Source organism: Pleuronectes platessa, chromosome 1 (assembly GCF_947347685.1).
Source record: "Pleuronectes platessa chromosome 1, fPlePla1.1, whole genome shotgun sequence".
Classification (NCBI taxonomy): Eukaryota; Metazoa; Chordata; class Actinopteri; order Pleuronectiformes; family Pleuronectidae; genus Pleuronectes; species Pleuronectes platessa.
Window position 1 is genome coordinate 26,460,153 of NC_070626.1, and position 70,764 is coordinate 26,530,916.

The window sequence follows — 70,764 nt, forward strand, 5'->3', positions numbered from 1 at the left end:
GACCAACAACCAGCGACCACATCCAGACTAGGATCTCCATTTTTGAAGATGACAACATTACACACATTTACTAATGACAGGAAAAGTGATGGTCATGCTTTTGAGGTTCAGGTGACCAATTTGCTTCGTCTTCATGGAGCTGGTGTGCAAATGTAAACCACTCGGCACTGGAGAAAGTTTTACCCCATAAGTTCCAAGATGTAAAGTTCCTTGAGGTTTTTGAGGAACAGACCAATTACAATTTATTAGGGTTTGTCCTCCTGCTTCTCATCTGCAGGTCTACACGGTCAAAGGTCGTGGGATAAACCAGGTCGTGGGAGGAATGATTCTCTTCTGTCACGTGGAATTCAATTGAAGACATCGCACAACTTTCTCGTTGACTTGGTCTCATTCGTTGTGTTTCATAACTTGTTTGCTCAGAGGTTTTACGAGGAGGTGTTGGACATGCAAAGCATCAAAGAGCAGGATGTCAGCTCGGAGATGGAGTGAACAAATGGGCCACTCACGTACACAGGGCACGGGTCTGCCGGTGTAAACAGGAATCATTTGGTTGTTAGTTGCAGCAATGGCAAAAAGTAAGAGCAGGGTTTTCTTTTCATGGACCAATGAGGAGCTGGAGCAGTTAATGAAAGTAGAACAAAGTAAACGGCTTCTACGTTGGAATCCCTGGTTCCCTGGTTATTGCCGGTTGTCTTCTACCGGGTCAGGTGACAGGAGCCTGAGGAATAAGCGAAGGCTACGTGGTGACCAGAAAGACTCAAATCAGCAAGTGGTTGTGTCTTCGTCATTGTTTCCAATCGTCTCAGTTTCTGCTCGACCAACCAAAACGCAGCCTCGGAGCAGCTCTTTCAAACTTCTCTGTTTTATCGAGTACAGTGGACTTCAGGCGTATCCGTAGCAGAGTTGTAGAAATGTAGTAGTTGGGATGAAGCCTTGCTGCCACATTGTGTTGTAACATGTGGGTTTGTCCTCTGTTTTAATAAGTAATGGGGACGTTTAGCCTAAAGAAACAACGTTTTCCAAGGAATTTGAAGGGATAATGGTTCACTTCATAAATCAGGACACTTGGCTCTGCAGCACATGATAGTTCATTAGCTGTTACTAATATAAAACATGTAGGTAATGATATCAGTGATTCTGGCCCTGGTGTTACTTGGTCACAGGCCAAATTCAGACTTTGTGCTATCGTCCCCCCGTAGTGAAAACAGAGGAAAAACTTGAGTGAGCATAAAGACTTCCTCTCCCATCCTCCCTTCCTCCTCCCCCTTACCATAACATTATTCTCCTCCCTTCAAGTGGAATTACTGTCGTGAAAAAAATTAGCACACTTACCAACGCAAACATTAATTCTTCCACCTCTTTTCTTCCCCTCAGACACTGGTACCTCCCTCGGCTCCTCGACCTCCGGCGGACACCGCTCCCACTGGTGCAGCGTTGCCTACTGGGAGCAGCGCACACGCGTGGGTCGCCTCTACCCGGCCTACGAGCCCTCGCTCAGTATCTTCTATGACCTACCTCAGGGCACGGGCCTCTGCCTCGGCCAGCTCCACGCCAACGCCTACCACACCCGCCGCGATGACCCGGGCAGCCACGGCACGTCGGGCCTTCACGGACATCCCATCCACTGGGCCGGAGGGAACAGCAGCAGCAGCAGCAGCAGCAGTGTCCAACAGATACGCAGTAAAATCGGTTTCGGCATCGTGCTGAGCCGCGAGCCGGACGGAGTGTGGGTGTACAACCGCAGCCAGCACCCGGTGTTCGTCCACTCACCCACCCTGGACCCACCCAGCGCCCGGGGGCTGAGCGTGAAGAGGGTGATGCCGGGCTTCTCCCTCAAGATGTTTGACTATGAACGCTCCAACTGGATGGCTGAGCATGACGTGAAGCCTGAGAGCCAGGAGGGGCCCTGGGACCCCCACAGTGTTCGCATCAGCTTTGCTAAAGGATGGGGCCCGTGCTACTCCAGACAGTTCATCACCTCCTGTCCCTGTTGGCTGGAGGTGCTACTAAACAACCACAGATAGCACACAAACACACACACACACACACACACACACACGCTCACATGAGGGCTCCCGACCCAGTATCCTAATTGTAATCTACCTAGATTTAATATAAAATTTATATATTATATAAAATATATTATACATGTAAATACTTGAGTCATTTTTACAATGCAATTATTTATGTATAGTGTAATGTGTATATGGACAAAATAAAAAGGAACAAGAATATGCACTTTTGATTCTCTATATGCGTTACAGATCCTCAGTGTCATTCTGCAGACGTAAACTGTCAAAAACCAAACAAACCTGGTTTGTGTTCTCATGAGTCAGGACTTCCATCAACATGTATGACATACACACATTCTCAATAAAGTCTTTTGTATTAAATGTAGGCGGCTGTGGTGATCTCCAGTGCTTGTACCTGAACTGAGGAGGAGTTAGGATGGGAAGACACTTTAATACTTATAGCGTCCAGTGATAAGCTGTTTTCAGGCATGAATTTGCTTTTCACATATGAAGAACGCAGAAGGTCAGACATGTTCACGTCAGGAACATTCAGGTGAGGGGGGGTGGGGGCGTCTCGTCTCGTGTAGAGCAGCAGGAGGCAGGATATGACGTCTAACTTCTGCTGCTGAAATCACGTGGTTTTATTTTATTTTATTTACAGCACCTCAACATCAGGGTTTTCACAAAAAAAAGCTCTTGAATCTCGTTGTCTTTCCAAGTTCTTTGTCAGCATCTACATCATCAACACGTCCACTCGCTCACTGTTTTTCACTTTATTCTCACATGGGCTCACTCACACATATTCTTGACATTTTAACAGGAACATGTCCGATCTTAAGTGCATGTCTGAAAGCAGCTGTGATCTTGTGTTTACATGTAGATGTGGCGCTGTTTGGCAGGTTTCTTTTTTTTAACTCTTTTATAACTTAAACTAACTGTCTCATGGCTGTAGTTTAATATTTAACAGTTTTGAGAATGGTAAGTAAGTTGTTAGCACTTTTCACTTTCACCATCTGAAGTATGATGAGTAAACTAATACTTATAAAATAAATTAATCTTCACATGTTGTAAAATGGTTAAGTTAAAGGCACTTATGAATAAAAGGTTTTAATCTGGATTTAAAAGCTGCATCTGGTGTAGGCCACCACCCCTCAGACTGTAAACTATGTGAGAGACACAGAAACAGTTACCGTGTGGATTATAAAACGCTGCCTGGTCATTACACACACATTCGAATGAGGAAATCTGTCCCTTGCCACCTGAACCGGCTCTATCTGCTGAAGAAGACTCTGATCTGCAGCTAAACGCTCTCCAAAGCCAGTATGTGAACCTTTGAGCTTTGATTTTCACGCACGTTTTGCTGTTTGCATCTTACACTGCACACTTCTTTCAAACGTGTTCCAACTGTACGAATCATAATAAAGTTTTAACCGTCTCCTCGGCTCTAAACGGGACCAGCAGCGATGGAAAACAGTTCAAGGCGTCACAGCGCCAGTGGTAAGAAAATTAAGTGCATAACTTAGAGATTACACAACAAACCGCAGCAGGGCATTCAGGCCTGAAGCCGACTCTCCGGTAGGAGAAGGTTCTGTGTTTATAGCGTAATGGCATCCTGTTTGAGTCTTTCATCGACACAATTATTTATGGAAACTCAAACTCGGAGTTTGAAGAGGTTGTGAAAAGAACAGTGAGATGAAAAGAGCAATGTGAGCAGTAGAAGAAAGAAGAACGTTCCGAGGGAGACGTGTATTTAGAGGCAGCAGCAGCAGCACGTCGCTCGGCTCGGCTCGGCTCAGGCATTTTTGTTTTGACCCTGAACCTCTGCAGGCGGCTCTGCTGAAACCTGTAATTAACTTGAGCTCGAAAAGTAGAGAAGGGTTGATTATAAAGTTGCAGCACTACAGACGAAAAATGAAGCGCTGCAACTTTCAAGAGCCTCTCCAGTGTTACTGTATGGTTTCAGTCTGAACTTAAAATAGATGTCGAAGCCCGTGTGTAGGTGAATACATCTTTTTTTTAAACTCTTATTTTTGACAACACAGAGAACTGAAAATATAAATCTTTTATAAAAGCTCTGTACACCCCCCCCCCCCCCCAAAAAAAAAGATTCCGCTGTACATTTCAGTCTCCACTCCTCTCGGCTTTTCCAGGCAAAGTGTGGGATTTGTGGTTAGGATACAATGGAAGGATTCAGAGGAGGGGCTGGGTCGGGAGAGTTGCTGCTGGCGGGACAAGTCCCAAAAACTTACCAGGTTTCTTTTCCATCTCTTTTTTTTTGGTTTTTCTCATCTGAAAACACCCCTGCCCAGTCTCTTGCCTTTTGTTTTTTGTTTTCCTTTGTCAGGACTCAGAGTCATGGAGACCATGAAATGGATCCCAGGCAGCGAGCGGTGGAGGAGGGTTCTTGGCCCTCGGCTCCAGGGCTGCGGTGTTCACTGACCTCACTGTGAACTGAAGGAAAACGGGCTAATTCTGCCGCTGGCTCACCAGCTCCACCCCTTCACCATATAATTATCCCTGTCCAGATTATGATGTTATAATTATGTTAATGAATACATCAGGGAGGGATAATTAATGGAAGACATTTTCTGTTGCTGCTCCAAACAAGATGAGCGATCGCTTAAAGGACCACGGCAGCGTGTTAACAACTTTCTGCTCCTTCACTGCAGATCATGAAGGCCGCCACCTTTTTTTTGTCCAGATGCCAGTTCTGGAGCCGTGGTTCTCAATCTGTGGGTTAGGGCCCGATTTAAGAGTTGAAAGTTACATCTAATGGTTCGTATGAAGATTAAATAAGAGCTGCTCCACTCGCCTTTACTTCATTTTGTTGTGAATTCCTGGATTATCACAGGTTTTAAGGCCAAAAACAACTCAAACTAAATTCTACTTAACCACACCAGCATGCATCGGAAAATAACAAGTAGACCAGGCTTCATTTTTCAAGGGTGTCTTCAATCAGATGTCATTTTTTGTACTGGTCAGTCCATCATCGGTTTCTTCCATCTCTGCATAGTTTGAAAGTCCGATTGTTAAAAATGAGAATTGTTTAATCCCCCGAAATGAAAGTCAGGTTTGCGTTGATTTCAGTTTGTGTTACTTCATCGTCGTGTGGTTTGATCGGCAAAGTCAAAACTACATTTCCTCATAATGAAAATGTAACCCTGACAAACACTGAAGTTGTCTGAGTTTAATGTTATTATAAAATTATAAAAATACAATAGATAGATACAAATATTTTATTAAAATCTTCCATAGCATACAGGGGAAAGACTTCACGTCAAGTACAGTAATGTACTTAATTACTTTCCTTCAATCTAGTTATGCAATATATGGCAAACACCAATTTTTCACATGAAACTTCAAATCTTAAACCCGCACGTGATCACCGGAGAAAAAGCCTCCAGCCTCAGATCCACCGTGTTCTCTCCATCACATCCCATCATCATCTTGTCAGTGTTTTGTCACTCGGCTGCTCAGAGTGCACATGGATCGATAGCTCCGCTGTTAGCGAGCCCTCTTGTGTGAAACCGCAGACAGCTCAGAGATCTCCTCACTGTCTTGTTGCTGATTGCACATCAGAGTTGATTAATGTCTCCTCACTTCCACAGATTGACGGACACGGCCTGAGTGGCCTCCTCTTAACTCCAAACCAGTAAACAATTACAAATGTATTACGCTGAGGTTGCGTCTCCATTCAGGGGCTGCTTCCTTCGGAGGCTGCATTTGAAGAGCAACTCATGTCACGGTGGCGCCACTAGCCTGTCCCATTTCTAAGGTTCCCTCAAATGCGGCAAAAGTCTTTCCCTCCCTGACAAATGAAGACTCCAATGGGTGGATCCTTCCTAACCCAACGTCTCCCAGGATTCATTGAGCTTCAGTTACAAAGAAGTTATGGCAGCGGCAAGCAACAAGACGTCCGATGCTTGAGTATCATGCTTCAACTGAACAGCTGACAGTAAACAGGTTTAGAAAAACTAAAGGGTGTTAAAAACCTTCTCAGTAAAACTTCTTCTCTGTTGGGTTAATAATGCCGGTGACACCGACCACGGAGATCCTCTGTAAACCAGTCCGTCTCTTCTTGGTTCGGCCTTCACTGCCCAGCGGCACCACAAAGGAATCACCTGTGCATCTGTTCATTCACGCCATCAACCAATCAGCCAATCATGTTGCAGGAGTGAATTAACTCTGAAAGATCAGGGTCCTGCACCAGGTCCCTTTAAGTTGTGTAACACGTCAATATCTTTATATATTATATATTTGTGTACATTGACCAAGCATGGTGGGGCAGCAGGTGAAAACTGAAGAAATTAGAGATAAAATGATGCTTCAGGTCTGGTGCAGAGCTTTGCTGGTGCAGGTTGGCAAAAATGGAGCCGTGCAGGACTCGGGGGCAAATGCAGCTCAGGAGCTTTGGTTCAATTTCACATGGGCCAGTTTGAATATTCATTGAACTGCTGATCTGCAACAGTCTGAAGAGTTTCCTCAGAATGCTGACGTTAACAAAAAGCATCTATTGAAAGTTCGATCTGAGGCCGTAAACGTCTCGTTGATGACAGAGGTCGGAGGAAGAAGGTCAGACCGGTTGGAGCTGACAGAAAAGTGATGGTGACTCAGAAAACCGCTCTTTACATCTGTGGTAATAGAGGAAAGCAGCTCTGGATGAACAATAGGTTTAACCACGAGGTGGATGCACGACAACAGCAGGAGAATGTGTCGGGTTTCACTCACAGCCGAGGGCATAGATCTGAGGCCGCAGATCTGCTTTAGATAATAACATTATCTAAAGCTTAATTTGTGGCTGTCTTTCACCTCTTTGATGAGTCAAAGGTTAGGATTTAAATATTTGAGATTTCCTCTAAAAAGGCCTTTTTCACGAGAGACATTTTGACTTGTCCCAGTAGGAAAAGTACAGGTGTTACCAATAACAGTAATGGTGGCTGAGTGGTCGTTAATCTACGAATTTGTGTTTCGTGCTCGCCGCTCTCACAGCGTCGCTTTGGGCTGCAGCAGGTATTTCCCTCAGGAGCTGCAGAGCTCAACCCAACCCGTTTGCCACATGACCAGAAACATGAGTTCAAGTGTTGCTCCGTCGCTGCTGGACGTGCAAACGAGAAACTGTGTGAAAAGAAATCTGTGGATATACGTCACCGTTGTGGTTCAAACACCTTCAAGTGGCCACGGAATTGAGATCTCAGAGGTTTAAGTTTTATCTTTCAACACTGAATTTATCTGATCGGAAGCCAAAACAGTAAACATTAAACTTACGTTTTTTTTTGACACCTCATTTCTTAGATTTGAAGTATTCCTCCATCACGTCCTTGGCTTGAGAATCATAGTCTGTGACAGTGATGCAAGTTAATCTGATGCTTGGTGCTGACGACCTCTAACAGTTTATGTACATGGATTAATCACACACACACACACACACATACACACACACACACACACATACACACACAAAGATGGACGACATGACCTCATTAAAGGTGTCGCCATCTGGTGGCTAGCTGCAACAAAGTTCATAAACCCTTCATCCTCCATATTAGTGAATGGGCACATGGGTCAAAATAAACCTTAAATAAAGTTTTAAAGATGATCTCAATCGTTTTAGATCCTAAGTACATCACACTGATGTTCTTATTTCCAAACGACACCAAAAGCACAAAATGGCGGCAGCCGTACTCAGGATATTTTGGCTTCATTTTTGTACAATGGAAGGAAATGGAGACGTATCTTTACAGACGGTCTGTAGATCACTCTTACTAGCACACACATCTATTCACAGAGTTTTGTGTTATTTATAAAATGGGAAGCATGAAATAATTTTAAATGACCCGCATGTGTCACTGGAAATAAAACACTAATGTGTGTGAGCTTCTTGTTGCCTCATTAAAGCGTGGACGTTAACAGTCGGGTGATTGACCGTCACCTTTACCACGACTTTTCCTTGAGCGTACTATTTATATTTATATTTCCCATCTCCACTAAACTATTAGTGCTAAAACTCGGTGCCCATCTCGGGCTTGGCGTCTCAGTGAATGAGCGAGGTGCTGTTTATTTTCCAGCCTGTCTTTGTTTTGTTACTTTAAGCACCATGTCTGTCAGCCATAGTGTAATTATATGGAGACAGACACAGGAGGGGGGGTGGAGGGTGTTGGAGACAGCCTTCTCTTTCAGCTGCTGTGAGCCACGACCAGTACCGCCTGAAGCAGCTCGCGGCTTGAATCGCAGCCAGGAGACTCTGCGACTCCCGTTTAACCCCTTAGCTCACCCGGAGAGCTCTGTGTTCAAAACCCACCCGACGTTTACAAGTTTGTGAAAACGTTTTTTTCTGCTTTATATGTTCTACTACACTTCATATTTCACAGTCACTCCCACAACCACTTACACACTGGAGCAAATCCAAGTATGTTACTGAACTTATTAAATGTCCTTAGACTCAACGTGCCGCCGTCTGTCCCATTAAGCCTCAAAGAAGATTCAACTTTTTGCTACAAACTCCAAACTTCATGCATTTGACGTAAGAATAATATATAAGAAATCACATTGCGCATCATACTCCCCACTCTCAGGAATAGACAGGAAATGATGAACATGTATTAGTGTAGAGACGAAAGTCTTAACATAAAATATCAGCTGTAATGATTTAAAACTAAAGCCAACATGTCTCCTGTAACATAAGTTTAAATAAGACAAATTTGTATTTAACAAACACAGGTTGTTTTTATTGCTGTTTGTTTATTTGTTAGTTTGTGAACAGCATTACTCTAAATTGACTGAGCCTATTTACCCGAAATATTGCGGAGGGCTGGTGCATGACCCGAGTGAATCACAATCAGGCGAGACAAAACCTTAGCATTGGTGCAGGTGCCCGCTCTTCAAGTCCCCTTCTAGCAAAATAATTAGATTGATTAAAGAATATAAACATAACAACTTCAGTAGAATGAGTTAAATCAGCCCATGTTACAGAAAAGTGAGGACATACACGCGTGAAACTCATCATTTCCTAGAAGAATTTGAAAAGACAAACCCATGTTTTAAGGGTCTCAGCACAAAAATAACCATTCACTGTGAGTTCTTAGCCGCGTTACCCTCAAGGAACAAGAGGAGTGTCTCATCCTACATTCAAACAAGAGGATGGTCCTTCGGGATGTCTACCTTCATCAAATGCTGCTAGAGACTTTGATTATTGATGATGTTCTCCTGCACGTGGCATCTATTGCACTTCTGTCCGTCCTGGGAGAGGGATCCCTCACATGTGGCTCTCTCTGAGGTTTCTACGTATTTTTACCCTGTTAAAAGGGTTTTTAGTAGTTTTTCCTTACTCTTGCTGAGGGTTAAGGACAGAGGATGCCACACCCTGTTAAAGCCCTATGAGATGAATTGTAATTTGTGAATATGGGCTATACAAATAAAATTTGATTGATTGATTGATTGATTGATTGATGGTGTAGAGTCTGGAGCAAATTCTGGATTGTTTGACTTTTTAGAAAAATGCTGCCATGGATAGAAAAGTTTCAACACCTAACTTTTCCAGTGCTTTCTATTATTTTGTGGATTTTGTAGAGGTTTAAAAGTTCATTAATGCTGAATAAGTTGTTCAATACCCGACACACATGTCAAGGAAGAAAGATCAGGAGTGATTCTGAAGTTAAAGAACCAACAGGACATATATCTATCTCCTCTGTTGAAGCAGTGCCATGTCCCGCCTGTAGGAGCCCCGACATACTTCTGAAATGGATGTAGTTACAATGTAAATGTATACAACACATGGTGGTTAATAGTGGTTCAATAGTGGTTAGTGTACATATCATGCCTGGTTATCCTGGCACGGCGCCACACCACCCGGACAAAGGCTGCAGCATATTTTAAAAGAGACACACACAGAGCATGTTTGACAACTTTCATAGAAGCCTTAATGTAAATCATGTTAAAAATGCCAAACAAAGAATAATCCAGCCCCGAGACCACACAGTCAAGTTTCAGACCAGCTCCTCTTCTGTTTTCAATTTGTTATTGTTTGCAGATAAAAGGCTTCCTTTACAAAACTTGCATTTACCCAAAATACCACCAGCTTAAAAAAAAAAAGAAATCCCAAAGCAGCTAATGTACGACTTGACTTTTCTTCTTTAAGAGGTCTAAATGTTTTCCATATTGTGGGACTCTAAATGGATGCAGGAAATGCTGTCACTCCACTCTGCTTTCCAAACTTCCAGAATGAGGTTTTGGCTCCGGCTGATGCCAGTGTGGTAGATTCCAGCGCGGTACCGACCCTGCTCAGGTTTCCTTCAGGAGTCTCCGCCCTCTCTCCATGAACACAGAGTGTTTTTCCTCTGTCGTCCATTCAGCTCATTTCAGATCTTGTTAAAATGTATTTGCGTGACACGAGGGCAGCCCTGTTATTTCCCTCTGGTCACCGGATGCAAACACACTGACCTAAAGGCATTTTTATATTGTTGTCGACTTTGCAAAACGAAACCTTCTGTTGCCAGCATGTAAAAAAGATCTAAACATCTGAACAGCTGTAAGTGTTTGAGTTGATTTGAGGTGGAGCTGCAAGGACAACACAAAAACAAACACATGCACTGACTTAATGAGATGTGATTATAAGAGATTTGAGCACAATGACAAGACAATCTGGCAGATACAGTACAGTTCAGCCAGCATGACTCTGCCTGTCAGAAGTTTATGTGTTGAAAATCATATATTTTCCTGAAGTTTAAAGCTGACAGGAATCAGTGTAAAGAATGAGCCTTTGGCTACAGGGTAACGAACCTGACAACATTATAACTTGTCAGAGGTTCACTCTCATTTATGGACTGCTAGTGCATCTAATCTCCGTCATCTTTATTGGTTATCCTGTAAGGGTCGCAAGGCTAGAGCCAATTCCTATAGAGCTCAACAGCGTGGAGTAAAAAATCCCATTCATCTTCTGCACAAAGATTTTGATCTTCAACCATAATGTTTTAACCATCCAAGGTAAACTTACCACACGTTACAAGATTGTAAAAATGAATTCTGCTCCTGGTGTAGCTACAAGAAACGTGTGATATCAACCGTGGTTTAATAAAATTACTTTTTATCTGTGATGTCCGGGAGAAGTACTGCACTACCCACAATCCTCAGGCGTAATAGCAACGTGTCGGATTGGTAGAGTTCACCACAACCACAAAACTCATATCTGCTATGATCACATCATTCAGCATTACAATACATTTACCACAGAGTAACGATGAGCTTTTTTGGAGATGATGAAAAAGGTCCAAACGTGTGATAATCACTACAGCAAGTTAAAATTCAACAAGCACGCTGGACGTCTTTGGAAAGGTTCCACGCTTATAATTCCTTTTATAAAGATTTTCTGAAATCTCAATGGAGAAGATGAATGATTCTGTTTCTGAGTTTGACCCTTTTAATTTCAGGAAATACCAAAACAGATCTCACTTAGTTTTAGGTTGATCCTGAGCAAACCTAGTTTTTTCACATTTGATTATTTTCACATTCACTGCACTTGACCAGCACACAGCCGTATCACACAGCTCTGGAGAAGAGTTATGATTTCCGTAGGCCTATTTTAAACGTCCGAGGCAAAATTGAAGTGTTCCTTTAAATCAAAGTATCTTTAATAGGCCTGACTATTCATAAAAATCATTCGAATCATGAATTATACATCGGAAAATTAATGGACCCACTCTGAAGCCTTTCAGCTTTATAGGGATAATCACCGCTGCTCTAAGCGGCTGCACACACATCCTCTACAAACTGTGGTGACAGATTGATTTTATTAAGAGTCTGTAAAACTGGTATTAAACTAATCACTGGGAAAAAAAGCAATTCATTATAATTAGGGGATAAATTTAAATAACTGTTAGAGTAAAATGTGTCATTAATGAAGTTATATCATAGAGGTCATGAAACGTAATTTCTGTCAGGGGGTTAAAAAGTTAAAAACTGATTAACATTATTAAAAAACTTTAAAAAGACAAACAGCTGTTCCCTAGAATCTGTTGTAATCTATGATCTACCTGCTCAGCCTCTGCTCGTGATTGATTAGTGATGCCTGCAGAGGCTTGAAGGGAGAGCTCTAGGCCAAGATGTCTCATTATCGGTGAAGTGACCACAGAAGAAGAAGCACCTGTTCTGTCATCATTGACGTTTCACCTGTTTCAGGTACGCGACGAGCACGTGACCTGTTGAACTTCTGAATGTGTTTGCTGAGATGTTTTATACGTGTTTTGTTAACATATTGTTTTGAAGCAGTGGTTTTTAATTAGTTAATTGTCAAACAGTTAGCTATCTAGCTCAAACTCCTCCCTCAGTATCTTAGACAGATCAACATGAAGTTAGCTTAGATGCTACATATGTTTTGAGTGTTTAGCCCAGTAAGAGACGCACATAAGATAATTTAGGTTTTATCTTTGTTTGTATGTGTGATAATTGGTGATGCATCCGTGTGTTCATTTCTTACGTAACAGTTGATCATAAGAAACAATTGATACGAAGAGACACATTCATAATTTTACGTACATTAAGTATTAGTGTCATTTCAAGTTTGTTTATAAATTGTATTTGTATCGAAAGAACCTTGTTACTATTCTTTGGAAAATCCGTTCTCAGTGACGCGGCCGCAGAGGAAGCATCGTGTCTGAAGCCTGATGAATATTTCGTAGGAATTGTGTACAGACTTTCTCCGAAGTTTGCCGGAGGACATGACATGTTCATTCCGCGGTGGACATCACATGTATTTGTTCACAGTGCATCAACACTGGCCTCGGCCCTTATCACTGAAAGCTCTTATCTTTTTCGTTCATTTCTTCTAAGTGTAATGCACCACTTTTTCATCCTGAGATTTCTTTTTCCCACTTTTCCACTTCCCAGAGGATATCCTGATGTTTTCTCACATCGGCTCCAGACATTCTGCTGACTTTCCTTCTTTGGCGCTGACGGGAGAAAGTCGGCAGAAAGTCCGGAGGCCTTCAGTCGGACATCTACATCCCTTTGAAAGCAGCTTGAAAGTCCTTTTTATACATTTCCCCTCTGTCGTCGGGGTGTAACCGTATCAGCATCACTTGGGTCTGAAACTAAACTGTACTTAGCATTACAAAACGTGCTGGCCTTCATCAGACAACCCCAGACTGTAGGAGACTTTAAAACTGACTCTTTCATCTGTTTTTTTCTTTCTTCTTCCTCTCTTTGACACACACGGACATTATTCTCATTATCAAAGCGACTTATTGAACCCGGTGCTGAGGCGAATCCACAAAGCCTTATTGTCTGACCTCCTCTTCAACCAGTCAGAGGTATACGGCCATTTTTCATCTCCCACCCTTTGTCTCAAGCAAGGTGTTAAAAACTGAAAGAAAAGACTGGAACTGGGAGCTCCGGCCTCTGTTGTACAAGAGACACAAAACATGTTTGAAGTTGAAAGCGTCTCTTTCGTCTCATCACATTGACTAGAAAAGATAAAACTGCCGTGTTTGCCTGCAACAGTTATGAGATAATGTTTCAAAAGGTTGTCGAACAAAAGATGCAGCGAGTGAATCATGTCGTGGTGTGTACATGGACGGTGCCCTGATGCATTTGTCTGACAGCTGTAGTTACTGGTTATTTTTTTCAGATTACAAGTTTGCAATCTGGCGATGAACTGCATTTTTTATGTTATTGCTTTTACTGAAGCAGAAGATCAGTAGATAATGATTCTTCTGTCACTGATCAAATCAAAGGGCAAAGGTTTTTTTTCTCAGCTGAGGCATATAACCGGGGATTCTCGGGGGCTTTTGTATGAAGCTGTCAATCAAACTGAGGCGGAGGTGAGAACGCTATGTCGGCCTGTCAGTGTCCTGGCGTTGCAGGTACTAGCCTGAGCCCTGAAGGCAACATTACCACGACTACTGATGTTCTTAAGATTGTTGGAGTTGTCAATACACGCCCTGCAGCGCTGCAGTTGGCCGTCGCTGCTGCGTTCAAATCAGATTAAAATCTCTCTCTCTCTCTCTCTCTCTCTTTCTCTCTCTCTCTCTCTCTCTATCTCTCTCTCTGATCTCTGTGTTTCTTTCCTACATTTTCATTTTGGTATGCTGGGAAGTCCTGAATGTCAAGACATCTTAGGAAATAGGAAGAAACAATGAACCTGAAATGTGAAATTACGTTGTGGCAGCGATAAAGCAGAGACATAATGGAATGTTCTACTATATATTAACTTTCTATTCAAAGACAGTCATCTACGAAAAATGCTGACGGAGGCATACATACTCTTCTCTAAAAATGCCCCAATGAATTATGTTGGTGCTTTATTGTACATACTTCTATTTATATATATGTCATACTTTGATATATATATTTAACACTTTAAAAAAAAACCACTATTCATAGTGGAAGGCAGTATATATGACAATAAATGCTTTGAGCTTTAGGACTGTATTTACATTTACATCCTCAGAACTGACTCACTCACTGTGTTTTGTGTGGTGGTCACACTAATAATTGACTTTGTTGAGTGTTAGATTCCTAAAGCCCGGGAGAAGGTTCAAACAGAATCCGTCTTGCTGTCAATATGTCTTTCTACCGACCTGAGTCTAACCAGAACTCTAACTATGTATATGTGTATCTCCTCCTTGAGCCTTACAGTCAGATGTGAAGCCTTTGTTCATTGAAGGTTTTAAAGTTTTACTGTTGGCACAGCAGGCTTTTGCTGCCATCTTCTGGCACGAGTGTAATAAGTCTGATGAATATCAATAAGAAATATTTATAAATACAGATAAAAGGTCTGCCTGGTGCACAGGTAGCAGAGTTTAATAATAACAATAATAATAGGTATAGCACTTTTTAAACATGGTAACAAAGTTCATCAACTATTGGTTAAAATAAGCACATTGCAAATTAAGATGCATTGAGCGAGACGCAGGGTACACCCAGGTCAGGCCCCCCGGCCCAATACAGACTCACATAAACACCTACCAGTCCCCTGTCAACATAAGCTGCACCTCCTCTGGACTGTGGGGGGAACCCAGAGTAAAGGCCCAGGCGGGCAGGTTCCAATCCACATCCATATTGCTGTGAGGCATCAGCGCTAACCACTGGACCACCATGCCACCCTACTCCATATGTACATTTAATTAAATAGTTACGTTTTGTTTATTCATAAATAAAACTCTTATTTTGCCCATTAACATGACTTGTGGCTGCCCCTTCCTTTTCGGCAACATTGAGGTTTGTGAAACACGAAGCCACCTCCACTAACCGTGTTGCTTTTCCTCAACGTGACCAAATGTCATTGCAGTATAGAAAGAGGTGGAATTAATTGAGATGAGCTTCACACACAAGGGCCTCATTTCCATGCTCCTCTTAACACAGGACCCTCGTTTCCAAACAGCATTCGGCAGATCACATAGATCTCTTTGTTTGCGCTCCTACATAATGATCAGCTGTGGCCCCCTCTTTTTTTTAAAGGCTCGTGGAATTTGATAACAACCCCAGCAACAATCGTGTTCCTCTCACACATATTGTTCAAGTGTGGCAATACAATGGTAGCCCAGGGACATTATTTGCATATTGTCAAGGGGTGCATGAATAGGGCTTAGAAGAATGAGAAATTATATCAGCCACAAAGAAAATCAATGGTCTGTGACCAAATGCTTGATCTTCTATGCCTGTGTTATATGAGACTGAGGGGTTTTGTTGTCATAAAAATGCAAATGGAAGACTGGTGTGCAGGATATAATGTGCAATTATCACTCAAATAGGAATTTTACTCGATCAAATCTTCTTTAGTGTTCTGTATAGTAGGATGTGCAGTGGACGGTATCATACAAGGCCAAAATTGTAGGATGATTTTAGACATACTTCATTTCTTATAACTTGTAATCTGTAATAGTGAGGGCTTGTCACACCAGTAAATCACCTTCAGAAAAACACTAAGGATGGTTTTGATAAATATCAGGTTTTTAGCTCATGATTTAATTTTGTTCCGTAAAAAATCTAAACAGCCTGAAAGATGTCTGTTAAATCAAAGTGCTTCCCTCAAGTGTAGGACATGGAATAACTAACACGTGCAAATGCTTGTAGTAAAGCAGCCGCTACCAATGGGTGGCACTGTTCACCTTTTTTTTTCCAACCTCAATATTAGAAATGTTCACGCCAGAATCAGGGGGACCAGATGTCTTTCTTTTGCAATTATGAAGCTTTTTGTGACACAAGCCCATCAATGTGGAAATAAATAATTTCAATGTATTTAAAATGCTTTAATAATTTCACATTAAATTCACTTAGATGCTTGATCTAAGAAAAAGGCTTGAGTTTATAGTAATCTAAGGGATTCTATAGGAGAGGAGCTGACTAAAGGCTGCATGGTTGCTGTCGAATATGAGAAAAGATGATCGAGAAACACGGAGGACATGATCTTGAAAACCTAGACATTTTCCCAAAAAACTTGGCCACTGGTAACTTCACTGGTTACCAGTGGCTGCCCTTATCCACTTCAGGACACTGGTACTTGTGTACCGTGTTGCAGATGGATTGGATCACACAAAACTTTTAAAAGTAGTCATGTGGTGTGAGTGTGTCAATGACGTTTTCTAACATGCTACAGACGCAAAAATGAACACATGATGTCCGCAGTAGAATTTACACATTATGTCCAGCCAAGTGTGTCTGAATGCTATATCTCTGTATATGTCTAAAGCATTTTTCTGTTACATATTGTTTGTAGGTGCAGGGATGCTGCTCCCACCACGTGCATCATGGGCCATGCGTAGGTCCCCACAGGGGGGCACCACAATTCTGATCATCATTATAACCAATCATAACCCTGTCCCATGTCCCCCCTCCTCACTCATCACCTTACACTTTAACAATTAACACTAATGGGAGTGGCTGTTGCGTGCCGTGTTTTCTCTATGCTCTTTCTCCCCAGTGTCTGTTCAGGTGGCACCCTTTTCTCCATGCCTATAGCGATTGCAGTGTGTGATGAACTCTGGGCTCAATTGCCAATTAAGGCCACGGTGGTTAAGAGGCACAGAGAAGCAGGCAGCGAGAGCCAGTGGGCAAAGATGCAGCGTTCAAGCTGTGCGTGCTGTGGATTTGGTGATCTCATCTGCTTGAGTCGTGTTTGCTGGCCTAAGTTACACAAAGCAATTACGTCCGGGGGACCCGAATGGCTAGCAGCGGCCCTGTGTAGGTGTGGGATTGTGTTTGTGTTTTATCTGTGTTAGTGAAAAAAGTGCTGGCTATGTAAGACATATGAGTGAAGCGTGTCGTACTCCTGCTGAGAACCATATTCAAGGGTTTTTAGAAAACTCATTGGAAATAACATGTCTGTATTTTCGCTCTGAGAAAGTCATAAATCGTTCAGCATTTAAAGCAGTGAAGGACATTACAGCTATCATCTTAAATTTGTCATACCTCCATAGTTCTGTAATATGTTTTAAGGTTTTCCATCCGCTTGTCCCATTCTCGTTAACCCTCAGCTCCCGCATACATTATAATATTTTACTTTATGTTTTCAAAGCAATGTTTTCAGTTTATTGTGGAGTGAATTCAAGACCAAACTACATGTATATATACTAATTTTATTAGAAAATATATAGGAAAACCGGAGCACCCGGAGAAAACCTAGTGACAGACTTTCTGTGAACGTGGACGGCTCTAGGGACAGGTTGCCAAAAAAAATCCAAAAGTAGCTCCTATTCCTAATAGTCCACAAGTCTCACCCTTAAGGAAACTTGAAACTGCCAGTTTTGTCATATGTTCGCTTTCCTGAATTATGCCTGATATGTTTTCGAAAGCAATCCGTAATTACGGCCCTCACAGCTGGATTTTCAAAACGTAGCATGCGTTTCAGGTGGTGGTGCGTCTTTTCATACAATTCATTATACACTTGAGCAGCCACTTTCTTGCTGCTCAAAATCGGGAAAACCCACTCCGTGATAGGGTAGTCTTTCATGATTCCAATCATCAGCTGATGTGCTAGGGTGATGGTGGTCATCTCTCCATAGTCCGATTTTGATGTACACTTTCTTAAGACTTTCATGATCACCAAGGAGATAAATGTCCGGACTTCCATCTCTATATCGGTCATCTCAAAGTCAGACTCTGTCATTGTAACGTCTGATACGGTCCGACCATCTGATGCAATCTCATCAGGTACGAAGACCATTTGACTAGGTGTCATCTCTGGGTTCTCTGAAAATCGGATTGAGTTGCCCATTGTCTCTGTGTTATTCTGTCCTCTGTAAGCGGGGTGCCTCTCGGTCCTGGTATCTGTTCAACAGAGTCCACTACAGGTAGATTTGTTCTACCTTTTATATCTTTAGAGATTAAACATATAAAATGTCCCTTGATCTGCTCTGATCATATTACAGTCCCCTGGTTCTTTGTTCGGTCTATTGGCCGGTGACATCAAGGTGCATTACCTGGCATTGCTAAAGACATCAAAGACATTTGTGTTATTTCGTAAAAAAGGCATTTCTACCTTATATATAGGGCGGCGGTGGCTAAGGGGGAGAGCGGTCGACCTCCATCCTTGAAGGTCGGCAGTTCGATCCCCAGTCTTTCCCATCTGCATGCCGAACTGCCTTGGGCAAGATGCTGAACCCCAGATTGCCAAACATGGAACAACAAAGTGCTGCTAATAGATGCACTGTATGAACGTGTGTGTGAATGGGTGAATGTAAAACTGTACTGTAAAGAGCTTTGAGTGGTCATCAAGACTAGAAAAGCGCTATATAAATACAAACCATTTACCTTTAGTAAAATTTTATGACAAATCATTGCTTGAGAAATTGTTTATACAGATATAAAGGCAGAATAGATCTCGGATCTGAGGCAACTGTGTGAACCTGTGCCTTGCTGGTTGTACCAAGTAGTCATGGCACTAAAGTCCGCTGGGCATGGCAGAGAAGAGGAGAAGGGATTTAAAATGCGACAGCAGTGATTGCGTGATTGGCTGGAAGAGACTGTGGCAGAATCTGATAGGATGTTTAGAAACGCCCAGAATCAGCTGATTAATTAAGCATAGAGAGAGTGAGAGAGTTGAGATTGATTGAACTTAGGTTAGGTCTGGTTAGTTTATTTGTACCCGTGGGTAGATTTGTTTTGCAGCGAAAAAGAAGCGGCATCCATACAATTCTCAAAGTCTCCCCCTTAAGGAAACTTGAAACTGCCAGTTTTATCATATGTACGCATTCCTGAATCATGCCTGATATGTTTTCGAAAGCAATCCGTAATTACGGCCCTCACAGCTGGATTTTCAAAACGTAGCATGCGTTTCAGGTGGTGGTGCGTCTTTTCATACAGTTCATTATACACTTGAGCAGCCACTTTCTTGCTGCTCAAAATCGGGAAAACCCACTCCGTGATAGGGTAGTCTTTCATGATTCCAATCATCAGCTGATGTGCTAGGGTGATGGTGGTCATCTCTCCATAGTCTGATTTCGATTTACACTTTTTTAAGACATTCATGATCACCAAGGAGATAAATGTCCGGACTTCCATCTCTATATCGGTCATCTCAAAGTCAGACTCTGTCATTGTAACGTCTGATACGGTCCGACCATCTGCTGCAATTTCATCAGGTACGAAGACCATTTGACTAGGCATCATCTCTGGGTTCTCTGAAAATCGGATTGAGTTGCCCATTGTCTCTGTGTTATTCTGTTCTCTGTAAACTGGGTGCCTCTCGGTCCTGGTATCTGTTCAACAGAATCCACTACAGGTAGATTTGTTCTACCTTTTATATCTTTAGAGATTAAACATATAAAATGTCCCTTGATCTGCTCTGATCATATTACAGTCCCCTGGTTCTTTGTTCGGTCTATTGGCCGGTGACATCAAGGTGCATTACCTGGCATTGCTAAAGACATCAAAGACATTTGTGTTATTTCGTAAAAAAGGCATTTCTACCTTTATATATAGGGCGACTGTGGCTGAGGGGTAGAGCGGTCGTCCTCCAACCTGAAGGTCGGTTGTTCGATCCCCAGTCTTCCCCATCTGCATGCTGAACTGCCTTGGGCAAGATGCTGAACCCCAGATTGCCCAACACAGAACAACAAAGTGAATGGATGAATGTAAAACTCTACTGTAAAGAGCTTTTAGTGGTCATCAAGACTAGAAAAGCGCTATTTTTAGCAAACTCGTTGGAAATAAATGGTAAATGGCTTTGTATTTATATATATATAGTTTATATAATAACATGTCTTTGTTTGCGCAGTGAGAAAGTCATCAATCTTTCTGTAGTTGTGAACGCGTGTAGTTTTACTGTTTCAGCCTTTCCTGCAATTTGGGATTCAGTCGTTTGAATACCATTCATTTGATATCTCAGAAATGCCTTGATGGAATTTCTTCAAATTTACTTACAAATGAGCTCCAGATTTTAGCTAATGATCTTCAGCTCCCACATCAGTTTTATATTTTACTGTACACATTTTCAAATCAATGTATTTCAGTTAATTGTGGAGTGAATTCAAGGAAGAACAACATGTATATATACTTTTTGAAATTGTATTTACACCCGGAGAAACTTAGTGACAAAGTTTCCGTGAAAGTGACCGGCTCTAAGGACAGGTTTTCAAAAAGAATACCAACATCTCAGGATGAAAAGGCAGAGCCGCACACGTAGAAGACACCGATGAAGCTGTCCAGAGAGCTTTTCAACATGAGGGCCAACGCTGGTGTCGATGTGGTAAAAACCCTTGATCATTGCAGCAGATTTAATTTCGTAGAATTAATGTAATGTTTCTTTCAAGTAATTCCATTTACAAACACGACCAATCCGAAATATAGCTGTTATTACTGCTGCTCCTGACCTGCAGCCACACCTACATAGAATTTGGGTAGGAACCCACCACGTCTACGCCTTCCTGAATTTTTCCTGAGATGACATCGAAAGTGTTCCACAAATTTAAACTTTTTTTGCAATTTTGGATTCATTTACTTACATCTTTTCAAGCATTTAAAAGTCCAAAAGATAAACTTGTTCAGGACATTACAGCCGTCATCTGAAATTTGTCAAAACCTCCATAGTTCTGTAATATCCAGTAGTCGTCTGCATTATGTTTTAAGGTTGTCCGCTCACCTGTCCCATTTTCGTAAACCCTCAGCTCCCGCACACAGTTTAATATTTTATTTTACACGTTTTCAAAGCAATGTTTTCAGTTCATTGAGGAGTGAATTCAAGACCAACTACATGTATATATACTTTTTATAATTTTATTAGAAAATATATAGGAAAACCAGAGCACCCGGAGAAAACCTAGTGACAGACTTTCTGTGAAAGTGGACGGCTCCAAGGACAGGTTTCCAAAAAAACTCAAAAATTAGGTCCTATTCCTAAGAGTCCACAAGTCCCACCCTTAAGGAAACTTGAAACTGCCAGTTTTGTCATATGTACGCATTCCTGAATTATGCCTGATATGTTTTCGAAAGCAATCCGTAATTACAGCCCTCACAGCTGGATTTTCAAAACGTAGCATGCGTTTCAGGTGGTGGTGCGTCTTTTCATACAGTTCATTATACACTTGAGCAGCCACTTTCTTGCTGCTCAAAATCGGGAAAACCCACTCCGTGATAGGGTAGTCTTTCATGATTCCAATCATCAGCTGATGTGCTAGGGTGATGGTGGTCATCTCTCCATAGTCTGATTTCGATTTACACTTTTTTAAGACATTCATGATCACCAAGGAGATAAATGTCCGGACTTCCATCTCTATATCGGTCATCTCAAAGTCAGACTCTGTCATTGTAACGTCTGATACGGTCCGACCGTCTGCTGCAATCTCATCAGGTACGAAGACCATTTGACTAGGCATCGTCTCTGGGTTCTCTGAAAATCGGATTGAGTTGCCCATTGTCTCTGTGTTATTCTGTTCTCTGTAAACTGGGTGCCTCTCGGTCCTGGTATCTGTTCAACAGAATCCACTACAGGTAGATTTGTTCTACCTTTTATATCTTTAGAGATTAAACATATAAAATGTCCCTTGATCTGCTCTGATCATATTACAGTCCCCTGGTTCTTTGTTCGGTCTATTGGCCGGTGACATCAAGGTGCATTACCTGGCATTGCTAAAGACATCAAAGACATTTGTGTTATTTCGTATAAAAGGCATTTCTACCTTTATATATAGGGCGGCTGTGGCTAAGGGGTAGAGCGGTCGTCCTTCAACCTGAAGGTCGGTTGTTCGATCCCCAGTCTTCCCCATCTGCATGCCGAACTGCCTTGGGCAAGATGCTGAACCCCAGATTGCCCAACACAGAACAACAAAGTGAATGGATGAATGTAAAACTCTACTGTAAAGAGCTTTTAGTGGTCATCAAGACTAGAAAAGCGCTATTTTTAGCAAACTCGTTGGAAATAAATGGTAAATGGCTTTGTATTTATATATATATAGTTTATATAATAACATGTCTTTGTTTGCGCAGTGAGAAAGTCATCAATCTTTCTGTAGTTGTGAACGCGTGTAGTTTTACTGTTTCAGCCTTTCCTGCAATTTGGGATTCAGTCGTTTGAATACCATTCATTTGATATCTCAGAAATGCCTTGATGGAATTTCTTCAAATTTACTTACAAATGAGCTCCAGATTTTAGCTAATGATCTTCAGCTCCCACATCAGTTTTATATTTTACTGTACACATTTTCAAATCAATGTATTTCAGTTAATTGTGGAGTGAATTCAAGGAAGAACAACATGTATATATACTTTTTGAAATTGTATTTACACCCGGAGAAACTTAGTGACAGAGTTTCCGTGAAAGTGACCGGCTCTAAGGACAGGTTTTCAAAAAGAATACCAACATCTCAGGATGAAAAGGCAGAGCCGCACACGTAGAAGACACCGATGAAGCTGTCCAGAGAGCTTTTCAACATGAGGGCCAACGCTGGTGTCGATGTGGTAAAAACCCTTGATCATTGCAGCAGATTTAATTTCGTAGAATTAATGTAATGTTTCTTTCAAGTAATTCCATTTACAAACACGACCAATCCGAAATATAGCTGTTATTACTGCTGCTCCTGACCTGCAGCCACACCTACATAGAATTTGGGTAGGAACCCACCACGTCTACGCCTTCCTGAATTTTTCCTGAGATGACATCGAAAGTGTTCCACAAATTTAAACTTTTTCTGCAATTTTGGATTCATTTACTTACATCTTTTCAAGCATTTAAAAGTCCAAAAGATAAACTTGTTCAGGACATTGCAGCCGTCATCTTAAATTTGTCAAAACCTCCATAGTTCTGTAATATCCAGTAGTCGTCTGCATTATGTTTTAAGGTTGTCCGCTCACCTGTCCCATTTTCGTAAACCCTCAGCTCCCGCACACAGTTTAATATTTTATTTTACACGTTTTCAAAGCAATGTTTTCAGTTCATTGAGGAGTGAATTCAAGACCAACTACATGTATATATACTTTTTATAATTTTATTAGAAAATATATAGGAAAACCAGAGCACCCGGAGAAAACCTAGTGACAGACTTTCTGTGAAAGTGGACGGCTCCAAGGACAGGTTTCCAAAAAAACTCAAAAATTAGGTCCTATTCCTAAGAGTCCACAAGTCCCACCCTTAAGGAAACTTGAAACTGCCAGTTTTGTCATATGTACGCATTCCTGAATTATGCCTGATATGTTTTCGAAAGCAATCCGTAATTACAGCCCTCACAGCTGGATTTTCAAAACGTAGCATGCGTTTCAGGTGGTGGTGCGTCTTTTCATACAGTTCATTATACACTTGAGCAGCCACTTTCTTGCTGCTCAAAATCGGGAAAACCCACTCCGTGATAGGGTAGTCTTTCATGATTCCAATCATCAGCTGATGTGCTAGGGTGATGGTGGTCATCTCTCCATAGTCTGATTTCGATTTACACTTTTTTAAGACATTCATGATCACCAAGGAGATAAATGTCCGGACTTCCATCTCTATATCGGTCATCTCAAAGTCAGACTCTGTCATTGTAACGTCTGATACGGTCCGACCGTCTGCTGCAATCTCATCAGGTACGAAGACCATTTGACTAGGCATCGTCTCTGGGTTCTCTGAAAATCGGATTGAGTTGCCCATTGTCTCTGTGTTATTCTGTTCTCTGTAAACTGGGTGCCTCTCGGTCCTGGTATCTGTTCAACAGAATCCACTACAGGTAGATTTGTTCTACCTTTTATATCTTTAGAGATTAAACATATAAAATGTCCCTTGATCTGCTCTGATCATATTACAGTCCCCTGGTTCTTTGTTCGGTCTATTGGCCGGTGACATCAAGGTGCATTACCTGGCATTGCTAAAGACATCAAAGACATTTGTGTTATTTCGTATAAAAGGCATTTCTACCTTTATATATAGGGCGGCTGTGGCTAAGGGGTAGAGCGGTCGTCCTTCAACCTGAAGGTCGGTTGTTCGATCCCCAGTCTTCCCCATCTGCATGCCGAACTGCCTTGGGCAAGATGCTGAACCCCAGATTGCCCAACACAGAACAACAAAGTGAATGGATGAATGTAAAACTCTACTGTAAAGAGCTTTTAGTGGTCATCAAGACTAGAAAAGCGCTATTTTTAGCAAACTCGTTGGAAATAAATGGTAAATGGCTTTGTATTTATATATATATAGTTTATATAATAACATGTCTTTGTTTGCGCAGTGAGAAAGTCATCAATCTTTCTGTAGTTGTGAACGCGTGTAGTTTTACTGTTTCAGCCTTTCCTGCAATTTGGGATTCAGTCGTTTGAATACCATTCATTTGATATCTCAGAAATGCCTTGATGGAATTTCTTCAAATTTACTTACAAATGAGCTCCAGATTTTAGCTAATGATCTTCAGCTCCCACATCAGTTTTATATTTTACTGTACACATTTTCAAATCAATGTATTTCAGTTAATTGTGGAGTGAATTCAAGGAAGAACAACATGTATATATACTTTTTGAAATTGTATTTACACCCGGAGAAACTTAGTGACAGAGTTTCCGTGAAAGTGACCGGCTCTAAGGACAGGTTTTCAAAAAGAATACCAACATCTCAGGATGAAAAGGCAGAGCCGCACACGTAGAAGACACCGATGAAGCTGTCCAGAGAGCTTTTCAACATGAGGGCCAACGCTGGTGTCGATGTGGTAAAAACCCTTGATCATTGCAGCAGATTTAATTTCGTAGAATTAATGTAATGTTTCTTTCAAGTAATTCCATTTACAAACACGACCAATCCGAAATATAGCTGTTATTACTGCTGCTCCTGACCTGCAGCCACACCTACATAGAATTTGGGTAGGAACCCACCACGTCTACGCCTTCCTGAATTTTTCCTGAGATGACATCGAAAGTGTTCCACAAATTTACACTTTTTCTGCAATTTTGGATTCATTTACTTACATCTTTTCAAGCATTTAAAAGTCCAAAAGATAAACTTGTTCAGGACATTGCAGCCGTCATCTTAAATTTGTCAAAACCTCCATAGTTCTGTAATATCCAGTAGTCGTCTGCATTATGTTTTAAGGTTGTCCGCTCACCTGTCCCATTTTCGTAAACCCTCAGCTCCCGCACACAGTTTAATATTTTATTTTACACGTTTTCAAAGCAATGTTTTCAGTTCATTGAGGAGTGAATTCAAGACCAACTACATGTATATATACTTTTTATAATTTTATTAGAAAATATATAGGAAAACCAGAGCACCCGGAGAAAACCTAGTGACAGACTTTCTGTGAAAGTGGACGGCTCCAAGGACAGGTTTCCAAAAAAACTCAAAAATTAGGTCCTATTCCTAAGAGTCCACAAGTCCCACCCTTAAGGAAACTTGAAACTGCCAGTTTTGTCATATGTACGCATTCCTGAATTATGCCTGATATGTTTTCGAAAGCAATCCGTAATTACAGCCCTCACAGCTGGATTTTCAAAACGTAGCATGCGTTTCAGGTGGTGGTGCGTCTTTTCATACAGTTCATTATACACTTGAGCAGCCACTTTCTTGCTGCTCAAAATCGGGAAAACCCACTCCGTGATAGGGTAGTCTTTCATGATTCCAATCATCAGCTGATGTGCTAGGGTGATGGTGGTCATCTCTCCATAGTCTGATTTCGATTTACACTTTTTTAAGACATTCATGATCACCAAGGAGATAAATGTCCGGACTTCCATCTCTATATCGGTCATCTCAAAGTGAGACTCTGTCATTGTAACGTCTGATACGGTCCGACCGTCTGCTGCAATCTCATCAGGTACGAAGACCATTTGACTAGGCATCATCTCTGGGTTCTCTGAAAATCGGATTGAGTTGCCCATTGTCTCTGTGTTATTCTGTTCTCTGTAAACTGGGTGCCTCTCGGTCCTGGTATCTGTTCAACAGAGTCCACTACAGGTAGATTTGTTCTACCTTTTATATCTTTAGAGATTAAACATATAAAATGTCCCTTGATCTGCTCTGATCATATTACAGTCCCCTGGTTCTTTGTTCGGTCTATTGGCCGGTGACATCAAGGTGCATTACCTGGCATTGCTAAAGACATCAAAGACATTTGTATTATTTCGTAAAAAAGGCATTTCTACCTTTATATATAGGGCGGCTGTGGCTGAGGGGTAGAGCGGTCGTCCTCCATCCTTGAAGGTCGGTAGTTCGATCCCCAGTCTTTCCCATCTGCATGCCGAACTGCCTTGGGCAAGATGCTGAACCCCAGTTTGCCCAACACAGAACAACAAAGTGAATGGATGAATGTAAAACTGTACTGTAAAGAGCTTTTAGTGGTCATCAAGACTAGAAAAGCGGTATATATAAATACAAACCATTTACCTTTAGTGACATTTTATGACAAATCATTGCTTGAGAAGTTGTTTATACAGATATAAAGGCAGAATAGATCTCGGATCTGAGGCAACTGTGTGAACCTGTGCCTTGCTGGTTGTACCAAGTAGTCATGGCACTAAAGTCCGCTGGGCATGGCAGAAAAGAGGAGAAGGGATTTAAAATGCGACAGCAGTGATTGCGTGATTGGCTGGAAGAGACTGTGGCAGAATCTGATAGGATGTTTAGAAACGCCCAGAATCAGCTGATTAATTAAGCATAGCGAGAGTGAGAGAGTTGAGATATATTTGTTTTGCCTCAGAAAAGAAGAGGCATCCTTACAATTCAAAATTATAACACACTGACAGAAGACAAGACCACAAAAACCATGACAAAAAGTGCTAAAATGCTTCACTCTCACTAGAAGATTGGACAAGGTGAAATGTGCAAATATAAACAGTTGCAGCTGTAACAAAACTATTTCTATAGTTTTTTGTAGTGTCAGCATGTTTCAATGTGAAACTAAGAAATTTTCCTAAAGCACTACGAATGCTGGTGCTCCTTTTTGAACAAAGCTTCACTGTTTGCTTCAATTTCAATTTGGAGTCAACATTGGTCCCAAGGTATTTATAAGGTTGCACATATTCCACAGTTTGACCTTTGATAAATGTGTCTTCATGTGTGCAGGCAAGTTTTCTAAAATCAATGAACATATATTTCGTTTATGGGGATGATCATAATTATGGTGCCCCCTAAGACTTGGTGCCCTACGCACAGCCTGTGAGGCATGTGGTTGGAGTGGCTACCCTACACATAAAAAGTGTGTACTGGATAAATAAATGTTGACATATACTCAGACATACAGAGAACATAAAAAAATTCAGTGTAGTCCAGTTTTTCCTCTCTCCCTACCCCTTGTTTTTTTCGAAAGGTTGCCACTTAAAACAGAGTCGATAGTAGTGGTTGAAATCTTCCGTTACGAATTCAGGCAGCACTTCAAGAAGCCGTTACGTCTTTAGAGTCGTCGCGGAAACCTCAAGCCTCATCAGTCATCAGTCATTTCATCTGAGAGGCAGTGGACTAGTGGCAGAAACTTGGACTATGGGCAGAAAAGGTCTCTGGTTCGTCTCTGGTTCGACTCCATGGAGAAAAAACAAAAAGATGAACCTGGATTGATCTGTCCAAAAATCCAAGAGGATTCTCCCTACCCTGTCTAGTGCCCCTGAGCAAGGCACCTTAGCAACATCTGCTCCCCGGGCGCCGTACATGGTTGCTCACTGCTCTGTGTGTCCTGCACCAGATAGGTTAAAAGCAGAGGTTAAATTTCCCTACAATTGCGTGAGTGTGCCTGTGCATGTCTGTGCATGTGTTTGGGATAAATTCGTAATCTTAATCTTAAATTGTCGTCGATGTTAATAGACACGACAAAATGTTTGCAGAAGATGTCATTGTTGTTGAGATCTTAAATAAACCAATGCTATTGCTTGCAGTTACTAAAGTGCCAAACCCATAATATCCAAATAGCATCTATGCTAATGCAGGTTATTCAAATCAGCAGGTAAATGCTCAGGACAGGATTTTCCTGCTTTCCCTCCAAACTATGACAATAATAGTAGAGCACAGATGTTTGTTAAAAGTTGTTGCCTGTCAGTGTTTGTTTACATTACCTGGAGGATGTTCTCCTACACAGTTTGAAAGGGAGGGTGAAGTGAAGGGTTTGGCATTTATATAAATAAAGTTGACATTGACATGATTTTGTTTTCAGCACATCACCATGGCCCTTATCATGAAAAGCTCTCTTGACAGCTTCATCTGTGTCATTTACATGTACGTTTCTGCCTTTTCATTCTGAGATGTTTGTACTCTTTGTACATTTTAGATGTTTGTGACTCTGGTGGGTCAGAAACGTCATCAACACCCCCGCTCGCTCACAGTGGACTCCTGCACAGGACCTCCTGCTGTTTTCTCTCATCAGCTTCGTCTGCGGACTAGAGCATGGCTGGAGAAACTCTGCAGATGGTCTGAAGGCTCTCACTTGGACATTTGCGTTCACACATACAGCCCCTCCGCAGCAATGGTTGCAATCAAAAACTTTGCTGAGACTCACAGTGCACACAGAAAATTTCAGTAAATTTTTCAAACAATAATATTGTTTGGCATAAAATTGTATTTTGGCATTACTTTGTTTCAGGTCTTTCTAATTTTAATGTTTTTTGTACTCTGGTATTGTTACTTTTACCTCAGTAAAGGATCTTTATATTTCTACAACTGCTGTGATTTACAGAATCCCAAGGCTTATATACAATGACAATGAATAGTGTACATTGTAGTAAATTACCTAGAATTTACATTAAAACATCTTTTATTTTTATTGAAACTAACTTTCAAAATGTTATCTAAGGCTGGATCAATTAAACTTGTAATTGTCTCTGAAAGTGGGTCAGACATGGGTCATCTTGTTCTTATCTCATCTTTCCAGCGACCCACAGTTTGTGTTCTCTTTGCTTCTACTCCACTGGGACACCAGCTGACTTTGCACACACTCACACACACACAGACAGACTGGACCATGTCCTCTGAGGTTGAAGCAAGCACAATGTCATTATCATCCATCGGATTGCCCATTCAGTCTTGCTGACATGCCTTTTGTGCTCAGTAATTCTTCTCATGGAAGCCCCCATAGACCCCCACCCTACCCCCTGTCCTGCCTCCCGTCTACTGTGGCCCATCTGTAATCCCATCCCCCACCCTGCACCCCATATCCACCTCGTCTCGCCCTACACTTCTCCAAAACAAACCAGCTGTCTTAGCTGGTCGTGTCCCCGGGGTCTGAAACAGGTGCCGAGAGGGCCGCAGGGCCTCAGCATGTGACACATGGCTGCACGCTCCTTCAGCCCTCTCCTCCAACCTGCCAACACACCAGAGAGGGAGTTAGTTTGGTCTCCATCAGCTGTAGACTTGACTGTTACGACAGAGATGGAGCTGTTGATTTCTGTTGGTACAAAAACCACCTCATAAAAACCATTCTCACTGGCTCAAACCATCAATTCACATTAAATAATAGTGACAGAGCTGGTTTAAAAAGCATATTTTATCATTGCCTGATAACAAAGATTTACTTTTATATAAGTTTTTTTTAATATATTTTAATACAGACTATGAAGAAAGAACCTTGGCATGGCTATAGCAGATAGAAAAATATACACTGCTCTGTCCCCGAAATAGATAAAAGTAAAGGTGTCTGTCCAGCTGAGCCTGAAGCTGTACCAGGGCAGCTGTATTTTTAGCACAACTACACACTGTGCACTGAGAGGGGGGGCGGCTGGACACATGTCAGTGGGCCTGTGTTCACATACCAAACCGCAGGTCAGTGCTACTATTCTTGTATAACTGTGAACTGTCAATGGAGGCACTGATTAAAGGTTTTGGACTTAAAACCAAAATTGAAAATTACTTTAACTTGAAACCACGATCATTCCTTAAATGCAGGTTGTCATTTACAACCTTTCTGGGGCCCTATATGCAGGGTTATCTGCTTTGCCTTGTCTGGCCTGTTAGAGGAAACTTTTAATGTATGACACTACATAAAAAGCTGGATTTTGTAAATCGACACCACAAAAGGTGCACCAGTCCTCTTGTGCAGAACTTTTACAACTCTTTCACGCATGTGCAAATAAGGCAACCAAGTTTGGAAACTGCTCTTGGACGCAATAAAGTCTTTTCTTTTGAAGCATGAAGAACAAAGGCAGCTTCACACCCGGAACTGTCCGACGAGCACCATCTCTGTGGTGAGCTCAGCTGTGCTATACACTCTATTGTACATCTGGCACTTTGACTCCTTGACATTGTGTGTGTGTGTGTGTCTGTGGACTAGTGCGTCTGGTAGGGAGGGGGTGTACGTCTGCGTGTGTGTTTGTGTGTGTAAGACTATAGTTGTGGTTTCAGGGGCTGAGCTGAGCTGCAAACCAACCTGCCATCTTGTTGAGTGGGCGTAGGATGTTCGCACCTCTTACAAGCTGAGGCAAGTCAGTTGCTCAGATTGTGCGTATGTGCATGACTTCTATCGCCCTTCATCTTATAGCAGCTCCTAAGCAATTTACACGTGTGGAGACAAACAACCCAGCTGCAATTACTGGAAAGTTTTGTTTTGGAGATGCTGAATGTCAGACCCTATAATTCCCTGTGCAACACACACACACACACACACACACACACACACACACACACACACACACACACACACACACACACACACACACACACACACACACACACACACACAGGAATGTGTCCTGATGCAATAGCAGTTAAATGACTTGTAAGTTAGATAAGAAGAATGTGTGGATTCAAAACAATAAAGAATTTGAAACAGAATTAGTTTTTGTGTGTATTCTCCTTGTTAAGAAGAAAACCTCAACTTTACTACCCCGCGGAGGGAAATAAGGAAGTAAGAAAATCACAGCCCTCTCTATAATAATGTTGTGCAGATAAACTGAAACAGGTGGCTTATTTCATTTGGTCAGTTTCAAGACAAAGAATAAAAAATTAAAAAACTTGTGGAAATGTAGATTTTTCACCAAGCATTGCACATCTCATATATCGCAGCAGCGTACCCAGTCTTGGTTCACAAGTGAGCAAAATATAAACTTGAAGAATTCAGGTCTTCAAACTAAGTTTTTACTAGATATAATGCAGACGAGGAATGGAAAATCAGGTGATGAAAGGGCTGTTTATTAAATACAGCCATTCTGTATGAAGTAAACCTTGGGGATCTAAAGGATCCTGGGGGTCTGAGGCCCTGGTTCCGTGGCCCCCTTTGCCCCCTTGGTGGCTCAGCCGTGTCGGTTCCTAAATTGATGAAGACACAAAAGCAAAAGAGAAAGTGGGACTCAGTGTCAGTGAACCTCCCAAGTCCACCCTCCAAGTTTGCTCACAGCTGCAAAAAAACATCAGACGGACCAGTGGAAGTGTGGTTGTGACAGCGTGTGGAGGCCGCATGCACTTTCATCTGCGGCAGCAGGGATTGTGCAACACCCGAGCTGCTCACCGGGCCAGCTGCTGCTCGGCCTGTCGCGGCTCCGCTGTGCAGTCTGCACACACTCGGCTGCAGCTCCTGCATTAGCATTTGATGCAGACTTCAGTCGGAAGGACTCATCACCGCGGATGAACATCACCAAAAACTTTGCCGATCAGACGGGTCGGGGGGGGGGGGCGGTCCGTGCACAAGTCGCAAAACGCAATAAAGTGCTTCCACTTCCTTATTTGAACCGCGTGCGAGGTAAAGACGCGGTGTGGTCGGGACTCGACTTGGGTGGATGCCCCAAAAGAAGCACCGACCCGAAGACGTGCACACGGGGACTAGGTTTCCTCGCGGAGTGGCACAGAAGTACATCGCGCAGCAGACTACCGGGGCGCGCGCAGTCCGCGGCTGGTTTACTCGACTCAGACCGTCGGAGTGCTCTCGAGCTGGGGGTGAAAACTCCGGGATGCGCCCTCTCGGTGTTCATTAGAAAACAACTGTTAACCGGCCGAATACCGCTTCGACCTCCGCTGCGTGGACCGTGGGAAGAGGAGCGGTACACCTCCCCTTCCCCACTCCCCGGTGTTTCCCGCAAACCGAGCGGACTTTTTTCCCCCCTCGACACCGGCGGCGGGACTCAAGCCGAACTCGACCATGTCTATTCTGCCCTTCACGCCCCCGATTGTCAAGCGCCTGCTGGGCTGGAAGAAGGGCGAGCAGAACGGCCAGGAGGAGAAGTGGTGCGAGAAAGCCGTGAAAAGTCTGGTGAAGAAGCTGAAGAAGACGGGGCAGCTGGACGAGCTGGAGAAAGCCATCACCACCCAGAACATCAACACCAAGTGCATCACCATCCCGAGGTAAGTGCAGTGTGTGTGGGAGGAACCCCGCGGAGCCCCCCGGAGCCCCGCGGAGCTGCGGGCTGGACCCGTCCGCCTCCGTCTAACCACCAATAACACACTTGTTACGGTGATATAAACTCGTCCCCCGGTGCTGTTCGCTCACTGTGGCATCCTCCCTCCACTCTCACCTCCAAGTGCCCCACCACCCGGTAACATGGTGGCGGCGGAGCAGCTTAACGAGCTAACGCTGGGTCCCGGGAGAAGCTAGCCCTCACGAGCTGTCACATCCAGGGGCTGTGTGCGCTTTGCACCAGGTCAAGTGTGTCCGGGGAGACACGATCCACGGCCCGGCTTCAACCCTGAACTCGTGTTTTATTGTGTTGTTGTTGTTGTTGTTGTTGAGCTGCAGCAGCGCACATGCGACACAAACGCACGAATGGAGAGCGAGTTATATAACTTGGCCTTAATCTGGGACACTCTCTAGCTCGGCTGTGGGTGCGTAGGCGAGACGTCTGTGGCTCTGGTTATCTCCTGTCGGTGCCTCCACGAGGTTTTCTGCAGACTCTGCACAGTTTTAAAGCCATACATTTGAATATATTAAAGGGATAGCTCACCCTAAAAATGAAAATGCACTCATTAGCTACTCACCACTATGCCAGTGGAGGTGAAGTGTTTTGAGTCCACTTAATACTTTTTGGAGTTTCAGGGGTAAAAGGTTTTGTAGCCAGATTCAATACAATTGAAGTAACTGGTGATCAGTTATTATAATCAAATCCAAGTTGTACAACTGTCGTAAGCCCAGACACACAAATTCAACTCTAGACGGTGTCATTTAAAACATGTTTTTAGCCTAAAGGTCCACTAATATCCTCTGAAGCTGCGTTCGTGTGTGGATCAATGGTGGATCACCATTAACTTCAATTGTATTGAATTTGGCTGCAACACTGTTTACTTCTAAAACTCCAAAAGTGTTTTTTTAGACTCAAACACTTCATCTAACCCCTCGATCAGCATAGTGGTGAGTAGATAATGACTGAATTTTCATTTTTGGGTGGGTTATGGTTGGCGGAAATATGAGGTATAAAAGGTGTTATCATAGAGAGATGCAATTAGTAATAGTTATACTATAGTAATACTTGTTTGACAGTGATTTGTGGTGCAGGCTGTTCATTCCATTTATTTAGTTTCAGTCAGAAACAGACCTGCAGCCAAAAGGCTCACTGCTGCAACAGCTCAAGTAGCTCCTCAGCTCCTCAGATCTCGAACAATGGATTTAGTTCCCATCATCAGAAGTCTTTTAGAATTGAAAGTCCTACGTTTTACTTGAGGGACTTTACAGAAGCCCTGCGGTTGACTGCTTCTTAGTTTTGGGAATCAGTTTGCAAGCACTTTCTTTCCCTATTAACAGGCTGTGAAAGGTACGAGCTGTGTCAGTCAGAAGTCATGAAGTTTCATTGGTCTCAGTTTCTCAAATGTGTGCATATGATATTATTATATGAGTTATTCCTGTATAGAATAGTAGTAGAAATGTAAGTTTTTTTCTTATCTCCACACCCTCCATGCTTTAACAACATTACTCAATAAATGTAGTACTTTTTAACTAGGGACATTTCCTCCACCCCATGAATTAGACATTCAATTTGTATGATGACTTTTAATTCAACTTGTGATACATTTTTCTAGTTAAAGTGACAAACGCTTGCTGATTCCAGCTTTTCAAATATAAAGTTTTTATACTTTTTGTGTCATATGTGATATTAAACTGAATATTTTTGATGTATTTGGGTCAAATTAAACAAAAGATCTGAATGCACAACCTTGCTCTGTAAATCATCAAAACCCTAAAGTTAAAAGGGAAAAACAGTGAAAGTAATCAATGATCTTAATCAATAATTAAAAATAAAACATTTGCTGCAGCCTTAAATTAGTCGACCTCTGACTGTAGTTCAAAAGAATTCAACTACCCCACCATTTACAGCCTCTAAAATGACGGTGAACTAAAACTGAACAGTTATGAAGTCGGGTTTCTTTCAGGTCGTCAAAAGTATAACTTACAGAGAGTGCATGTTCACAGCTATTTTTAAGTCTCTTCTATTTTCACTTGTTGTAGTAACAAATATAGGCCCTGAAACGTTTGCGTGTGCCCACAAAATCTCCCTTGCCTGTGTGGGTAATGTGGATTTGATAGCACACAGTGTATCAGATGAAAACTGAACCCAGCGCGGGGCACTCCCACATTCTTGATAGCCACAACTGTGCATATCACAGCTTGCACAGACCTGGGCCTGTATTCAGAGTTAAGCCTACCCGGAAAGTCTAAATAATGTTCGGCATGATCCGGGTTTCATATTTCCCACCACTAATGCAGAGGGGAAGAGGCAGAGTGTATTAAGATGACCCCAGATCCGAGCTGGCTGTCAGTGCGGGCTAACAGTGTCCCTGGAGAGCTGCTGTTTCTATTAATTCCCCTGTGTTCTGGCTCGCTGACAGCAGCTGCCTGCGTGTTCAGGCCTGTCCATGGGGAGGTCAGCTCCTATCTCTCTGACACATGAACTCCCTGATGAGGCTCATTGCCACCCCTCTGGATGACGGCCTGCAGTGATGCTGAGGGCTGAAGGAAGCAGACACTGTGCACTGCTTGAGTCAGTAGCTGCATCCAGGGGTTGGAAGAGCATATCATGTATCTCGTGGTGTCAATTTATGGGAGGAAACAGGTGGTTTAGTCATCGCAGCTGATTCAGATATCATATCTTAGACAGACAAATACCAGAAGCTCATTTTGGAATCTCAAGGCCAATGTTTTTCCTCGTTTTGTCAAACAAAGTTAATGAAGTTTATAGTTTCGAGACCAAAGCCACTCCTCCCAGTGACTTTGACGTCTTTATTACATCTAGAGGAAACAGTGACGTGGGTTTTGGGTTAGCCAGCTGATTTAAAAAGGGTTCGTTGTGTTTGATTTTAAACATTAACATTTTGAAACAACGCGTCAATCTTGGGTTAGAAGCCTTGTTATCACAACATGGTGAATTTGGTCGGGACATTTATATTCGGGTGCGGGTTGTGAGTGGATGGATGATGTGGGCGCTGGTGGAGCTTGTGCAATGTGTATGTTCCAATGTGATCACACTGGAGATAAAGCCCACAAGCTGGGAAAACACATGAGTCACAGTCACTCAGATTTATATTCCCATTTTAGGCTAAAAACAAACAATGTTGATCGGGTCTAGCCTATCGCTTGAGCAGGCCTACTGCTTCACTTGCCTCTAGGCCACCGTGGCTCCGACAATGAGCTGTTTTTAGTTTTCTAAAGAGCAGTAAAGTGAGTGAATGCTGAGGCTTCATGTTCGACTTCAAGTCTTAGTCACTCATCAATGAGCAGTTGTGGCGTTGTGGTATTGACCTACCTTCCGTCGGTCTCTCTTTCTCCATGTTCCTCCTTTATAAAATCCTCTCACTCCTTTGACTGTAAACGTGGGTTAGTCACCAACATTGAGTTGTAAAGTGCGTCAAACCATGAAAGTTGACCATTTACCATTGTGTGTATGCTTGGGTGTGTGTGTGAAGTGTAGTAGCCTGCATGGCTTGAATGTGACAGGATGACTAACAAATGTCTTTATTTGAGTTGCTTAAGAAGACTCTGCACTTTAAACAGAAGCCAAGCCTGTCTCTGTTGAACCCATGGGTTGCCAACTCAAGTATATAGGTGTGTGTGTGTGTGTGTGTGTACATTGCGTGTGCAGCCTCTGCTGTTTGCTTACAGTCTTTGGGTTAAACCTGACTAAAGTAAATATTTTGTTTTTTTGCCATGGTATCGCATTGAGTATCATGGAAATTTCATGCTCTCAATATTGACTTCAAAATGTTTGGTATTGCTACATGACTGACATCTTTACAACTCACAGTCAATGTTAGTTTCATTTAGCAATAGCCTTAACTGTTTCCTCACTGAAACCAACAAGATGAAGGTTCCCCAAACATGAGGAAGCAGTTCTTTTAACCTTAAACCACAATGATAGCTCAATAATAACCATTAAACCATGACCTTTACTGAACCGAGTCATTTTGGGTGCCTAAACCTGCTCACAGCTAAACCATAGCAGTGCCAGATCAGGACATGGGGATTTTTAAGGCCCTAACATTCCACACACCATCCAGCTGATGAGGATGTCAGCAGAAAATCTTGTAGGTCTTTCTTTTTTTGTTTAATTTAGAAGAGGTGTTTATTATTGATCAAGCATTTAACCAACGTCCTAATGCAAGATCTGAACAGTTTTTATTTGTAACCTATACATGGTGCAACTTTGGCATATAACAAGTTTCTAAATTCGTCATTTGCTCAACATACAATATTAGGTATTTTTCTTGATTTGACTGCACTGGTAATTACTCAAGTGCATCTCAGCACTACGCTGCTATTACTTTGATTTATGTGGGCAAGGCTACTAAGTGTTAGTTCCTATTCAAGTAAACGCTGACACTGTAGCTTTGTGTTAATGCAAACATGCATTCATTTTAGAAATGTCAGAAAATAGAGGGAATTTCCTCTAATCCAGGACTTTTAAGAGCCCAAAGTAAAGCCTTTATATTTGATGTCATGTTCAACTGACAGCCCAACCTTGAAATATTCCAATTTACACGGATGCAAGACATCTTCATCTTCCATGTTGACATTCAAATGGTAGCATGGCAGTTTTGCACAATAAATTACTTAATAATAATTGATTGTCACAGTCGCAAGTTACTTTTATCAATGTCTAGTCTTTTAATACAGGGTTTCTGTTTTCCTGTTTGAGGACTACATAAATGGAAGCCAAACAGAAGTATAAACTCATTCATGTTACATGTTTCTGTAGAAGTTGGAGAGTTTAAGAAAGAGCAGTAAGTTCTAGGAATCCAATGGCAGTTAAGTGTGGGAACACATGTGATTTATTAGGAGGAATTATCCAAGGTGTGTGTCTGCGTGTATGTGTGTGTTGGGTCTTTTCACAGAGCCTGGGGGAGAGGATTCCTCACATCAACCTATCCTTACGTACTATGGGTTTGGACCAGTGCTGAGATGTGCTTTTGTCTTGTCTACACACATCCCTCCTGGCAGCAAGACGGCTGTCTGACTCACACTGCTGCATGTCCGGGCAGGAGGCAGGGAGAGAAAGCATCCCAAGCTCAGGAAAGAAAAAAGAGTTGAAACAAGACATATAATTATATTTATAAGAATGAAAAGAACTATATCTGTGACAAATAGGCAAGAGGGAGATAGGGAGGAAAAATTCAGAGGAGGACAGAGATGCCATCACAGCCCTTTTCATTTAGGTGTTTTCATGAATAACAGTTCTTAACATCTTATGGGCGACTTATAACTTAAGAGGATTTCTTAGTTTTTTTTCATGGTCTTCAATTGATTTAGTCACCCCTTGGAAATCAAGTCAAGTCCACAGCTTCAGAGTTATGTGGAGTTGATGGTGATTGAAAATGGCACAAAATATGACTGACAGAGCTTAAAGTCAAAACCGATAGATTTACTTTGTAGTAATCCTCTGATTATTGAAATTAGTGCTGACTGTTTCACACCAAAGCAAGAGCTCTGTCAGACCTGGTTTGATAAAACCGGCATCAAAAGCTCAAAACCTTCAACCTCAAGGCTGGAAAACAAACCTCAATGGGGTTTTGGTGCTGGCAGTTAATTTTCTGTCCTACTGTAGAGAATCAGAATATTTTTTGTCAAAGCCTTATTTACTAAGTCATCGATCAACATGCTTGGATTTAAATCAAATTTGAGGCCTACATTACGGCTGAATTCTTGTGTGCATGCTTGGGTTAATACCAAGTTCAGATGTTGCAACACCAATGATTGGTGTGCAGTTCAGACGTCACCACTTGTTGTCTTGTGATCAGGGGTCTCCCAGTTGCTTCGAGTCCATACGATAAAATCTTTCACCAGTAGGAACCTCAAACTATTCCTCTTCTGAGTTTCCGCCTCTTTATAATGCCTTCCCCCAGTCCTGCACTACAATCCACCGTAGTTGTTGCCAATTCGTCTTAATAATTAGAAATCTATTCGGAGGAGGCAATTTGTCTGTGAGCTTCTCGAATTGCATCTTTAAAAGGCGACTGCCAATCGAATGCCGAATGGATTCCCATCTGGGTCTTCGTTTTTGTTTGAGTTTCCATATTTTTTGGTGAGTTGAATATTGGGCTAAGAAATGTGATGTAGGAACTTGACATTACGCTTGCAAACATTGGCCTCTTCTGCTCAATGACACAAATAAAAAAATTGCTGTGGTGTTAAGAGCTCTGAAAGAGGGACAGAGGCAGAATGAGAGAAACAGCGGCAGAGATCAAGGAAGAATACAGAGCTGGAAATTAGCCGGGGATTCCCAGTGTTGTGTATGGTGCTGGAGGGGAGACCTGTCATAACAGCGGAAGAATGTGCTTCTATGAGGGAGACCGAATGAAATAAGAGTGAAAGCAACAGTGGCAAAAAAAGTGATTGAAATTTGAGGGGATCAGAATGTAAAAGAGCAAGGCAAACCAGAAAGCCAAGGGTTTAGATGAAGGAAGCGAAGGAGACAGAATATTTGGCAAGAGGCAGGGTGGTGGATTCTCTGGCTTATCAAAGGGAGACCGCGGCTAGTGTGTGTTTTTTTTTTAATGAAAATAAAGACGCTAATAGCTTTTTGTTTTCCAGCTACACAACAGTACAACATCAAAAGAAGTGTGACTACATGAGTCTGGGTGACAGACGCACACAGACATGTAAACTCAGACTGTGAAATTCCTTTATATCTGTCATTCTTGCCACAAGTATTTCATTCATTATAATCTTAAAAGGCCCTTTGGTTAACTTTGTTAAAACCTACAGAAACCCTGTATACCTTCCCTTTACAGATGTCCTTCACATTCAGTCATTATCAGTAGAGGTCTATCCATCCTCTCGTTTATCAGTGCAAACACATTTGCTACTTGTGAATTAGCGTGGTCATGAATGTTCAGCATGAGTATGGTCCTCGGCCAAAGATTGAGATATAACTTAAAACAACATGTACAAGCCAGATGTTGGCTCAAGGAATTTCCACATCAACAACAGCCTGACATTTAAAGTTGATGGTAAACACTCCCATGGAAAATAATTTATTGTTGTGATGCACAACACGTGCAGTTCCTTTTGACACCAGATAACTTGTAGAAAACATTCCTTTAACATCTGTTTTGATTTTTTTGGGCTGCAACTGCTCCCATGATCTATTGATGTGTTGAAAATAATCTTAAGATTGTTGTTCGATAAAGGTTCAGTGAAAAATGTGGATACAAGTCTTATGTTGTCTTAACAATAGTCCATAACTCAAAGATAGATATGTCGATGGACAAATAGATGTGGAGCTCTTTATTATTTAGAAACAACCTAACACTTGATACACTGCCTCTCTTTTTAAATCTTACTTGAAATAAGTGAATATCTTCAATAATATCAATTAGATGCACTTAAAACCTTTTAAACTTATAAAGTTGGTTAAATGATCTACTAATCACAATATTATATATGAGAAATTACACAGTCACAGAACTTGAAGTATCACCTTCATAATCAATACAGGTTAAGTAGATCATTGCTGATTCTCTCACAGACATTCTTCTTCCTAAACCTTCATCTTAATTATGCTTTAGTGTGGTTACAGGTTGTTTAACACAGTGACACGCCGTCACTCACTTAGGCAGCTTTCACACCAGGTATCACACATGAGTCATCTGAGACAGCATTGTCCGCCAGAGACGAAACAGAAGACAGGTCACAGAGAGTTTATGTGTGGTGTCTGTCTGTGTGTGGTTGGCTGCTCCAGTAACAAAAAGGAGGTTCTCTCTTTAGTTGGGTTCAGGATTTCTGTCATTGTTCCATTTGCTTTATAGAAACAAGACACTGCCTTGAGTCCAGACAGATATATACACTTGAGTGTATGTATGTGTTGTGTTGTTTACCTTGTTGTAACCAAAGAGTTATGACCTAAAAAACCTGAATGAGTTGGACCTCAGTGGCTTCAACTGTCTCCTGCTGCTGCTGGGTCACAGTAACACTGTGATATTTAGGGCCAGGACCTCATTGTGCCTAATATTTTCTATCTTTCAATGCATTCTTATGGGTTTAAAATTCAGAAGACGTGTCATTTAGGGCAATAGTCTTGGGTCCATACGCTTAACCAACTGGAAATCTTTATAATTTAAATTAATTAATCTTTACACGCCATGTACTTTGATAAGTTTTTTTAAACTTTACAAAACGATGAAGTTTAAAAAGGATTCATTGAACGGTATTCAATTGAAATCATCAATGAAAATGTCATGCAGTTCAACAAGATAAACTTTAAATTAAAATGTTCTGGTTGTAAGTCACAGCAACATAATATACCAGTAAAAGATGTGATTATTGCATTGGGGCCACCGAGACTATCGTATGATTTCATGCTATCCTACGTGTGTTTGTGTGTGCATGTGTGCATGCGTGCATATGTGGTTAGTCAGCTCAGAGGAATGCTCTTTCTGCCTGCCGGGGCCTTGAGGAGGGCGTGGGCTGCTGTTTGGTTTGCGGCTTGCACCAGGGGTGGAGGGGGTTAAAGAGACAGCGCTGCCTCGACTTGGCCCCGGCCGTCTCCCTATCTGCGGGGGAGTGCGTGTGCACGACACAGAAACACACTCACACGCACACAGACATGTTCACCAGACAACAAACCTGCCTTTGTGCTCCAGTGGCCACTAGTGCGACTGCTGCTGCTACGGGTGCTGGACTACAGCTGGATACATGTGGGAAAACTCAACATGAAGGAGCAGGGGTTTAAAGGGAAAGAGGGAGATTACTTTTAAGCCACGAGGACAAGTGAAAGTCTTACAATACAGAAACTGAGCAAGGAAATAGCTGAGATTGAGTAAAAGTTGTGAAAGATAAGTAGCGTTGATCACTTCATAAGGTCCAGGACTACCTAAAAGCCTCAGCAGACGAAACCAAAGGGGCCTAAATATATAAATCCTGGTTCTAAAAAATGTATTGCATATTATTCCATGAAGTTGACTCAAACATTAAGGCTAAAAAATTGCTCTCTAGATGATGTCCCTGCTTTTATCGGAGTAGAAGAAACTGAAACTGAAGTCAAGTGAGAATCTCCACGTACAGTACACTTAAATGTCAAGGACGCCCCAATATAGCAACACAGGAAACAAGGGATGAGTTCTGACGGCCGGCTCCATTCGGCATCTGGTTCCACTGAGGTCAAATAAACAGATTTATCAAGCTTCCCTTTGAATCTTTAGTTCGCAGCCTCAGTTTTGTCTCTTTTCCTTTTTCTCTCACATTACAAGCATTGGCAAAGAAATACAGAAGATGGCATAAAAGACAAGTCCTTTGTTCAAATCTTCATCTACCGTCCCAATATGTTAAAGTAAGAGCTTGTGTTATTTGAGAAGGAAGAGCGCTCAGCTTCCACCTGCGACCTCTGCAGATTGTGTGACCTGTGCAGAACATCAGCAATGTATTCAGGTTTAGAACGTATCTATTTTTTAAATCAATCCTCACTGGCTTTTGCAGCTGCAGCATGACTGATATCGATTTATGAAAAGCCAAATAAAGTAGCGTCCTGACATTTGTACTAATTCTTATCTGTGTATCCTAATCCTCAAATCTAAGTGCTTAATGAAGCTCAGTAGATTTAAGCTCAGTTAATCAAATCGTGCCCAACACTAAATCTTATGTCCTCTCGTCACATCCAGGAGGAGGACGGACTATCACTGGGTTTGTAGTTCGGCCTAAACTCCTGCAGTCCCTTACTGCAGGGAAAATGACCGAGCTGTAGGGAACGATCTATTGATGACTTGCATCTGGAATATTTCATCATTTTGGTTCTAAAAAAAAAAGCGACAAGCTGCTCAGCTCATTGACTATTAGCAGTAAAACTAACGTTTGCCAGTCCTCTATCGTCCAGACTGTTATTGGCCGTCTAGCCTCGACCAGTCGGTGTCTTATTCCACATTAGTCCCTCCTTCACTGGTCCCAGAACACTCCAGCGTTATGATATCACCTGTGGGACTCGCTTTTCTCTCACACTCTATTCTTGGTTTATTTCCCTCATCTCCGCAAAGCCCCACCCCCCCACCCCCAACTCTTTTCTTCGTAAGAAAGTCTGATGGCTTTTCCAGAGTGAGTGGGAGGCGCGTGTGTGTGTGTGTGTGTGTGGAATATGTCTGTGTGACCACTGTCAGAATGCATTCACAATTTTGTGCACTGAGAGCATTGGTTTCCTCGATAAAGCTGATGGCAAACTTTTACCATCTGTCCCTCATTTTCAAAGAACAGAGACTTATTTTTTCGGATTTCAACAAATGCTTATTTTCATTATTGATTAGTCTTTTGATTTATTTCTGGATTCTCAATTGTTTGATCTATAAAAAGCCTTGTTTTTGTCCAAAACATCACAAAGGATAAAGAAAAGAAGCGAAAAAACGATTGCTCTGTTTGAGAGTCTGCCCTTTTTGGATTAGCCATACATTCCCATCTGGTTCTAGTAAATAAACTGATTGTTGTCATAATAACTTTCCGGGGTTCTTAAATCCTGTCTCATACTATTATAAACCACTGTGCAGTGTTTTGGCATCTGATAAAACTCGTGGATCTGTTGCTGCAGACTGACCTTCCTGGATTATTTAATTGTATCACTGGTATCCGAAATAACATCCCCTCCCCCCACCGCTGCAGCCCCTTACTTTTGTTATTGATATTTTTGGGTCTGAACACAAGGAAAAATCAGATGAATAACAAGAAAAGCACTCAGCAGAGCACATGCCACCGTCCAAGGCCTCAACAGTCTCCTAAATTATATCAAACTTCACCGAATTGCCCACATATCAACTCCCTAAATATTTCTGTCATCAGCATTTAGAAGCGTCTCTCCGACAAACTCCAGTGGGAGAGAAAGAGAACGAAAGCTTGAGGAGAGCTTAGCAGCAGAGAGGATTCAAACTGTAGCTGTCTACATTCTGTAACTCTCTTGACATCTTCGTTTTGTTGTTTTCTGTGTATGTCAACGCTTTTTCATCCGGGGGTACTTGTTTTCTTTTTTGATTTGAGTTGATCCGTCACATGTTGCCTTCATCAACTCCTTCACTTGCTCATAGTGAATCCTGCAGATGATTTCCTGCTGTATTCACTCATGAGCTCCTCCGGGGTTTCTAAGGACTTTATACTCGGGGGGGGATAGGCGGAGAAAGTCAGCAGAAACTCTGGAGGCTCTCAATCGGACATTTGTGTTCACATATATATCCTCCAGGAGATGTCCAGAGGATCTCCGGATTTCAGTGCACATCTGAAAGCAGCTTTAGTAAAGGATTTGTCTCTTCACATGTAGTTATTGGAAGACACCAGCGCCCTTCTGAATGTCACTGGACTGCAGCCCTGGTGCTCGCGGCTCGACAGACTGCCCACAGACTTTATAAAAAGGCACAAAGGCCATTTCATCTCTCCACTCCCACCCCCACCAGCCGCACCCCTCCGGCATTGGGACGTAGGGATAGTGGGACAGACGGAGGAGAGGAAAGAGGGGGCTTAAAGGGAGAGGGGGGCCCAGTCACAGACACTCTGATCTGCCCTGAGCTGCTAAGACAGTCTGCCGACCCTATTGTCCAGCAGCACCCTCCTTTCTTTATCCACCACCCACTTTGTCCTCCCTGCTTTGTGCTCTCCGGACAGAAGGCCCTGCGTAGTCGTATTTGCAGGCACTTACTTATTATCATTTTTAATTAGATGAGGGAGAGCTTCTAAAATGATCATATATTACAGCCTGATGACCAACACCTGGAGGACAAGAAAAAAGAGACTCTCAAAGGCATTTAGTCTGAAAGTGTTTTCTGTCCTTTTTGGTGATCTTAGACTTTCATTAAAGTCCAAAGCTTGGCCGAGAGATGTAAAAGGTCCACGTCAAAAGGTCTCAGTCCACCAGTGTGTGTGTGTGTGTGTGTGTGTGTGTGTGTGTGTGTGTGTGTGTGTGTGTGTGTGTGTGTGTGTGTGTGTGTGTGGTTGTGTGTGTGTGGTTGTGTGTGTGTGTGTGTGTGTGTGTGTGTGTGTGTGTGTGTGTGTTCTTAGACCATAGCCAGCCTGAACACATACAGTGTGTATAGTTTGTGTCTCTGAGCGTAGCTGGGCATGACTCTGTGTTTGTTTTGCCCCCCCCTCCCCAGCTCAGTAAAGCTCAATCTGGTCCGTCTCAGTCTGTTTTCTGAGTCAGACACACACACACATGTCTAAATACTGCTCCTCTTCACAATCACTCACTTCTGCACTTACTCCTCCATATCCTAAAACAGTTGATAAAGAAATGTGTGAATCCCTTTGAGGTTATGGTGATTTTATCTCACTATTGCACATACCTGTGTATGTGTGCGTGTGAATGCACAGATTGCACTCGCTGCCTTTCACACAAGCAGACAAGCTGGTTTGGGCTCAAAGGTCAGGTTCAGCCTCAGCTTCAGGTCAGAGCACACAATGATGTCGACACAATTTCCCCTGTGGCAAAAGAAAATCTATACCAATTTGTCCCTTTCATTCTTGCAGATCAATTTCACTCCGACCGTTTGTTGACAAAGTAATGTCAGCACTTTGTCTCTTGTACTAAATCAGAAAGGGAATTGAGATGAGCTGCAGATAAACAGTCTCACGCCAGTCTTAATTATTGTCTTTGCACATGTCAGTTAAATCTGTGACCGACAGGAAAAGGGAAGTTTGGATATTCTAGAGGGGGCAGTTTATCTTGATTTGTCAAAAAACTAAAAAGTACCTATTTGCGATATTTAATTAATCATTAAGTTTGTGTACAATAAAAAAAAAAGGTTACACATCAGCACCAGTGTTACTCACAACCTGAACAATGGCCCTGTTCAGTCCACCTGTCTTGTGAAGTGGATTAATTATTTACATCTGTGCTTTTGATCAGTCAAAAGGTGAAATTTAACATATCCATGACATCATTGTATTTTTTATTCTGCTTGGTGTCAGCTGGTTTCAACCTATGATCTGTTTCCACTGTTGGCTCGATTGGACATTACACTGACTCTGCACTAACGGCAGGCAGCAGCTCAAGGTCTTTAAAGATCTGGTTCCGCTGATTCAGACATCAATACTCCAGCTATTGACCCTTTTCACAATAAGACATTTTAGTTTGATTGTGATGTTTTCATGAGCAGCTAGTAGAATAATCCATTCATATTTCTGTTACTGACTCAATTCATTACGTGTGCTACACCGTTAGGTCCAAAGTTATTTCACCAGTTTTAAAACCTCAACCTCAAACTGTTTAATGTACGATTCCACTGTAAACCACTTTGGGTGATTTCAGTCTAATTTTGCAATAGCTATAGCTCCTCCTCCACAACCCTTGTTGGCACTGAGGGCATGTGCCTGGAAGCGTTTGGTAACTGCCATATGTCGATGTTGCAAAATGCTATGAATACTCCAGGAGGACATGATAATGTGACTAAGATGTCGACATAACTCAGCTACGGTCAGAAGACTCCACTTGTCTTGATATTAATAATGATATTCCGAGAATGACCTCATACTACCTTATTGTTTTAGTTAGCAGTTTTCTGTCATTTCATAGTCAAAACAACTAGGTGGGTTAACTAATGGATTGCTCTGTTATTAAAATAGTTCTTATTTGCAGCCTTCACACCATAACAACACTGGATATAGTCTTATATGAACAAAAATTGGTCAGCATCTAATTTCTCAGTGTGTAAATAAAGTCCCAGTGTGTTGACCGGTTTCTGGTGCTGTGGGGAGAGGCTGACGTTTGAAAAGTGCTGGCCTGAGTTCATGGATTTCTGGAAGCTGCTGGATCCCACCCATGTCCATCAAATCTTCAGTCTAGCGCCCACGCAGAGACACACACACACACACACACACACACACACACACACACACACATAGAAGAGCCCAGCAGGGAATTTGGGGTCATAGTCCCCCCTCCCCTGCTACATAGCTGAAGGACTCTGAGCTCCGTGTCATGTTAAAGTGTTTTGCAGAATGTGAGCTTGGCTGTTTAGACAGTGCTACTGGCTCTTCCTCTGAACAACAGGCTGAGGCTTGGTGGTGGCACAGGAGTGGTTTTTACTGTCAGTAAACTGTTTCTCATCAAAGTCTCATTTCACCATGCCGCCATAAATCTCCTCAGTAAAGTGAGTCACACTCTCTCAGATTTAGAAAGTGTGTTTGTGCCTGGACCTGTCCATCTGTTTCATGTGCACGTTTTAACTGTTGCTGTGGGGTTTTCTTTACTTTATATCTGTAGGTAAACAGCAGTGGGGGAAGAAGTATTTGGGTTCTTTGACACTATGCATCTTTTTTTACCTTTTAAATAGCAGCTTCAAAATTAGTTTAATGGTTTGCTGACTTGGAAAAACACTTCTTCTTTCTCTATGTAACTTAAGTAAGTGGGTACGACTTCCTGTGTGTGTGGAGATGGATGATTGTCATGGTTTAAATTGCCATAATCAGGCCCAGCAAGTTAAAGAGCAATGCTGAACTTTGGATCTGTTAAAAAGACACAAAAAAAAACATTGTTTATCTTCAATAATCAGCTAGTAAATTTTTAAATTATGAAGAATGTGTTTTTGTTAAAGCAGGAGCTCTCCTGGTTCGGGAAGCTGGGGATCATGGGTCATATCCACCAGGGCGCTCTTTCTCAGTACAAGTTACGTAGTGTTGCTTTAAGTTAAAGAGGAAATCACCTCATCTAAAAATGTTCGACTAAAACTATATCTCCTGGATTACAAGCAGAGTATCAATATTGCAAAAAGGCTCACTATGCAACGCAGCTTCCTCAAAAGTGTCATATTATTATAGTATATTTTAGTTTTTAGTTTTTAGCTGGAGTAAGAGCAGTTTAATATTGTCATTCATCAATATGATGGAGATATTTTTGTACTCAATATACTAGTTGGCAGATTAGCACTGCCTGTAATATGATGAAATCAAACATGTTGAAATATGACAGCTGGGGCTCAGATGGAAGGTTGGAGATTTGGCCTGTGCTTCAGTGAATACAGTAGAGTTCATGACGATATACAGACACAAGTTTTCTGTGCAAACTGTATGTGTGTGTGTGTGTGTGTGTGTGCACACCTTAATATCCTCCTGAGACATTATACTGCAATGTACACAAATAAACCGGATTTAAGACACTATTGCCTCGACACAACAAATAACAAAAAATGTAGGGCATAGCTAGACTTACTGTAGGTCCACTGTTGTTTTGTATCCTACATGTGCAGTTCTCATGCCTTTTATGAGTGTGATTCATTCCAAGCTATAACTGTAACCCTTTAAAAACACTGACTGGAAGGGGCTTCACAAAGACAAGGACATTAAGTAGGACACCAACCAGCCAGTAATGCCACCGCAGTTTGTGCACGTCTGTCTCAGCCCACACAGAGTCTGGCCCCACCAAACACCCACTCAGCAGCAGCAGCAGGGACCAAACACACATACCACTGACATCAGATCAGCCCAGTCAGACCAGTTAGCCCATTTACAGCCATCTACAGAAGTTGTTCTTACTCTTTCTGATTTAAAGTACTAAGTGCAACCACAAACACACTGAATCAAATTCTACTTCTTTGAACCTTTTATTGCCCATTTTTTGTGGATGAAGTCAGTGGAGTTTTATTCCAGTTTGCTCATTTCAATCTGTAATTAAGTAAATATCTTGTTTCCTTTGGCCAGTGTCGACTACATGTGGTCACTGTTCCTCTTTGCAAATGAGTTTTTCATGTGTTTCCCTCGTGACGTTTGGATATTTCCCTATGATTTGCTGTTACAGCTGCGTATTTGATGGTGATTTAGGTATTTGAAAGCTTTTATATGTATTTTTTTATGTTTCTTTTATTTTGCCCAGTCCTTGAAACTTGACGTCAAAGTTACTATGGTATGAAAAGGCCAGAATTGCTCCTGCACCAGTGAAAGATGCTAAATGATGCAACGCGATGATGGGAAACAGCCACAATAAATCATGACTTGATTCACGTCAAACACAGGAGAAGTGCAATAGAAAAGAGGAACAGTTCTCACAAGTAGCTCCTCACAACCACTTTCCAGAAGACCTGTATTCAAATGTAAAGCTTTATCAACACCTCAAGCTGCAGTGCGAGGGTTTTGACAATGTTGTTGGACTTGAGTTGAGTTCCAGTGTGTTTGTCTGTGTGAGGATCCAGGTTTTACACATGGAGGTGGATGATGGAGACAAAAGCCAGAGGTCAGCGGCTGTTAGTGGGGTTTTGGACCAGTGGAAAAGGGGCTGAGGTTAATGGACCCGACAAGGGCCAAACTATAAAGTCAAGATATTTGTCAAATACATTTTTCTCAAATATAGTGTCCATCATTTCAGATAGTTCTCATCACACTGATGTTTGTTCAAGTGTTTTGCTTGTTTTAATTTGTCCTTTGATATCATTAAATTGGGATGAAACACCCTGATTGACATCTGAGTCTCACTCACGATTGGTCCAGTGTGTTTATGGACAGTGGGAGGAAGAGGAGACGTGTCGTCCATCTTTCTATACAGGCTTTGCTCATTTCCTATAATTCAGAACCATCTTTAGCAGAGACAATTCAGTGACAACCTGTCACTTGCACTTCACAACACAGGTGTCACAATAAGGGAGACATCATTTGTGTTTTTATTTTGATAATTATGAAGATAACTGGCTCTTTTATGTGTTTCATTGACAAACTTGTTTCATGGTTGTGGGCGGCACTGCTTTTGAGTTTAAATAGTTTGACCATTGGCTCCAGGTTCAGGTAGACTTTATTTCAGTCTTTATTGATGTGTTTTTTGGGGATTCTTATCTTCAGCAGCTTGCTTCTTCAGCCGTGTGCCCCTGTACGCTTGCCTCCACCTAAAGCGCACACTAACATACACACTTCCAAGCCTCTATTAAGGCAAAGTGGCGGTGAATGAAAGCTTTTGCCATAAAACATGAAAACAGCATAATGGTTGACCCAGATGTGCCACTACTGAGCTCTGATTGGTTGGACAGGACACAGCCCTGTTTTTATTTGGGGGCTGATATTTGTCCTTGCGAAGGGCTTTAGCTTAAGCCTGTGACCCTTACTCTGTATTTGTGTGAGAGTGAGTGGGTGAGAGAGAGAGAGAGAGAGAGATAGAAGGGACATATGTGGCCTCTGACGTAAGATGATGATGAGGTTAGTTTTTTCTTTCATGGGTCATTTAGCTCAGAGATTACAGGCTACAACTCCATTATGTCAATCTGAGCGTCAAACTCTTGCTCATTAATATCTGCCGGCCTAAATCATCATCCTGCCAATAGTGTTGTGTACCAGATACGTGCAGATGTTACACAACACAATGAAGTTCACCTCACACACCTTGTAATCTCATTGTTTATTATTAGACATCAGCTCATAACCAGTGCACCCACAGCTGGATCCCTCGTCAGGAGCAGGAAGCAAGAGCCCAGACTCGGTGTTTGTTGTGTTTTTTGAGGACAGAGTTAAGATTGGTTGATTCCAATATGACGAATGAATTAAAACTAAATTCAACGCACTGTGGAAAAAAGAAGGTTGTATTCACTCACGATGTCATAATGTCTACATTGAGTTTGACCAACCTTTGATCCTGGAGCTTCATCAGGTTTCTCAATATGAAACAACACGTAAAAGGGAATCAACTCTAAAAGGCCTGAGACAATCATCACATCAATAACAGCTAACATCCTTAAAATCAGGCAAATAAAATGGAAAAATAACCTAAAAGAGGTTATATTGTCATAATCATTTCATAATGTCATCAGAAAATGTTTGAGGACAAACGAGCAGTATCTCAAAAAGTTGCACATTACTAACAGACGTCTCTGCTTCTCCCACTCCTCCTGTCTGCAGGTCCCTGGATGGCCGCCTGCAGGTTTCCCACAGGAAAGGTCTGCCCCACGTCATCTACTGCCGTCTGTGGCGCTGGCCCGACCTGCAGTCCCACCATGAGCTGCGGGCGGTGGAGTTGTGCGAGTACGCCTTCCACACAAAAAAGGATGAAGTGTGCGTCAACCCGTACCACTACCAGAGAGTGGAGACACCAGGTAGGACAGCTCACGGCTCGTTTATCTCCTCTGAAGAAACTATCATGGTTCTTTTATTGTTTTATTGTATAATATTATTGTGTTATCCAGACATGTTACCAATCCCCATTGGTATGCTCTGTGTGTGTGTGTGTGACTGTCTGTTTCTGTGTCTATTGGACAGTACTACCACCTGTGCTGGTGCCCAGAATCACAGAAATCCCCAGTGAGTTCCCGCCGCTGGATGACTACAGCCATTCAATCCCCGAAAACACCAACTTCCCTGCTGGAATTGAGCCCCAGAGCAACTACATACCAGGTACCGGAAAGCCTCCTAACACCATTCACACCCAGGGCTCTATCTGAGAAGCACATGGTCTAAAGGGCATGTTGCAAGTGCATCTAGGGCCGACCCAAATCCACTTTAGCTAGTTGGCAGATAAAGTGTTTGCTGTGCCAAGTGTTACAGGAATTAAACCAATCAGAGCTTCATCTGCCTTCCCTTTAAAAGTCAGGTGCCCTTTACCAAATTTGCTTTTATAACGGTGGATATTAGGTAGTGAGAGATGGCTGTGCATTGTTAAAAATGATTGATACATGGGAATATTAATGTAATGACCTGACTGTGTTATTGTGTGTCTCAGAAACGCCGCCACCAGGCTACCTCAGTGAGGATGGTGAGACCAGCGATCACAAGATGACCCACAGCATGGACACAAGCTCCCCGAACCTGTCGCCTAACCCTGTTTCACCCACACAAAACAGCTTAGGTAAGGAGTGTGTGTGTGTGTGTGTGTGTCTGTGTGCGTCATTCTGTGTTTGTGTACTTTTCTGTCTGCCTGAGGCCACATACAGACAAAATGATTCAATGGTGTATCTGCCTGGTGGGACTTCTGTTTGATTTAACTCCATTTCTGAGAGAGGAATCCAGGTGATGAAAGAAGCCTTTGTCTTCCTCGCACCATGTGAGCAGCCGAACAGGCCAAGGCACCGTCCAGCCAACACTAACATCAATGACAATATCCTACACTTCTTCTATCAGGATGGGAAAAAAACCACCAGGGGGCTTGGCTGGAAGGCTCCTGGTGAAATAACAAAATCACACCAGTTTCATTTGGCAGTGCTGTCCAGCTTCGCCCCGAGCTTCAAAGGCCATGGACGAAATGTTAAAGCTGTTAGAGAGTGGCCACGTTGAGGGGAAAAAAGAGCAAATTACCAGAACCAGTGGAAGTTACTGAAAACTATCAGGGATAAGCCTGTAATTTGACCATCTTGGCTCCATTGTCCCTTCATTGAGGGCTGAGTTTCCACATTTTATCGGGTAGAAGCTTCTGGGAAACGGCGTATGGGTTTTACATTTTGTGAAGCAAGGCCGAGCCTAATGTTTTCTTTGGTGGTGCTTCCTTCCCCCTCTACCTCAGCCCCCTCTTCTCCCCACAGCTCACTCATTTCGCATCCTCCTTTCTGCTCCTCACTTCCATTTTGTCTCCCAGCTCCTCCGTTTTATAGACATTACTGTTTCTGATTTACACCCACTTCTTATTTGGCTCCTGTTACCAAAACCTTTCTTTCTGCCTGTATTATTTCAACCACTTAATTCTCTCATTGATCTGCACATTTCAGCCGTCCAGTACTTCTTTCCCTCTGTTTCTACTCTGTCCCTCTACATTTGGTTTTGATGAAAGCTTCTCTCTCTGTGTCACTGTGTCAGACTTTCAGCTGGTGACTTACTGTGAGCCGGCCTTCTGGTGCTCCATATCCTACTACGAGCTGAACCAGCGAGTAGGAGAGACCTTCCACGCCTCCCAGCCGTCGCTGACAGTGGACGGCTTCACGGACCCTTCCAACTCGGAGCGCTTCTGCCTGGGCCTGTTGTCCAACGTCAACCGCAACGCATCCGTGGAGTTAACACGCAGACACATCGGTACAGCTCCACTCAGATAATCACTCTTCATCACCACAGAGCTGGCTTCTTTACCCATGTTTGGCTGAGGGGTTTGCTTTTCTGTTTTCTTCAAGGCCGGGGGGTGCGGCTGTATTACATCGGAGGAGAAGTGTTTGCAGAGTGTCTCAGCGACAGCGCCATCTTTGTCCAGAGTCCCAACTGTAACCAACGCTATGGCTGGCACCCGGCCACGGTCTGCAAGATCCCTCCAGGTGTGTGTGGAGCTGACAGAGATGGACAGCGTACAGTTAGGGACACAGAGATGTACAAATGGAGACAGCGGAGACATTAGAGGACTTTGTTAGTTTGCCAACTCTAAATGAAATGGATGACAGAGAACCAGTTAACAGTCCTAAATAATGTGTAAAGGTCAAAAGAACTTTGAAAATGAAGTGTTTCTTCTTTCCTCCAGGATGCAACCTGAAGATCTTCAACAACCAGGAGTTCGCTGCCATTCTGGCCCAGTCAGTCAACCAGGGCTTCGAGGCCGTGTACCAGCTCACCAGGATGTGCACCATCCGCATGAGCTTTGTTAAGGGCTGGGGAGCGGAGTACAGGTAAGCCGTAGCTTTGGGTTAATGACAACCGCTCGTTTTCCCAAACGTAAACTTCGACCGCGTCAGAGCCCGACTGCTTAACAGAAGATAAAACTCCAAACCAACTTGTCAGCGGCACTGTGCAATGATCGAGCCCGTATGTAAACACAGACAATAGAAACAAACAGACAGAGTGAATCACATCCCGCAATCCAGCCGCCCCCGCTCTCAGGCATCTGCGCACACACTGGTGACTCCGGTGTGTGACGTTGCCCGGGCCCTCATCAGTAGAAACAGGCCCCAGCTGGCACGCCAGACTATTTTTAAACAAACACACATGGGCTGTGTCAAAAAGGAGATGTCAGACTTTCCCTCTCCCATCCCCACCCTATTTTCCACAGTCTGACTCACTGATAGTAAGAAAGGAGGAGACGGAATAAAGGAGGGCAGATGATTGGACGAAAGTTGGCTGCTCTCACAAGGTTTCCGAGGGGGAGAAACCTTTGTGCTGCGAGCGCCTGCACAGCAGCTCTGTCCAGACCCAACGCTGACATGTGGATACACTTAGAAACAGGATTCAGGTTACTGGACCAGCCAAGTCCTCCTTCTTCTCTCCCTCCAACCCCACCTCCTCTTTCTCTCTGCCTTTTCTCTCTGCTGCCTGACAGTTGTTTTTCCCTTTTACCTCTTTGATTCATAAAAACTGATTCATCAAATGTATTCAGGCCAACACTTCATGATGATTCACTCTATATAAACCAGAGGGAAATCCTGCAGCTCCGATTTCTACATGGGTCCATATGAAACTAAATGATTGTAGACATGAAACATGGATTAGATCCCCACTCAAGAGAAATGATGACACAAGTACACAAGAGAGGGTTCGGATGGTTTTTCAGTTCTCTTCACGCGAGGCTCATTTTGAAGTGTAACATTCATCCTGTTTATCGTGCACTTTCTTTTTTCTTTTGTTGCCTGAAGCCGGCCTCTCGTGTCTGTGCGTTGGTTTCACTTTTGCTGAAACGTCTTTTTTGAAGTTAACTCACCCGTCCTCTGTCCTCCAAACAACTTTCTCTGTCTCTGTTAACATCTGCCTCTGCTCTCCCCCCGGTGTCTCTCCCAGGCGACAGACGGTGACCAGCACCCCCTGCTGGATCGAGCTCCACCTGAACGGCCCCCTGCAGTGGCTAGACAAGGTGCTCACACAAATGGGCTCCCCGAGCATCCGCTGCTCCAGCGTCTCCTAGGGAAGCCCTTCATCCGCCCGCTTCCTGAACACCATGTGACTAAAAACACACAGACTCCATGCAGAAAAGAACGGCTACACAAGTACGGAAAGACAGCGAGCCCCTCCTCGACCTGTAACGCAGTCCTTCCTCCCCCACCAGCTGTCGGTAGCACTTTTTATAAACATGATGTTTGTGGCGAATGGGGACAAGTGCATTAAAGCAGAACCATGTTAGTATGATCTCTACATTTTGTCCAGAATTAATATTTGTCTTTGGCATCTTTGTGCCAGAAAGGCTGTAGCAATGTGAGGAGGGTTTGTTATGTTTCAATTAAGAGATTCTTATTTTCTTTGCTCTTTTCATTCTCTTGATTTTGATGTTCTACATGTGTACAGATGTTCAAAGTGAACCGTGGATTTAAAAAAAAAAAGAATTTAATTTTTGTTAAGCATTCACAACTTTGCAAAGCATGTCTAAGATCATGTTAAATACATCTCACTTGACTGTGTTCCTGTATTTGGGCATTGGATCCTGTATGAAGATGATGGAATAATGGAGCCATCATTTTGAACCACTGTGTGAAGGACTGTACTGTAAAGCCTAGTTCACATGTTTGTCTGTGGTTGTCTGTCGCCTCCGGCACTCTGAGGCCGCACGTAACAGTTTCAGACAGAAACAAATGAGAAACTAAAAAACATCTGTCAAAGTTTGAATCAAACTTTTACCCTCTGATCGCTGCAAAAAGAAAAATCATCTCAACGGAGCAGTAGGGTCACGATAAGGGGAAAAACAATATCTGAGATTTGAAGAATAAAGAGGTAAAATTAGAGAGGGAACGAGAAGCCTCTTGTTAAGTTTTACTGGTGTTTCACAAAAACAGTAATACTTCCATCTTAAGGCACGTTACTAGCAAGACTTTGAGAATTTTGAACTAGGAGCTGTATTCTGAAGAAAGAACTACACAAACATAGAGGAAGTTGCCTCTTTTGTGGCAAAGGAAATGTTTGGTTGACTCTGAGGTTGTTGTTGTTACATCTGCTTGATATTCAAAGGGTCGTGGTTATATAACAAATTCAAGCGTGGAACTCTTTCTTATCGATTCTGTCTTTATTCTTCAAATCTCAGGTTTATTTTTCCTCTAGTTTGTCCCGAACACTGTCGTCATTCACTAATTTGAACCGTGGCCCTAATTCTTCTGACGGAGCATTGTGAGGCTTCAGGAAACAGCAGAGCACGAGTTAACCCTTTAAATATGAGTATTTAAAGACAATGCTATACATAAAATGTCACCAGGAGGATGATGCACTTTTGTAATATGTGAATATTACGTTCACTCATATTCAGTTGTATTTTGTTGTGACATGAAATATTGCCTGCATTTATTTCAGGAAGTTTTGCCAATTTACAAAATTAATTTGCAGCATTGCGTTATGTATTAGTTTCGTACATAATAGGCTTTTACACAACCCTTGAAAACATCTCAGAAACTGTACAACTTGGCAAACTTGGAGTTAAATGACAAATTGAACACACAAAATGTAGTTAGATTACTTGTGTGTGGCAGGAGTTCTCTGCAGCACGTGTGTAAAGATGGCAGGAAGATCACTTCCAGTTTTGAGTTCTCAGCAGTCCATGACATGGGTTTTTATTTTTGTATTATCAGTAATATTGACTCTTTGTTCACTCAGGATCGTTATAGCAAGAGTTCCGTACAGAAAACAGATGCATGTCGCTCCCAGCTCTTCTTCATGAGGTGAAAACATGCTGGAGATTTACTCTGTTTATATGTTTTTTGCAAGACGTGACAGAACATGTGTGACAAGTAACAGAAAACCTGTGAAGACAAAAAGCAGATTCAGCACAAAGCACAAAGGGAAACGTTTAGATAGACGGCGGCGTGTTAATAACATGACCCTGTTTTGTTTAGGTCTGTGTACATGTAGGACTTACATGTTTTATTATATGACCTTCATAGTGTTGATTGTTTTGGAAGCCGGGGAACAAAAAAACAAAATAAGCAAAACAAAATTGGAGAAAAAGCATGTTCGTTGCTTTTGTCCCGTTTCCTCTCAGCCACCCACTGTGACGGAAGTGGATCAATTTCCTTCTGGTTCCATAACACGAGACAAAGACTCAGTGGGTGTACACGGACAATATATTGAATCTTTTTATAGTACTTATTTACATGAACCCAGCGTTTGATGTTAATGCCAGCCCAGTGGAGCTAATCTTTAACATTATAGGGACTCCAGAGAACAGCAAAGGCCATGAGATCTGCCTGAGAGCTGGCGTGGACGCTGATGAGGACTCGTGAACCTTGGAACTGTAACGTCAGGTTGTTTCAGAAACAGTAGCATCTACCGATCTGAGACAAGTCGGCTCTGTGTAGAGCTTTTAGTGTCCTTGAACACAGCGGCCCTGATCCTAATGGGCTCTTAAACCCCATAGTCGATGTAATTACCCGGTAGGGAATATTTTTGCAAGCAAATTTGTCATTTTTATACACTCTTCAACTTATAGAGCTTGTGTTTTATCCCCTTGTCAAATTTGTTTCACTGTAATCGTTAATATTAGTCATGATTTATGTTTTTTTTTTTTTTTTTGCTTGTTAGATGTCTTGTATAAAATTATACCCTCTATTTTTCTCTGCCTATGAAAAGTTGATGTGATGCTTTATATTTTTGTTTATTATTTTTTGGTCTATGAATAAAATATATATCTTGTGGTGACACCAGAGTCGACTTGCTATAAGTGAGAAGAGTTGTACAGATCGTAAAAAATGTTTTCACAAAGACATTTTTGTTTTCATTCTGCTTCACGGTTTAGCATCTCTGATCTAATAACGAATAATTAAACATCAGACTTCAACCTGATTCTCCAGCCTAACAACTTAAGTTAGCGTGAATGGGTTGTTACAGGCGTCTCTGGAGATATTCCAGGTTATAAAATCCTCTCTCTGTAGTTTGGGGATTTCCTAGTCTGCGGTAAATAATTCGGCGCTGTCCTCAGAAGCAGACACGAACCATAATTACAGGCCCAGAGCAGACGCTCTCTTGTTTCTTCAATTAACGTCTATGTTACAAGCTAATGCAAACCAATGCCGTCCGTGCTGTGAGGGAGGCACAGCATGTCTCTGAATGTGAATGCACACTTTGTTCTGGCGTTGTGAATGTAGAGAGGAGTGAACAGCCTCTCGGCCACTTCACAAACCACTTCACCATGGTGACAAATAGTTTGGGTGAATGAGAAAATCTATTGTTGGAGGTGAGAGGGTGGAAGGACTGAAGCTGAAGGTTGTTTCGCTCTGACGGATCACTCCCTGAAATAATCTGCAGGAAGACGTGAAGGAGAGAGGGCCTCCATTGTGTGAAGGCATCAAAAGATACATCAGCTTACATTACCAGTGTGTGTGTGTGGTCCAGATATTAGTCATGTAGGCATAGTCTGTATAACCAGTCACATTGTGGGGACTTGTCTTCCTTAAGGGGACAAAAAGCAAGTCCTCATAATGTAAATCATTAGATATTAAAGTTAAAAGTAGGATTAGGGTTAGGTAAGTAGAAACTCTGGCTAAAGTTAAAGGAAGTTAGTTAATTGAAATCAACTTAATGGAGACATGAGTGTGTTTGTTTGTCTCCACCATAGTCTCCTGTGAGTCAAGAATATATATGTATGTATATATTAAATCATATATATATATATATATACATATATATAAAAATGTTAGAAATGTCCCCAAATTTTTGCTTTACCAACGATCAATTATTAAAACATAAGAAGATTATTTGTGTCGATCAGCTCAGTGATTAATTGCTTTATAACTTGCAGCAAAGCAACAATCTTATCAGTTAATTGACTATTTAGATTCATCTAATTAGGGGAGAGCGGGGCAATGTGGGACATTTTTTACATTTGCTCCGCTCTAGGCGAGCTAAAATGATATATCAGTAAAATTTACACATTTCCCATTAATTCAGGATGTTTTCTAGCAATGGAAATGATCAGAATGTCTTCAGGACAAAGGGAAGTGAAAATATGATTGTTTTTTAAAAAGTGGTCTTGTGTCCCACTTTACCCCAGCTACGGGGTAAAGTGATCCACTTACTTTTTCCACTTTAAAACTACCATAACAACACATGTTGTAATAGTTAAAATCCCGACAGCTAGATTGACAACCACTAATATCGGACTAGTAACAGAATCATGGGGATTGGTCAATTAAGCACATTTAGGATTATTATGATTCATGTGATCTCTTGCACACCCTAGCTCACCTGAACATTGTTTCTCTGTCCAATTGGCAGGGACAGGGATATTGTTTTTCTCTGCGTATTCAAATGCCAGTTCACGGCACTTAACTGGAGCAAGGCCATGGAACTGGTCAGCTAGTTGCTTCAAGTGTTTGGCTCCTCCTCCATCTCATCTGTGAATATTCTCTTTGCCTCAGCTACTGCACCCCAGGCTACTGATTTTACTTTCCCTTTCTCTTGTTTCTTTATGAATCTTTTGATGGTTGTCTTATCAATATTTCTATCCCTACCAGCTTTTCTTAAAGACTTCTTTCCTTGCATGACCTCAGCGGCTGCACTCTCCATCTCTGCGAGGGGTGTTTGGCCCCAGGTAGTCTTCCTTGTGTAGTTTCTTGGCATGATAGCTTTTCTACAATGTTTATGACATTAAAAATAAAACATATATAATGTAAAATAACACTAAAATATGTTTAAGACTAAACTTAACTTGTGCTTCATACAGCATTTGTCTCACTTTACCCCACAGCCACCGTTTTAGAAAAACAACATCTCTTAGCAATTCAGGCTAATCTTCAGCTAGCATCAATCACATGATTTTATATGTTGGAAGTTCACCAACATGTATGATATAAGTTTTTCTACCTGATTCAATTTTTTAAAACTTAAGGAGGACTAATTTTTGTTGGTTTTGAATTCTCTTGCATTTTCATTAATCCCAGTTCTTATATCCCTTTGTGTGTCTAACTGAACAGAGCTTTATTAGTAGCTGAAGAGATAGAGTAACCTTCATGGTATGAGAGGAAAAATCCAGTAGTATGTTGTGCTGCTAACGGTGAAATGAAACTCCCTTCTTTTTTTTCTGTTCATGCTGAAATAAAGTGGATTCACTTGGGGGGGTTGAGAGAAGATTCCACTTTTCTCGGCGCAGGTGCGTACCCTCTCTGGTACGTCCCCGGGGTTAGAGGATGATGGTGTAACGTTACTGTATTGTTTTACATTGCATGTGTCACGTCATGATAAATCCGTCCCTTGTGCAGCCCTCTCGGCATTTTGCGCCCTAGGCAACCGCCTATGTCGCCTGTACCAAGAGCCGCCCCTGGTTGTGTTAACAGAACAAGTCGCAGCAGGCCTACTGATTAACTGCTTCAGCTCAACACTGCCATCTGCTGATTACAAGGATCACACAAGGTATTTATTGTCTAACTGGTTACGCAAGAACCCTCGTGTGAAAGATGTTTGCTGGAAAGATCCATTCAATAAAAGCACTGAGTAATGGTTGAGTAATACAATATTACACAATCACAGTGTGTGTGTGTGTGTGGATTGAGAGTTATTATTTGTTATGGCTTCAAACTCTTATTCATTAATTACCTCAACCAAGATGGGTTATGCTTACACCTGTTTGTTTGTTTGTTTGTCTGTCTGTTTGTAAGCAAGATTACACAAAAACAACTGAAAACATTCCCATGAAACCTGCTGGAAAGATGAGTCAGAGAGGAACCCATTCAATTCTGTTTTGTCAGTTTTGTAATCTTTGCTAGATGAGGCACTTTTTTTTATGTTTTCAATGTTTTCTCGGGGAATCATTCATGGACGTTGGTGTGAAAAACCAGAGGTATGTGTTCCACTAAGTGCCATTCTAGTTGTTTAAAGGGCTTTTCTTTGTGTTTATATGACAGGGAGGTGTCAGGGTGTCTGAGGGCTGACTGGGCCACATGGTGAGGGTCTTAGACTCTAAAGGGCAACTTGTAGAAACACTTATCAGGTCTGGTCTGTGAGATTCAGTGAGACTGAGCAGGAAGGAGGCATGTTCCTATTCGAACGTACAGTCTTTGCAGCTCATGTCTCGAGTTGATCAAAGTTGGTCAAATGACACCGAGACGACAAAACCTGTTTCCTGTTAAATACTGAAATGGTTTGTGATGCAGATCAAAGCAAAGGAAGTTTGTTTCAAACCCAGAACAACACATGTTTTGTTTAAGAAACAACAGACACCACATTATTAGGACAACAGTCATGATAACGACATAATACAATATACGATTAGGACAAAGACTCAGTGGCTGCACAAATATTGAACTTTTGTTGCTGCACAGAGATTATTAAACAGAATAGGTTCACACATCCTGCATCATTAAAGAGCATCTCCTGCTTTCATCACATATGATTGGAATCATCACAGGCGGCTCGGTGTGAGGCCACGTGATCACAGCTTATAGTGATTGAATGGAGAGAAAGGGCTCCGCAGCAGGAAGACGCCTCGTGTCGCCTGTCGGCTGACAAGTGACTGCAAAGTTGAACAGATGAGCGCCGTCAGCTCTGTCGCCATGTGAAGGTCACCCTGCAGCAGGTGTTGACAGCCAGGACATTTGTTGGTAAACAAATCCATCTTTGCAAAGGTCACCATTGGTATCCTCTCTCGCTCGGCCTCTCCTCATCCTCCCTTTATCTCCTCATCCTCCCTTTATCCCCTCATCTCTGTCACGTCGTCTCCCTCCTGCAGCTCTACCTGCTCCCTGTTTACTTCTCTGGCTCCAAGTCTGAGTTGTTTTCATGAGGACTGCCTGTCGCTGGGCGCTCGCAGAGAGGGAGTGCAGCACAGCAGCGTTATCAGCTCTCAGACTCAGTGGCCACGGGTGGCCACGTTACAGCTGCTACTGGACAGCAGCAGGTACCTGAGATGGGAACCCACTTCTCCAACTGGCTGCTGTTGGCCCCGTGCCTGCATCACATACAAACAGACACACACACACACTCACACACTCTCACAGACGCATTCCAGAAGCCACTGTGCAAGCCAACACTCATCCTCCCCTGTCAGCTGCACCACCCGCCCAAGAGAGGAAGCTGTCAGACTGAGAGACATTTTGTTCAGACAACATTCTTTAGCACCTGGCAAACACTTATGTTCAATGCAATGCAATTCAAGAAAACATGTTGTTAGAGGATATTTGGTGAAGCAGGCAAAAGGGAAATTTGAATTCTAGATCTGGAGTTTCACACACTCATAAAACTCAATCACCCGATTATGCCTGATTTCTTTTCAATCAAGATCTTTGAATTATTCTTTGAGAAATCCAGGAAAATTATGTAAATGTTAAAGGAAGTGATGAAAAATAAATCCTAGATCTGCATCCTGATCCAGTTCCAAACAGAATTCTGGGGGTTCTTCCCTGAACCACATCACATCTTCCAACAAGTTGTATCTGTTGTGTAGTTTTTGTATAATCCTGCCACCTAACAAACAAACAGACAAACACAGAGGGAACTCTTTAACTTGTGCAGCAGAGCTCCCATTGTATAAAATCAAAGCAACATCAAACCCCAAAGAACAGAAAGAAAAAAGAAAAATCGTAGAAGCAGCGGAGGGATCGAGGAAAGTGGTGGAGAAAAGAGTCAGTGAGGGAAACATATTTACTGACATCCATGGGCTGTCACCGTTCTGATTAATGGTGGTTGGAATCCCTGCCTGGTGAAAAGGTGTTGTTGGGGTGTAGAGAAAAACCAGACGCTGACCCAGAACTAATAGCATTCGACTTGAACAAGCTGTCCAACCTGAGAGAGAGAGAGAGAGAGAGAGAGAGAGAGAGAGAGAGAGAGAGAGAGAGAGAGAGAGAGAGAGAGAGAGAGATATACAGGTACAGTATCCAGCTGGAAGAAAGTAGGTAATAAGAAAAGTTGGGATGAGGAGACGAGGAAGGTTCCCATCAAAACCTTTCAGCACCTGGTCAGACTACTGTTCATTTAATAACTACATAATACTCTCTGTAATGTGTATAGTTTGTTAAATAAATCTGATAATTGACTCATATAATTAGCAGAACGTTTTAGATGTTAATTATCGTTGACGAAAGTGGTGGGTCTCTGTGCAGATTCAGTGAGGAGATAAACGACTTGTTCACGTTACTATTTCTTCAAATTTGAGTTGATGTTCAGCCTCAACCCACAAAGTGTGTGTTTTATAAAGATAAAAAGATTTATAGACTTTTCTTTGCTGCCTGGGGATCAGTAAGAAAAGGATTTGGTTTCTCTGGATGAGGCCCTCAGGTGGATTTTGGGCCAAAAAGCAGTCAGTAGTGTTTTCAACCAGCCGTGACTGTGTGAGTGGTTTTGTTTTCTCCTGGTGAATTGACACCAAAGAGCTCCGACTCCCACTGGTCCCACAATGATTGAGTCGACATGTCAGTCATCCACATTCAGCTTAGTCTGCTGGGTTAAGTCCCTCCATATCAGAGGGAAACAACCAGCGTGTGTGTGTGTGTGTGTGTGTTTCTTTTAACATTTTTATTCTTTAGATTTGAAATAGTGCTCCTATATTTTTACATCTTATACCGTGTTGTTTGCCGTAGACATCACTGCATTTCACAGTTTGGGATTGATCGATCCATACATCCCATATTTACATATATGCACAAACACAGACACACAGACACACACACACACACACACACACACACAGACACACACACACACACACACACACACACACACACACACACACACACCGACACACACAATCTAGTCAAAACAAGTGTTGGTACCAATCTGATCCAGTATCAGTATCAAACTGATGCCACTGATCAACAAACATATCCAGTTTTTTTTTTTATGAATTATAAATATGTAGTAATTTAAAATCTAAATATTTTATTTGTGAGTCAAACCGAACATACATTTTTCCCCCAAAGGAATTCATCAGATATAGTCACAATAGTGATTGGACAGACGGGCTGACTACGGTGGCCGAGATATATACAAGTATTACGGTAAAGGTTTGCTCGTCCTCTGTCCTCCATGCACCTGTATCGTAACACTTATAATAGACAGGCATCTCATTTTAAGCCGCGACACAAACACAGCTCAGACCTCAGTTAATAACTCTGCTCATTTCATTCTCAACATTGTTTCACTCACTAATGTTTTGGTTGTGTTGTGTGGTTTTTGCTGTTTAGTTTTTTCTTTCGCATTCATGTTTTCTGTTACTGCGCATGTTTGAGTCATCTCGGCCACCGTACGCATCACTTTAATTGAGCGGGACCATCACTGGTTCTGACATATGACGAATTTCAAGCAAACTAATTGGACCAAAGTAAGTAGCTCTGATCAGTTCATTATATATCACTATTGTTGCTTAACTCTGTTGTGATTAGATTTATTTTTGAGTGGCTGTTGTTGTGTTGCAGCTTGTGTAGTTTTCTTGTATTTTTTGCTGTTGTGTTGTGGCTTTTCTAGCTGTGTTGTTACTCATGTAGTCTGTCAATGGGCCTGTTTGAGACGTCTATATATAACATTTATATATATATATATATAACAATATATCATTATTACATTACATTACATTTCATTTAGCTGACACTTATATCCAAAGCGACTTACAAATAGTGCACTCAACCATGAGGCTACAAACCCAGAACAACAAGAATCAAAATATCATAAAGCTACTGAACATGTTTCAGTAAGAAAGTTGACATGTTAGGCTCCATGTTGACATCTCGGCCTTTTCATCCACACTGAATCAACTCACACTGGGGTAAAAAAAACCAACACAACACAATCATCCCTTGTGAGCGCTCATGTGCACGTTTCCCTTCAAAACACCACAAAAACGCTCTGGTTTGAAATAATCTGCCGTTGATTTGCCAGGACTTGGTTGTGCCGAGGTTGTTCTTCGCTGAGGGCAACAGCGAGCCCAACAGCTGGGACATAATGAAGCTTTGAGGCACTTGTTCTCCCATCGTGTTGTGCCAGCCCCTGTCTCCTCCACCAGATGTTCCACGTTTCCCTCCAAAAGCCTCTGCTGCCAAAACAGGGACAATCTCTGCAGCCGAGCGGGAAGCAGCTAGCTCCGCGGTCGATCCGTGATTATCAGGTGATCGTTCGGTTAATTGCCCATTTGGTGTTTATTGGGCGAGGGAGGCCCCGCCACTTGTCACTTGTCGTCTTTTGTGAGGCTGAGGGAATCAGTTTATCGTCAGAGTCGATAGAGTCAGCTGAGAGGAAGAGGAACATGAGGATATTATTGTTTTTGTTTTGCAAAGATCAATGTCATTGTGTTGTTGATAAAGGTTTTACATGGAAGTGTCAGCACCGGTTAAACTCCACCAAACCAAATTAACAAAGGATGAGAGGAGGTGGTGTGTGTGTGTATGTGGTCCAGGTATTACTCATGTTGTGGGGACATATGTTTAAACAATGATGGAACAATGGGGACTTGTCTTCCTTATCGGGACAAAAACTAAGTCCTCATTATTTAATTTAAGGTGGAGACATGTTTTAAGGTTAAGGTTTAGGCTAAGGTTAAGACGTTTATTATCTCGATTACTGTCTCATATGTAGACTGGTTAGTTGAACTGGGGAGACAATGGCAGTCCATTACACAGAGATTTCTGACTTGAATCATAATGTTATCTTGGTTGAGATCAGTATTAACCTCATGAGGTTTCTAGGTTCCAGACCAAAAATGGTTTGGTTTGGGCGTCTAGGCTCAGCGGTTCGGGTTCAGCTGGTCAAGGCATCATAACCTTGAGAAGCTATTATATAGAATAGACCATGGCGAACTGTATCTTTATTAATACAAGATCAGCAGTTTTTAACTCAAACAATAATCTGTTTGAGTGTAGTTAATTAGGGTTTTAGTTTGTGTGTGTGTGTGTGTCTGTGTTTTGCTGTGAAGCATTTTCTATTAATTACACCGTCTAACGTCCTCTTGCCCGTGGAATCATGTTGCATGTTCCTTTATTACTCAAGACTAGTTGTTTTTGTTTTTTTAATCTAACCCTGTTAATTTACATCATATAACATGCGTTGCTCCGATCGGGCTCAACTGAATTGAAGCGTAGTTAAACCTTGTGGTTTTTTTTCTTTGTTGGCAGATAAAGAAATCTCTATGGGCTATCACGTCACCGATCAATGCACACTTAGATTTTCAACATCTGGCAAGCCACTGGAAATTGGCTTCTGTGGCAACATTGCGTTGCCATCATCCTCCCATCATTAGCTTTCACCATTGCCCCGGGGTTCATAATGTCGTTAGCTTACATAGAGACGCAGTAAAGTGATGTTACATGACGTTTCTCAACTCCTTTTATTGGCGTAGCCTGCCACGCAGCCTGCTCGTCCTATTCCATGGTCACCACAGGGAAATAAGACATGATGAGAGCAGAGGCTTGATGACATGAGCTTTGAAATCTCTTGCGTCAAACATCATTTAATTTGGGGGAATTAGGCAAATAAAAAGAACCACACAAGCTCGGATAAAAATCCTTCTAGCCGTAGTGCAGTTTTACGCGTTCGTGGAAAATGGGCCATAAAGGATTTGGTATTCATCCAGTTGGTCTACGTAGGATTTTTACACATGTTCGGATCTTAATCTGTGGACAACTGAAGAGGTTTAACACTGAAGCTGAAAGTTGCACCGCTGCTGCACAAGTTTTAATCGAATGTGCAGTCAAAATGATTAGCCACAATGACGGAAATTATGTAGTGGTAATTACAAACAGATGGGAGGCTTTATTTGCACTTAAGGCGACTGTGTGCATGGGAAATGCAGTGTGAACAAGAATAATTAAGAAGTTAGAGTCTTGTTTTTTCCAATTTGTGTTTAAATAATCAACACTATGGTATAAATTTGTTTTAAATTAACTATATAGTTGTATGAATGTGTTGCCGGGAGCGTTCGTCACCTCGGAGCCTTGAGGTTGGGAAGATACAGGTTTGGGTTTTCTGGTGAAACCTCAGTGTTTATTCTGTGTTTCCTCAGGGAAGCGTCACGTGAAGGCTCCACGGCCTCATGCTGAGAGGTTCCACGACACCTGAGGGCTCACAGGGGGGGGGAAGACTGTAACTCATCAAGTGAGTCGGACGTGACTTCTGGTTTTAGCACTTCTCTTGATTATGTGTAATGAAAAAACAAAGCTGTTTGGGTTTTAACAAGTTGCCCAAGTGCAGTTCGTTCTCCAGTCAATATGAGGGCTTCACAAGAAAGGGATAAACAAAAACACACACACACACACACACACACTTGCTTTTTCTTAGGGCTTGCCTACGACTGGTCATAAGTAGAAACTGGTTAATTTCAGTCAGAAACTTTATTATTTTCAAATATAGACACGTTTCTCTGTATAAATTATTTCAGGGTTAGTTTTACTTTCATTGAGCAATTCACATGAACGGCTCCCAAATTCCATCAGTGGTGTGGTAGTGACAGTAAATTCTGACTCATGCATGCTTTTCATCATCAACATCTGGACGTAAGGCCCAGTGTAATAACCTTTCTGACTCATCGGCACCACGACCAGGACAGAACATGTACGTGCACACTGGTCCAGGAAGTATGACCACGTGCAGATCTCAGGGGAAATGAATGAGTCTCCTCAGAGGATGAGAATGTCCTCAGGTCCTTCAGCCTGAACTTGTGTTCACCAGAGGAGATGATGACTCATGATTCTGATGATGTCTTAAAACTCACAATGTTACAGATGTTCATTCCTGCCCAGTACAGCCCTCTGGCTTCTGAGCAACTACACTGAAGCTGTGTCACATGTGGTGCCTTGCTCTTGGGCACCTTGGCACTGACAGTGTAAAAGGGGCAAACACTGCTCCATAGCTTCCCTCAACTCACTTTCCTGACAAACTCTGACCACAGCCTCAAAATGTATTAAAAATAATCTCACTATCATTCGATTATTAATTTTTATTAATCAAATATACTGGGGAAATGTATGATGTTTATTTTGATCATGAAATGACTGATGCTGCCCTCATAGCTCCAAAGGTCTGATAATCAATATTAATTCTGTACAATACTTTGTTTTGTGACGAATATTGTAACCAAGAGGCACTTTAGACTGCACTCTACAGCCTGTGAATGAGAACAATGATCAAACCTTTTTCACTTCAAAAAGGCTTCCAGGGTCAGTTTATTAAAGGTTTAATTTGGATGGTGCGTGTGTGTGTGTGTGTGTGTGTGTGTGTGTATGTGTTGTGTGTGTGTGGGTATGTGTGTCTCTACACTGAAAACAAATTAATTCAGCTTTTTCAAATAAAATTTTGCAACTGTGTTAATATAACTTGCTAATTTTTAAGTTGAACAATCAATATCAATTGAAATATTTTTTTTATGTTGGTCCAACAATTTTTTTTCCTCCATTGTACAGGGTTCATATGGTCATGGAAAACCTGGAAAAGTCATGGAAATTAAAAATGTGTATTTCCAGGCCTGGAAAAGTCATGGAAAAATATAAAATTCCCAAAGTTTTGGAAATGTCATTCAGTTACGCTGAGTTTTAAATAATTCATATGCTTTTAAAGTAATACACTAAAAATATAAGCAGGCATATTTGGGATTGTGTCATTTAAGGTATACTTTATGATTTGGAATTCTCATTGTTAGCTTAAATACTAAATTGTCACTTTTTCGCGTATATACACCGAGATTTCACAAAATCTAAGGTCATGGAAATTTGGTTTAAAGTTATTGAAAAGTCATGGAAATCCATTGGTCAAAATGTGTATGAACCCTGAGTGTATACATCCCCGTCTGTGATTGGCTCCCCACCCACAGATAAGATGTTTGTATTTACATAACCTAGATGACCACTCTCGCCCATTCACACACACATTCATACAGTGCATCGATCACACATCACTCACACACTCACAATCGGCACAGCTGTCTGGGTTAATGTGATGGGGTCCAGTGAGGATACTGGGATCTAACCACCTTCTGGTAAGTTGACGCCCCCCCCCCCCCCCTGGCTGTTATCTATGGTAGACTGATGTGAGCAGACGTGTTGTGAGTCCATGTGAACAGTCCAGTCGAATTGAGCTGGTGGATGTGCTCCTGCAGAGAGAACAGATGATGGATTGAGTATCTGAGGTGGTGATGGTGAACAGGAGCTGATATAGATGTTGGTTTATGTTCATATTTAACATATCACTATTCCTCGTTATGCAGCACAGTTGTTTCCACTGCTTCAGTGCACACGGGCCCCATCAGTCCATGGGTTGTTTGCAGTTCACTCTGTGTCCAACAGAGGTCGCTAGAAACTGCTCTGGGATGAAGCTCCTTCCTCCTCATCATCGCTGCTGTGCCACCCTGATCCTGAGCTCCTCAAAATATGCTGCAGTTGTGAAACTCTTTCTTTGAACCACCATTAACAAACAGCTTGTATCTTAGTTCCAGCCTGATTCAGCAAACCTGCAAGCTCAGGCGTGCTTTATTTATGCTGGTGGATTTTATGCATGACAGTTCTGCTGAGGGGAAAAACGTTCCTCCTCCCCATGTTTCCTCTATTGATTTTGGCGCTGCTCTGACGTGAAAGCGTGCCAGAAGTGTCACTTAGATAAATCACTGTTAGCCCAAGCTGGCGCGGCTCGGCGCTGGTGACAGAAGGGAGAATTCCACGTGGATCAAATAAATACAGATGTGGTATAATTAGTTGTATTCCCAAGGAGCCCTTTTGTGGGCACGTTAAAGATGCTCGGGATCAGCTGCTCGTCGCTTTTATCAATTTAAGCGGGGACAGAGGCGAGGTGGGTCACGGCCCATGTGGCTCCTGACGAGTCACATGTCCCTCATGTGGGTTTGTAAATCAGACAAGGTGAAATGTCTGCAGTGAATTGAAGCTCACCTTTTGTGATGTGCTTTCTTCCTCCTCTAATTAATTTGGGAAATCAATCAAATGAAACTGGGTGTAGTTTGCTTGTAGCCATGACCTGGCTTCTTTTTCTTTTCTTTTTTGCATGTTGTTTGTGGGTTGACAGCCATCACATAATTAATTTCCTTTTTGTGTAACCTTGATTCAACCAACCTGAGAGCAAAGTCTTATGTACAATGTCCCCCCGCTCAGCAAAGCGACTCTGAATCAGACAGAAAAGAGGACAAATATGATAAAGAGACAAGAAAGCAAAGGAAAAATCGACATTAACCAAAATAGAAATCCTGTCAATCTCTTAAATATCATATCAAACATTTTGTCTGTGTATTTTCCAGCAGCCTGTCTCCCTTTACAATAATCAAGCACAGTACAGCTCAGCTCATTGAGGCGATGGTCCTACACTAACCACGTATGCTGTTGCGTTGGTGCATTGCAACGTTCAGAGAGCTGCGGCCCGACTTCGAGTGCATCATCTTCTAACAAAAGGAGAGTACATTGCCACATAATACTGCCATTACAATTAATGCCTCATCCTTGTGAAATTGAAACCCACCTTCTTCTTTTCTTTTTTTCACCTCCCGCTCTCGCAATTATAGCCCCTTCAGGAGGGGACGTATTTATGCCCAGCAGTTAGCAATGCATTGATTTAATACGTTTCTAATCAGGACATACAGCTTCAGGGCCTGAAATGTTAATTTTTCCTGCTGCTTACAAAGTAGCCTTTGATTTTCTGTCACGGCAGTAATTACTGTTTTTTGCCACTAGATAGGGAGAGAGCTTTGTCTTGTCTAATTATGAGGTAATCATTGCTGTAGTGCCAGCATGTTGTTCTCACCTTTTTGTTAATACTATTTTAATTTTATTTCTACAGCTTCTGGCTATTACCTTCCCTTCCAATTCACACTGTGACACTGTTTACACTCTCTCTCCGAGTGTGTGTGTGTGTGTGTGTCTGAGTGTATATTTGGAGTGCAGTAGCCTAGTGACGGTAATTGTTGTGGTATTGGTGCTGTTAATTACTGGAGTAAACGGTTGAATCATGGCCAGGCCCCTTTGTGGCTGCAGAGTGGCGGTCGGCAGCAGAGAGAGACAGAGGGCTGGAAAATTGTTTTTACCATCTGGGGACCCAGGGAGAGAGAAGGGGAACCGGGAAGGAGAAACGGGGGAACAGCGGCAGACAGAAAGGCCCAATTGGTGGCCACAGCCTCAGGGTTCAGGGTCCATATGGAAGGCAACACTTTATTGCACACCTTGCTGTTTTAATCAATGGCAAGCCTGTTCACAGAGCCTAGAGCAGCAGTGGTTGTTTCTCATTGTCTCGCCGCTACTTCCACTTTTTCCTGCTCCGCTACACCCCGACACTTCCCACCAAATCTCTGAAGAGCCGCGCGGCACTTGCAGGCCTCTGCGGAAGCCGGAGAAGTG

General features: G+C 42.2%; 2 protein-coding genes across 2 annotated transcripts in view; both read left to right on the top strand.

Moving 5' to 3' along the window:
* Positions 1-2,397, top strand: part of LOC128445721 (mothers against decapentaplegic homolog 6) — a 23,320-nt gene extending 20,923 nt beyond the window's left edge. Inside the window, exon 4 of the mRNA XM_053428526.1 lies at positions 1,375-2,397. Within this exon, the coding sequence (XP_053284501.1) occupies positions 1,375-2,024 (650 nt within the window). The 3' untranslated portion in view covers positions 2,025-2,397. The remainder of the gene's footprint in view (positions 1-1,374) is intronic.
* Positions 2,398-32,033: 29,636 nt separating this feature from the next.
* Positions 32,034-57,160, top strand: LOC128436825 (mothers against decapentaplegic homolog 3). The gene is made up of 8 exons (XM_053418716.1): positions 32,034-32,640; positions 50,549-50,742; positions 50,906-51,040; positions 51,366-51,491; positions 52,433-52,645; positions 52,741-52,878; positions 53,079-53,223; positions 54,326-57,160. The coding sequence occupies exons 1-8, from the start codon at positions 32,438-32,440 to the stop codon at positions 54,447-54,449; spliced, it is 1,278 nt and encodes a 425-aa protein (XP_053274691.1). The 5' UTR covers positions 32,034-32,437; the 3' UTR covers positions 54,450-57,160.
* The last annotated feature ends 13,604 nt before the right edge of the window (positions 57,161-70,764 follow it).

Bases quoted from the DNA above. Each gene is read 5' to 3' on its own strand.
- LOC128436825 (XM_053418716.1), top strand. From the start codon at position 32,438: ATGTCTATTCTGCCCTTCACGCCCCCGATTGTCAAGCGCCTGCTGGGC. The intron at 50,743-50,905 runs GTAGGACAGCTC...TCTATTGGACAG, and splicing joins CCAGAGAGTGGAGACACCAG to TACTACCACCTGTGCTGGTG. The intron at 51,041-51,365 runs GTACCGGAAAGC...TGTGTGTCTCAG, and splicing joins CCAGAGCAACTACATACCAG to AAACGCCGCCACCAGGCTAC.